At 41.6% G+C, this 71,291-nt stretch overlaps 2 protein-coding genes and 1 long non-coding RNA gene across 6 annotated transcripts; all 3 read right to left on the bottom strand.

Moving 5' to 3' along the window:
- Nucleotides 1-12,450: 12,450 nt before the first annotated feature.
- On the bottom strand, nt 12,451-32,163 carry cpt1a2b (carnitine palmitoyltransferase 1A2b). Of its 4 annotated transcripts, none has more exons than XM_062984807.1 (18): nt 32,023-32,163; nt 31,463-31,605; nt 31,011-31,176; nt 30,816-30,917; nt 29,766-29,903; nt 28,968-29,045; nt 28,687-28,794; nt 28,416-28,503; nt 28,121-28,316; nt 26,805-26,993; nt 26,147-26,252; nt 23,269-23,385; nt 16,561-16,725; nt 16,339-16,467; nt 15,780-15,935; nt 13,710-13,823; nt 12,728-12,820; nt 12,451-12,614 (listed from the first exon to the last, which is right to left on the bottom strand). In XM_062984807.1, the coding sequence occupies exons 1-18, from the start codon at nt 32,161-32,163 to the stop codon at nt 12,513-12,515; spliced, it is 2,331 nt and encodes a 776-aa protein (XP_062840877.1). In that variant the 3' UTR covers nt 12,451-12,512. The 4 variants fall into 4 exon arrangements, with proteins under 4 accessions (XP_062840877.1, XP_062840875.1, XP_062840876.1 ...); XM_062984805.1 differs by having other exon boundaries at nt 31,011-31,203; nt 31,466-31,605; XM_062984806.1 differs by having other exon boundaries at nt 31,011-31,182; nt 31,466-31,605.
- Nucleotides 32,164-38,873: 6,710 nt separating this feature from the next.
- On the bottom strand, nt 38,874-58,718 carry brsk1b (BR serine/threonine kinase 1b). The gene is made up of 19 exons (XM_063019062.1): nt 58,301-58,718; nt 52,561-52,655; nt 51,446-51,531; nt 49,366-49,506; nt 48,156-48,272; nt 47,543-47,576; nt 47,378-47,446; nt 46,439-46,585; nt 46,223-46,254; nt 45,404-45,568; nt 45,213-45,310; nt 44,490-44,640; nt 43,555-43,615; nt 42,643-43,246; nt 41,721-41,769; nt 41,494-41,617; nt 41,189-41,390; nt 41,015-41,104; nt 38,874-39,934 (listed from the first exon to the last, which is right to left on the bottom strand). The coding sequence occupies exons 1-19, from the start codon at nt 58,386-58,388 to the stop codon at nt 39,735-39,737; spliced, it is 2,553 nt and encodes an 850-aa protein (XP_062875132.1). The 5' UTR covers nt 58,389-58,718; the 3' UTR covers nt 38,874-39,734.
- A 5,227-nt stretch (nt 58,719-63,945) lies between these two features.
- LOC134300073 (uncharacterized) lies at nt 63,946-68,783 on the bottom strand. Its single transcript, XR_010007300.1, has 3 exons — nt 68,609-68,783; nt 64,464-64,569; nt 63,946-64,164 (listed from the first exon to the last, which is right to left on the bottom strand). It is a non-coding gene; the product is annotated as an uncharacterized LOC134300073 (long non-coding RNA).
- Nucleotides 68,784-71,291: the final 2,508 nt, after the last annotated feature.

The following is a 71,291-nucleotide window of genomic DNA, read 5'->3' as shown; positions in this document are numbered from 1 at the left end:
GCAACCTGGCAGAGGTGGGGCTTAAACCGTTAACCTTCTGATTACTAGTCCAGTACCTTAACCACAAGGCTACAACTGTCCTGCATTATACAGTACACAGGCATGTAGGGTTGGCATTGCACACACATGTAGGAAGGATTGGTGTTACACACACACACAGGTAGACAGTTTGCAGTAGACACAAGGGGGTAAAGTTTTCCTGCACACACAGGTTGGTAGGGTTGGCAATACACACATAAGAGTAGGGTTGGCATTACACACACGGTAAGGTTGGCATTACACACATAAGAGCAGAGTTGGCATTACACACACAACAAGGTTGGCATTATACACACGGTAAGGTTGGCAATATACACTGTAAGGTTGGCATTACACACATAAGAGTAGGGTTTGTATTACACACACAGTAAGGTTGGCATTATGAACAAACAGTTATGATACCAGGCAGATAGGCTTAATGTTACACAAAGAAATATTTAAGGCCGTCGTGTTCTTAGACACTCAGTTAGGTACTGTCACAACCAGGTAAAGTTGGCATTGTGCACACAGATGAGTAATGTTGGTATGACATGTAGATAGGTAAGAATGGCACGTACATGCACGCAGGAGGGCAGAGGAGTGGAGGAATTTTCTAGAACCTGAAAGCAGTTGAATATCCTCTCTAGTAAGGACAGCAATGAGGACATAGAGCTGGGAATCATCAGCATAAAATTTTAATCAAGATCATGCTTATGGAAGATCTCACCAAGGGGTAACATAACCAGAAAAGTGTAACAGTCCCAGAACAGACCCTTGAGGAACCTTGTGTCAATAAAACAGCAGAGCAAGAGGTGTCTGGAGTCACAAATTCCTCTCTTTTAAAGGGGTAGGACAAACTACTTTAAGGCCATACCAGTAACCCCCAAACGCTAGCACTGCTTTTTATAAGAGAATAAAGAGGCACGTCAAATCACACGCAGCAGACAAACTGAGAGCCGAGGGGTGTAGCCTAGAATGCAATACAACTGTGTGTGTAAACCCAAGACTGGCAGGTAACCCGGCTCTCCTGGATCAGATCAGTAATTGTTGTACAAATGGCAGCGGTTTTACAATCGGAAATTGGAAATATTTAAACTGGGAGATAAGGGAGAAAAATCCTGAAACAATACAACTGAAATGAGGCCGGAACCAGCAGCACACAGCAAGTCATTAAACACTTTCACTAAAACAGTTTCACTATCACGCGGCACTTAAAGCCATGAGCTGTAATGGGAACTAGAGTCTGCAGAGTCTGTTAGTCCCTGTTTATTCAGTATGGGTGTGAGTTCCGCTCCCTTTAAATGAGATGGCACATTAGCAGAGGAGGCAGAGGAATTAACATTTCCAAGAGATCACGTGCATTTCACACACATAGGTAAGGCTGGCATTAGACACACAAATAAGAAGTGATGGCCTTACACACACAGCTGGGTAACATTGGCATGACATATAAATAATCAAGTAAGGGTGGCATTACATGCAGATAAACAAGGCAGACATTATTCACACAGGAGGGCAGAATCGGCAGTGAGGTTGGCAATAGACACATATAAGTAAGGTTGGCACTATACACACAAATAAGGAATTACGGCCTTACACACACAGCTGGGTAAAGTTGGCATGACACAAACAGACAAGTAAGGTTGGCATGCAGATAACTAAGGTTGGCGTTAGACACAGATAGGTAAGGTTGGCATTAGACAGATAAGTAAGGTTGGCATTAGACAAATATAAGTAAGGTTGGCATTAGACACATGCGTAAGGTTGGCATTAGACACAGATAAGTTCGGGTTGACATTAAACAGAATTAAGTAAGGTTGGCATTAGACACAAATAAGTAAGGTTGGCATTAGACACATATAAGTAAGGTTGGCATTGGAAAAAAGTAAGGTTGGCATTAGACACATATAAGTAAGGTTGGCATTAGACACAGATAAGTAAGGTTGGCATTGGAAAAAAGTAAGGTTGGCATTAGACACATAAATAAGGTTGGCATTGGAAAAAGTAAGGTTGGCATTAGACACATATAAGTAAGGTTGGCATTAGACACATATAAGTAAGGTTGGCATTGGAAAAAAGTAAGGTTGGCATTAGACACATATAAGTAAGGTTGGCATTAGACACAGATAAGTAAGGTTGGCATTGGAAAAAAGTAAGGTTGGCATTAGACACATAAATAAGGTTGGCATTGGAAAAAGTAAGGTTGGCATTAGACACATATAAGTAAGGTTGGCATTGGAAAAAAGTAAGGTTGGCATTAGACAGATAAGTAAGGTTGGCATTAGACAGATAAGCAAGGTTGGCATTAGACAGATAAGTCAGGCTGGCATTACACACAGATAGGTAAGACTGGTCCCATTCCTGCGGGAGGGAAGTATTTCCAGTACGCACATGTAAGTAGGGTTGGCATTTCAGATACAACTGATCTTGCAAGCAATGTTGGCATCACACACAGAGATAAGTAGGGTTGGCACAGCAGTACCTTCAGTAAGTAAGCAATCTCCCTCGGTCTGGTGTGAAAACTCTCCAGATTCCAGCTGTTTCCAGCGGTTTTCAGCGGTTCTGTGTTGGAGCTGCAGGCTGGACGTGCTGTGGTTTCTTCACTCTGATCTTCTGTGCGCTTCTTTACTTTCGGTCTCGTTTATGTGCCCGTTAGATGGCCGCTGATTCTGGAAGCCCCCGCGAAAATCCCCGACATGCCCATGTTACATTTCGCCATGCGCTTTCACTCATTCACTCATTCACTCATTCACGCGTGGGTAATTAATGCACATACATTTAGTACTTCAGTTTTGAAAAAGCAGCACGTTTTAATCCACACCCGCAGGGTTGCCAGATTGCGCAACACGTTCGTGGACGTAACAGAGTGGGCGGAGAGGAAGGCTTTCAGTTGCTTCAGATGTGGACTGTGGAGCACAATGAACGACTATAAAAGTTCTTTCTCGGGTAAACAGAAGCGTAAAGATGCTTTTTATTAATATACAAGGGTGACATGGTAGGTAGCACTGTTACTTATTCCTGCAGCTGCTCGCTTTGTTTTTAACCAACCGAAACACTGCCACATCATCACCCCACTGCTGCCACATCATCACCCCATTGCTGGCACATCATCACCCCACTGCTGCGTTCTCTTCACTGGCTTCCTGTAGCTGCCTGCATTCAGTTCGAAACACTGATGCTCGCTTACAGAGTCAAAAATGGACCAGCCCGAAGCTACCACTGAGGTCTAATGAAACCCCGCTCTGTACCACGCAACCTCCGAGCCACTAGTCTCGCTCGACTAGATCCTCCACCCAGGACACAAGGAAGACAAGCATCAGCATCAGCGCTCTTCTCTGTACCAGCATTCAAGTGGTGGAACGAACTTCCTCCTGTCTGTTAGTACATCTGAGTCTCTCTGAGACAATTAAAAACCTTCATCACCTCTTTACTAAACACTTAAGCTGACGCACTTACTAACGCTCTTATTTATCTCTTGCAACAAAAAAAAACACTTTGGTTCTAACAGAGTTTTCAGCAGATTTGTGTTCTTGGAATGTTGTTTACTTAAACTAGAGTAAGGTAATGTTTACTATGGAAGTACTTCTGTATTTCTGGATAAGAGCGTCTACTACAGTAAATGTCGAAAATGTAAATGGCATGCTGGGTATCACTGTCACCACACAGCAAGAATGTCTGGGTTCGATTCCCTGGCCAGGCATCCGCAGTCCTTTCTGTTTGGAGTCCGTGTGGGTTTCCTCCGGGTGCTCCGGTTTCCTCCCACAAGTCCAGAGACGTGCAGTCGGGCCAACTGGAGCGACTAGAAATTGCCAACTGGGCCAACTGGAGCGACTAGAAATTGCTTTAAGTGTGAGTGTGATGGGCTGGCAACCTGTCCGGAGTGTTTCCTGTCCTTCGCCGAGTAAAACAGACCCACCGCGACCCTGACCAGGATGAATTGGTGGTAAAACAGACAATAAATGAATGAGTTGTGTTGTATTTACAAAACCCCCTCCCTGAGCAAACCAAAACTTCCAGATACTTATTATCATTAAACAGTAACACATGACCTACACACACTTTCACACAGTGAAGCTGCATGTGCTGAGAGCTTGGTCAGGGTTCTTTCCTAGTGAGGTAATATGTTTGGGAAAAAAACAGTAGGAACTGGATTTGATCCAAGCAGAATTTCCGAGTGCGACAGCTTGTGCACAAAGAAAAATCCCTGATGTTCCGCTGGCCTCAAAAGCAAGACATGAGCGCTCTAGGCGTGTCAAGTCTAACTGAAATAATTTATAGATGAAAAACTGGTTGATCTTGATATTAATATAACAGAATAAACCTGGATTTTATCATACATGCAGCACATCACACGTGCCTCCCACATTTTTCCTTTATGCTGTTAATGCACATACGCACATATGCACCTTATTTACTTAATAATCTCCATCGAACAAGTTTTTACATGAAGCCTGTCAGTGTGCTCTGCTGTACATCTTCATTCCACTCTTGTCTGATGCTGTACTGTTTATGTTGCTGTTGTATTGTTTATTCTGTGTTTATATATGATGTTTCTTTTTCTATTATTTAGTTAGATGTATATACACTGACCAGGCGTAACATTATAAGCACTGACAGGTGTAGTGTATAACACTGATTATCTCTTCATCACCGCACCTGTTAGTAGGTGGGATATATCAGGCAGCAAGTGAACATTTTATCCTCAAAGTTGATGTTAGAAGCAGGAAAAATGGGCGAGCGTGAGGATCTGAGTGAGTTTGACGAGGGCCAAATTGTGACGGCTAGACGACTGTGTCAGAGCATCTCCAAAACTGCAGCTCTTGTGGGGTGTTCCCGGTCAGCAGTGGTCAGTATCTATCAGAAGTGGTCCAAGGAAGGAACAGTGGTAAACCGGGGAGTGAAGGCTGGACCGTGTGGTCCGATCCAACAGACGAGCTACTGTAGCTCAAATTGCTGAAGAAGTTCATGCTGGTTCTGATAGAAAGGTGTCAGAATACACAGAGCAGCAAAAGGGGGACCAACACAATATTAGAGAGGGTGGTCATAATCTTATGCCTCATTGGTGTATGTTGACAACTGCACCAAAAGAAATTCCTGGTACATCTGGTACTTAGCAAATAATAATGATTCAGATTTTGATGAATAAGAACCGCACCAAACGGGGTTTTTCTCCAATCTGGCATCTGGTAGTCTGAGCCCTTTTACCTTATCTGTTTATAAATATTTGTCACTCGTCTTTAAATGAATTGATGTTAACTGAAGGTTCGTGTTTAAAGGTCCTCGCTGCTTTGTGTTCTTATAAAAAAAGAAGCCGCAGTGACTTACAGGGATTAAATATGAAAAGCTGCAGCCTGTGTTTTTACTTTCACTTTCGATATAATGCGTGTTAGGCGTGCTGACTCACCTCACTGCAGTGATGTGCATTCATCTGGTTTTTACTTTTACTCACTTTTACTTTTATCTTTAAACATCTCCAGTTTATATCAATATTTTATTTTATTTTGGTTTATTCTATCAAAATCTATTCTACAAATATCAATAACAAAACAGCTGGTTTATCTGTAAACAGAGAGCTGTGATTTAAATAGTTTAATTTGACAATCAGTCAATAAATACTGTTTGTTATAAGCTATGTTAGGATTCAGTCATGCTTAGTAGAAACCGAGGCCATGTCCACCATGTCCAAAGGCACAGCAGACGTCATGCTCTCCTGGTCAGAATAAATATTGGTGTAACATGCTGTTCTATAGAACAGTGGCCCCCAACCACCGTAGGTCATTTATTACTGGGCCGCACAGAAGGAATAAATAATTTGTGATCGCTACAAGAGCAATTCAATTTCCAAAACTCTTTGGGTGTAATTGTCTCCAATCACCACTAGGTGGGAGCAGCGTCTCATTGAATCGAAAAAAGCTCAGGATTCACACTGATTTTTGATTCTATAGTAATTCTATTTAAAATCCCCCCCGCTCCCACCGTTTTTATATGAAACCAGTCCTTGCTGCAAAAAAGGTTGGGCATCACTGCTCTAGAAAACCTGTTCTTCATGTTCATTTTAACATAACAATGAGCAACATTGTGCACATATTACAACAGCGTGGCTGCATAATCTGAGATCAAGAGTCCTGACCAACACAAGATATAACAGCAATTAAAATACTTGCTACAATCCCATCCATTTTCATTTTAACCACTTTATCTAAGTGAAGCTTCTGCTGGTGCATGAACAGAGTGGCTATAGGACTATAAATCAATAAAAGCTCCTGCATATGTTCTACCAATCTGTTGTGGCCAGTGTTCTCTTTAATGTGGTGCTGTGCTGGGGTGGCAGCATTAAAAAGAGAGACGAAGAACGACTGGACAAACTGATTAAGTGAGCTGGTGCAGTGGCATGTGATGTGTGTGTGTGTGTATTTGCATATGTGGCCTCATTGTGCAATATTGTCACGTCACTTTACTATTTAATAATTTAATTACTATTCAGTCTTTACTCTGAAACTATACCTCATGCATAGTTATTACATTTATCTATTACTCACTTACTTACTTACCTGACAATCTAGGCCAAATGCCAGGCCATGCCATCAGAAAACCTCCTTTTTTCTATTTTATTTATGCATTTTCTCCCAATTTATCATAGTCAATCTGTCTTCTGCTGCTGGGGGATCTCTGATTGCAGTTGAGGTGGGTGAGGTATATTGCAGCTCATGCCTCCTCCCTAGTGGACCCCTTCTTTTCGCCCATGCTTTCTGCACAGGCATCTGTCTGCTAACCAGGGTCCTTTCACAGCGTTCGAAGACCCCACCAACTTAGTCAGGTCATCCCACCCAGCAGACCAGTGCCCAATTATTGTCTGCTGCAGGCACTGCCAGTTGTGCCCGTTAGATGTCGACCAATGTGCTGGCAGAATACCCCGCTGCGCCACCTGGGCGCCCGGTCCCCATAAAACCTCCTTTCTAATGGCCAGTTCAGGCCTGGGTGGGACATTAAACACATACATTAAAAATATTCTAAAACCTTTCTAAACCATTCCAAATCTAAACACACACTAAACCATTTCATACTTTAAGTTGGGGGGAAGGGGGGGAAGCATATATGATACCATATATCATATATAGGGCCAGTGATAGCTCAGTGGTTAAGGTACTGGACTAGTAAACAGAAGGTTGCCGGTTCAAGCCCCGCCACCACCAAGTTGCCACTGTTGGGTCCCTGAGCAAGGCCCTTAACCCTCAATTGCTCATTGTGTAAGTCGCTTTGGATAAAAGCGTCTGCTAAATGCTGAAAATGTAAATGTAAATGATACAGATATGCTCAAAATGCATTTCCTCTGGAATCAATAAAGTGTGTCTGTCTATCTACCACACACATCGTGTCAACAACCATATTTGTGTCATTCCAGGGCTTAGAAATCGATGGTTAGGGTCGGGGAGACAAAGTGTACAGAGCAACAGATGGACTACAGTTAGTAGTTGTATACCCTCAGAGTGCATGAGGTGCAAACTGTCAGTAAAACAGCTTCAGAGCTGCTTGGCGAACTGTACTAGGTTCTGATCATTGTGGTGGAGCTTAGTTTATACTGTTTGGCCAAAGCTATGTGGACACTATCCCCCAGAGAGGTCTGGGATGATGAAACTGAGCTCAACATTTGCAAATTTGTGTGACTTAACAGCATCTGGATGTTGGCAGCTGGCACAAAAACTGTGAAAGTCCGCTGGCCAACTTTACACAATATTCTGTTTGTATTCTTGCATGCAGCTATACATGTCAGAGACAGAAGTCTGTCCAGTCCTCATAAATAAAATGACTAAAAGTGAAACTGAAGCTCGTCTGTATAATACAAAAAGCAGCGAAGCACCACACAGCTACAGCGACCCAAAATCAAAATAATATAATAACACTAAGCTAATAAAGATCCTGCTTTGTTTGTACATTATATCGACTAAACTGTCGTGTCACTGAACATCAAGGGCGGCACACTGGCACAACTGTTGCCTCACAGCAAGAAGGTCCTGGGTTTGATCCCCAGGTGTGGCAGTCCTTTCTGTATGGAGTTTGCATGTTCTCCCCGTGTCTGCGTGGGTTTCCTCCGGCAGCTCCGGTTTCCTCCCACAGTCCAAAGACGTGCAGTTTATTGGAGACACTAAATTGTCCAAGTCTGTGTTCGATATAACCTTGAGAAGTGATGACTCTTGTGTGATGAGTAACTATCGTTCCTACCGTGGACAGTGAGTGGACATGGTATTTAAAAACTCCAGCAGCGCTGCTGTGTCTGATCCACTCGTACCAGCACAACACACACTAACACACCACCACCATGTCAGTGTCACTGCAGTGCTGAGAATCATCCAAAACCTAAATAATACCTGCTCTGTGGGGGTCCTGACCATTGAAGAACAGGGTGAAAGCAGGCTAACAAAGCATTCAGAGAAACAGATGGACCACAGTCAGTAATTGTAGAACTACAAAGTGCTTCTATATGGTAAGTGGAGCTGATAAAATGGACAGTGAGTCTAGAAACAATGAGGTGGTTTTAATGTTATGGCTGATCGGTGTATACATGACAAATAAAAGTGTTTCATTCCATCTGCCCTAGATTATTATCACCGTCTACATCCTCTCAAAACAGTAAAATAACAGATTAAGTAGAATTAAAGCAACACTTCACCCTTTACCCCAATATCTTACATTCTCAAGGTAATGTATAATAAATAAAATGTTTTGCATTGTTAAATTGCTTTGTTTCCACATTACAAACACAGACTTGTGCAATAGTTTTAAACAGATATGTTGTAAACACACATTTTACACTCTTTTCCATCATTTAAACAGCACTGAAAGCTTTTGTATTCAATCTGCACTGCATTAACAAACCCGTATTAAAGATTTGCATTATGAATTAATTATTAACGTTTAGTGCTCTGCTTTTACAGGGTTATATGAATTTATCATGTGGTACATCATTGAAGCATAAATACACCTTGATGGAAATTAAACAAGACCTTTAACACCCGAGTAAACAAGCAAAATAGATTATTTCAGCAGCACTGCCCGTGTTTTTGTGCTGTTATTATACTAAACCCAGTATTACTCACTATACCAGTACATGAGTATTATGGTATATTGCTGCTCACGCCTCCTCCGACCCGCGCACAGCCCTTAGAGGAACCCTTTTTCACCCATGAACTCTGCACACATGCCTCTATCTGCTAATCAGGGTCCTTACACAGCGTTCGAAGACCCACATAGTCCGGCATCCCACCCTAGCAGAAACGTGTCTGCTGCAGGTACTGCCAATTATGCCCACTAGATGGCGCCCAGCCAACCGGTGGCAGCACCGACTTTCGCACTGAGGAGTTCTCAGCGCTGGTGTGCCAGCGGAATATCCTGCTGCAGCACCTGGGCTGCTAAAAATAAGTTTTTAACAAATTCTGCACAAAGTAAACTTAAATACGCTGTTCTTCTGCACATTAAGGCACTTTTGTTATTTATTTACCATATTAAACATAAAAAATAGAGGCCCCCAGGTGGCACAGCAGGATATTCCGCTTGTACACCAGCACCGACTTTCTGAACTCCTCGGTTTGAAACTCGTGTGTTGCCTCCGGTCAGCTGGGCGCCATCTAGCGGGCATAATTGGCAGTGCCTGCAGCAGATACTCATTGGCACGATGTTCTGTTACATAGCAGACAGTCTGAGAGGATTTCATAAACCACATTGTAAGTTATATATTTTCCAACATGTTAAATATAATAAATGATCTGTAATCATAGATTTAATTATTAATTATATTCCTAGACGTGTGTAGTTTCATGATCTCTTTGGCGACACATGCAGTCTGGCCGGAAGTGTCCAAACTTTTGTATCACTGGCAAACTAGCAGTAAAGCATAATTGAGCCTTTCATGGTTTTTTAACAGTAGGGTCGGAGATAACAGCGGCACTCTCACACCAACCTCATCAGTCTGATCTGAAGGAGCAACATCAGGAAAATAAACGAACTATTCACTCATACATGTTTTGCAGCTACAGTTCATTAGAGAAGGTCAAACGTAATTGCAGAAGTGTTTTCCTGCTTTTCCGGATGGTTTTGAAAAGCCGCCTTTTATCTGTGAAATTTTATTTATTACCCAAAACTTGAGTCTTTAATAAAGGAAAAGGGCACAAATCTCTCATGGTTAGATCTTCATTCACAATTATTCACATCAAATAATTCACTTAGTCATTTCCACAGAGACAGAAATGTGTGGTTTTTAACCAGATTTCTGTTCCTTCTCATCCTCGTCTGGTGAGAAACTAAATCTAACAGTTCAGTTTGTGTCTCTTATTTACAGGCTTCAAGTTCTTCAAATATTCTCTCAGGTCTTAAATACTGAAACTAATCTAAACTCTTCACTGTAAATCAAAGGCGTTCAGTTATATTGTTAGACTAAACTATACCTGTACGATAACGATACTATAACTATACTATAACTGTAATATAACTATACTAAAACTATACTATACCTATAAATAACTATACTATAACTATACTGTAACTTTACTATAACTGTACTATAATTATACTATAACTATACTATACCTATATGATAACTATACTATAACTTTACTATAATTATACTATAACTATACTAAACTATACTATAACTTTACTATAACTATCCTATAGCTAAACTATACCTATACAATAACTATACGACAATTATACTATAACTTTATAATTATACTATAACTTTACTATAACTTTACTATAACTGTACTATAATTATACTATAACTATACTATACCTATACTAAACTATACTATAACTATCCTATACCTATACGATAACTATACTATAATTACACTATAACTATACTATAACTAAACTACAACTATATTATAATTATACTATAACTTTACTATAACTGTAGTATAACTATACTATAACTAAACTATAACTATACTATAACTACTATAACTGTACTATAAACTATAACTATACTATAACTTTACTATAACTGTACTATAACTATCCTATAACTAAACTATAACTGTACTATAACTATACTATAACTGTACTACAACTATACTATAGCTAAACTATACTATAACTATATTATAGCTATAACTAAACTATAACTATACTATAGCTAAACTATACTATAACTATACTATAAATAAACTATAACTATACTGTAGCTAAACTATAACTATACTATAACTATTTTTTACTTTTTACTATTTTTTACTTTCTAGTATGCTTGTCAACACGATCTGGAGCTTGACTGTGGGAATTTGTGGCTATTCAGTGAAAAAAAAACCTAATAAGCTAAAAATAACGCTTAGCGTTGCTCTGTACAATTCATATAAACGATGATTTAATCTTGTTATAATGGCACCGCTCCCAGGATTTTTTTCCAGGAAACTACACGTCATTACACGTACTGACAACGTCTTACATCAACAAATGAGTTCTCCTCAGAGCCTCTGCTGTGTAACAGAACATCCTGTATGATTTAATTCTCCCGGAGTCGTGTACAAATCTCAGCTGGACTCCACCCAGGGCAGTTTAAATCGATTGGACGTAGTTTGGTAGTCCAAGAAAGTCTCTGTGAATCTCTTCTATCAAACTGGTACCAGTTATAGATCAGGGCAAGGATATAAAACCGTATCTGAGGCTTTGAGTTTCCCAGGGCCACAGTGAGCTTAATCATTTTCAAAAATAAGAAGCTTGGAACAACCTGGAGCCCTCCAAGAACTGGGTGTCTGGCTAAACTGTGCAACTGGACAAGAGGGGTCCTGGTCAAGGAAGTAAGGGACAACATAACATTTCTCGAATGGACAACCATCTGTGCAGCAGTCCATAAACCGAGACCTCCAAGCCTTTATGTCAAAATGGCATGGAAGAGTGGCCAATGGCACACATGAGAGCCCACTGAGAGTTTGCTAAGCCACGTGCAAAGGACTCAACATCTGGTCTTATGAGACACAAATTTAACTCTTCAGCCAGAACAGTAAATACCATCCTCACAGTGAAACACGGTGGCGGCAGCATCATGCCATGGCGTGCTCTCAGTGGCAGGAACAGATGAATGCAGTGAAAACCAGGAACATCCTTGTGAAAACCTCAACACAAACTCAAACTGGACAGCAACAGCCACTAGTGCGGATGCAATGCGAGTCTTTAAATGTAATTTGGTGGTCCAGACAAAACCAACCAATTAAAATCAATCAAACAAGTAGAGAGACCTGAAGAGGCACTTTACAAATGCTCGCATCAAAGAGCTTAGGAGGAACTGCCCAAATCCTGGTGTGTGACACTTGTAGAGACAAAGAATTAAATAAAGGGTCTGAATACTTATGTACTTCTGTAAAGAGATTTTGGTTTTTGGTGTAGGATGATGGGTAAAAAAACAACATTCATAATCAAAATTTACCAAAATGCCAATGATTCTAAATACTTTCAGAGTACACACTGTTAAATAACACACACACACACACACCGGTCGCAGGTCATGGCTGTTTCGTCTCAGCTGATTGGTCGGAGTCGGTGCTGAACAGAGACATCAGGTCCTTTAAAGCGCGGCTGATCTGAGAACCAAACCTGTGAGAGTCCTGAGAACACACGGTAAATACAAACATGAGTTTAATCAGCTCGTAAACATCTATCCAAAATATTTAAAGCCTCAGGAGAATCACGATGTGTGCTGGGAGGCTGATAGTCTCACCGTGTTTGAACAGGAGCACTTGGAGGACACGTGGAAATTGATCATGTTCTCACCGACGATGATATAGGACACGCCGTATCCGTCATCAGCCACCTGATGTTAGAACAACATCATAATATGGGTTAGCTTAAGAATCTGGGTACGTTTCACTGCCCCTTATAGAGGAACACAAAGTTTTAGATTCGTACAACAGTGGACGGGACTCTGATGAGCCATATGTTTCCCGTAGAGGGGCCCGGCCAGCCGGTAGCACTGCTGAGATTACAGATGTCCGGCACACGGTATTCCCTTTAACTGGTGATATTAAACGATGAATTCTACCAGACTGGTTTTCATTAGGGCTGTCAAACGATTAAAAATTTTAATCGTGATTAATCTCAGAAGTTCATATAGTTAATCGCGATTAATCGCATTAAATAAAATCTGTGTAAATGTTATAGAAAACAAGGTTTTTTAAGTGAAATGTGAAAAGTGGACGTTTCTACACGAAGTGAGTGTGTTTTGACCCTTTTGGGGCTTCCATAGTTCATGGACTAGCGTGCTTGACTCCGGTATTCAGTGCCGTAACAGATTAAGTTAATAAAGTGTTTTGCTCCCGACAACTTGTGAATATACCATGTATTTATTTCTTTATTATGCAAGTGCATCCCTACGACGCTCAGTTATATTATTTTAACAAACCGCAAATGAACAACGGTGGCAAGTCCGACATTAAAACGTTGGTTCTACCAGTCAAGTCTCAACATGAACTAGAATTTGCGTTAACGGCACTATTTTTTTTAATCGCGTTAAATTGAGATTGCGTTAATGCGTTATTATCGCGTTAACTTCGACAGCCCTAGTTTTCATAGATCTTGTAGATTTAGAGAACCTCAAATCAAGTTCATTGTTTATTTTAATACCTCATCATATTAATTCCTAACCACATCTTTTATGCTTGTAAAACAGTAACAATACGGACAGACGTCCACGTATTTCTTACTGGTCCAAAGCCTCCGCCCAGCGAGATGAACTCAGGATGTTTAACCAGGTCAAAGAGCTCCATCTGTTGGACTGGAGTCTGAGAGGTGGAGAGACGCCACGGTTCAGACAAGACCTGCAAAATACCACACACACACACACACACACACACACACACACACACACACACACACACACACACACACATCAATGGGATGTTTTTTCCTTACATTTGTGGCATTTTACAGACGTTTTAATCCAAAGTGACCTACAGTTGTGACTGAAAATAGTTTGAGCAATTGAGGGTTAAGGTCCTCGCTCAAGGGTCCAACAGTGTAAATTAGGCAGTGGTGGGGCATGAACCAGCAATCTTCTCATTACTAATCCAGTAACAATCCAGTACCTTAACCACTAAGCTACCACTACATACCCTTGCATCATCAAGGCAACATCCATTACAGCTCGGGATGTTCAACCTCCTATTTATTGTCTTTTAGGTAAAATATCACAGTGTCCATAAAGTTTTGGTGCTCATTTTGGTAACCTAATTAAACAGGTTCTCTTCCCCCTCTGAATGTTAAACAACCCCAACATCCCTAAGCATTAACCTGGTTCTAATTGTAAATAATTCTCATTGCACTCTGCACTGTTTAATAAACTTAAAGATTTTCTCTGCTTGTGTACAACTTTAACAGGGACGCATTTTTAAAAGCTCCTGGACATAAACTTTTTTGCCCACATCTTAAGTACAATTCATCCCCCGGGTGGATTTTTTTTTTAGAGATCTTGTACTGCCCCTGACGCTTATTTTAGCAACACTAAAACATTCGCCTTCGAGTTCACCCACACACACACATCCTGCAGGCTCTCTGAGGCGAACCACAAGGTCGTACTTTGAGTCAGGGGTATTTTGAGGTTGACCTATTTGTTAGGTATGTTCCTTAATATATTTTCCTTAATTCAGTGTTTCACTGACCCCAGGACTGTAAAGATCACCCCACACACACTTCATTTCCTGCTGTTTATACTAAGTGTCTTAAATGTCAAAGAAACATTTTCCAGATAACATGATGTATTGTGCACTAATGCGAGTGGTACTGGTACGAGGTAATCAAGACCAAAAAAATATCAATTTTTTAATTAAAAGATTACGCAACACCTGAAATACAATCACCCACTAAACTAGCAGTAACACCAGCAAGCGAATACTTCTGATAACTGATAACTGTCTTTAACGTCACTCTGGAGGAATTCTGGGCCACTTCTGTGAGCAGAAACGCTTTAATCCATCAATAATGTGAGGCTTTTAATTCTGCATGTTTATGGACCTGCAACATCATCTCAGCAGGGTTTGGGTCAGGATCAGGACTTTCACCTTCATGTTGCTTTTGGTTTCTGAAGCCATTCAGACGTGAACTTGCTTAATCACGCACCATCACGACCCATCACGTCCCATATCTTATCACCTTATCAAGGCCTGCGTTTGCATTTACATTTTCAGCATTTAGCAGACGCTTTTATCCAAAGCAACGTACAGTACTGTGACAGTATACTGTCTAAGCAATTGAGGGTTGAGGGCCTTGCTCAAGGGCCCAACGGTGGCAACCTGGCAGTGGTGGGGGTTAAACCAGCGACCTTTCAATTACTAGTCCAGTAACTTAACCACTTAACCACAACTGCCCAGTTATGTAGATGTTAGTTTGGGTTTTTTGAGACCTCCTGGATTAGTCATTGATCGTTTTTGAAGAAACTGTGACAGACCGGCTACTGCTGGGAGGATTCAACACAGTTCTTGTTTTCTTTACTTAGAGTCGATGACTTGCAATGGTCCCAGAGCCTTTGTACCCACGTCCATACTGACCAAACTTGTATTTAATTAATCTTAACACAGAATGCTGTGCAGCTTATCGAGACATCTAATCTACTGTACATCAACGTTTGGATTCAACAGGGGTGCGATTATCAAGCCTGAATGTGCATTGTCTGGTTAAATCGACTTATTAAGTCACCCATACACAAACAAAACTGGTTAAATAAACAGTGTAATAAATAAACAGTGTAAATGATCTCTTTTTTAATCCCACACATTTACCTCGTTGAGGAACGGTGACTCCACGCCCAGGTACTTGGAGACCACGTACAGGCAGAAGAGGTGTCGGTCGATCCCAGATCCAGTCATAGCCAGCCGGTACAGAATCTGGTGCTTCTCAGCTGCTTTACGGAGCAGCAGGCAGCACTGTTTATTTTCCTTAAAAACACAATGAGGCAAGTTTACACACCTTTGTCTTCTAATCTAGTCATATCCAGTTCCCGATTCTAAGCCCACTGCTACTTTCACAACCACTGATCTGATCAAGCAGAGCCGAATCAGTACCCCTTACTCTCTGTGTGCAATACGGCCCTGCGTTTCTAAATTAGGAATTGAAAATAACTAGATTAGGAGATAAAGAGAAACGTGTCTGGGGTGTGTATTTAAGGAGTATTTAAGCCAGCTTGCTAGGATTTAAGACTCGTTTCTTTAGGAATTAGTGACTAATGAGGGATCGGGAAATGAAAGAAATGCAGTTTAACATCCACGTGTGTTAATGTGAACTTGAACAGATTAAACTGTGCCAGTGTCAGTAAGAGAATAACAAACATGGCTGCAGTACCTCTTTAGTCTCCAGAGCCAAAACAAAGGCGGCGCTTTCGTTAGTGCACGAGCGCACGGTCTCAGTGCGGCCCTCTCGAAACAGGCGGGTCATCGACGCCTCATAGGTCAGACAGAAGCCACCTCGGTCCTGAACACACAAAAAACAGAGAGGTCAATACGTTTTTGTGTGTGTGAGTGGGAGAAACTAAAGATGCAGAAAGGTCATGAGAGCTGTGAGCACCCTGTAATAAGCGAGCTGTAACGCTATCTGTATGAAAGCATCCGGGCTGATCTTCAGCTTCTTGATGTGACCCTTCCCGAAACTGCTGAAGGGAAACACGTGGCAGTCGACGTCGTCGGCCAAAGCTCGAGCCACCAGCAGAGATTCTTCCACCTGCGTCTGCACCTGAACACATGAAAAAAAAAATTTGTGGCTTATAAAATATTAAGCCTCCTAATTACCTTATGAAGTCGGTTATTTTGTTGATGGTCATCACCTGGTTTCCAAATTTTGTCCATGATTTTTTACGCAACACGGGTAACACAAACAATACTTCTCACTCTCTCTGCAGTCTGGTCCCACTGTGGTTTACAATATGTAACATAAAGCCTCCACAAGAGAGCGTTTACGTACAAGTTCATTTATTTATTATTATTTTTCTCTGCAAACCATTGTTTAAAAAAAAAAACCTGCAGTATCCACTGGCTACTTTTCACCCACTTCTTTTCACCTGTACAAGGTGAGCACTGATCTCCGTTATCCCCCGTCCCTGTACAGACGCCAAAGATCGTCTGTGTGTAGGCGCCTGGCTGGACCAAAGCAGGGCAGAGATTCAAATTCGCAAGTTCATGATCCCATCACTGGTGGACTAGTGTGTTTTACCACAGCACTAGCCAAACACAGACTAACAATGATATTAATTAATCAATCATTATTATAATTGAGTTGATAGTACAGACAAAATGTCTCTCGGAAGACGGTCAGATAGTTTAATGGAAGCAGAACTACCCACTATAAACTCTAATCTGTACATTATAGTGCTGTCGAGGAAATAAAGAGTTCAGAATGCAAACAGATTCTGGCTAAAACAGCTTCATTCAGTCAGAAAGCAAACAAAAGGGGGGAAGGAAATGCATTCAGATAAAATTAGCTACTGTGGCTATAATAGCTGCCAAAGGGAATTCCAGGGGGGTTTTTTTACCTTGGAAAGAGACAGTTTTTCTTTCCTTTTGGTATTTACTTCGGAAATAAGTGTCTGAATTTCTTCTCAGAAAGTTCTGATCATTTAAACTGATACAGATTCCAGGTGAAAGTGTTTGGGGGTTGAAAACTTATCAAGGCATGTTTTTCAGTGTCTATAATTTAATATTATATAAAGTTAGTACAACAACAGTTCATTTCTTTAGCTTTACTTATTTAAATTCTCATTCGTCTCATTCTGATCAGGGTCGGTGGGGTCTGGTGATACCAGGAACGCTGGGTACAAGGCAAGAACAAAAATTTTGGCTGGGCAGATGTAATGAAATGCACTGAACGCCTTAAAAACAGTACAATTAAATGCTTTTCCACATATCACAGATTCTTTGGAAGCTGGGGTCAGAACGGAGGGTCGGCTACAATACGACGCCCCTGGAGCCAAGAGGGTTAATGGCTTTGTTCAGGGGATAAACAGCCAGGATTTGAACCCACAACCCACAGCTCGTCCAACAAGACTACTACTGTTTTTTTTTCTGACCTGGGAAAAAAAAGCTACTGGAGAGCCACATCTGGAACGTCACTGCAGAGCTGGAGAGGTTTAAACTGAAGCACATTAATGTCCTGAACTGAATTAGCTCTACACAATGACAAACCAATTCAAAACAAAGTGACATTTTAAATTTGAATCTTGTATTGTTTTAAAAGGACGCGTTAGGGGTTTAAATACTTTCACCACCAAATGCACTTTGGCTTCATTTTGTTTAGACAGAAAGCTGTAGGGAACAAATAAAAAACAAGCACAGAAGATGCTCAGAGACGTTGCAATAACATGAGCAGTGGCTCTTCCCCCCAAATTCATCCAGCACATAAATAAATAGTCTCTTTCTATGCTGAAAAGCTGAAAACAAAACAGACTACAGAGATAAACTACGTTCCCACTCTCGTTCAAAATGTGACCCTCCCAATGACTGCATTTTAAATGTCTATGAATACGAAATGTTCATTCCATAATTGTTTTCTCGTGACATTTCGAGACCTTCAACAGTTCAACAGTAAAGACGTCTTTTATTTCGCTTTTCGCGACACAAATATCGTATTATCTATCGAATTACTGGTGTTTGGGTGGGACAGAAGTCCACACGCCGGCAGTGAATTAGTGGCCTGTTTGTGTGTTTAAGAGATAAGACTAGACGTGTGTGAAGGAGAGACGGTCCCGCCACAGTTACTCTGACTGATGAGCCAACAGGAACGATAGAGGAATACAGAAAGCACGGGGTGTTCCTGTGTACGTGTTCAGGCTGTCTGTAAATTTTCAGCCAGCAAGGAAGTGGTGCGAGCAGCCGGCATTACAGTGGGCATAAAAATGTGGATACAGTGGACCCTTGGGTTACAAACGGTTTGCCATACGAACATTTCTGATTACGAGTGATCTGTTTCAACTTAATGTACAAACTAATTTCGGATTACGAACCGAAATTCGCGAAACACGAACATGTTGACTCCAACCGTCTCTCTCTCTCTCTCTCTCTCTCATATATATATATATATATATATATATATATATATATATATATATATATATATATATATATATATATATATATATACAGTGGGGCCAAAAAGTATTTAGTCAGCCACTGATTGTGCAGGTTCTCCTACTTAGAAAGATGAGAGAGGTCTGTAATTTTCATCATAGGTACACTTCAACTATGAGAAACAAAATGAGAAAAAAAACAATCAGGAAATCACATTGTAGGATTTTTAAAGAATTTATTCGTAAATTATGGTGGAAAATAAGTATTTGGTCAATAACAAACAAGCAAGATTTCTGGCTCTCACAGACCTGTAACTTATTCTTTAAGAAGCTCTTCTGTCCTCCACTCGTTACCTGTATTAATGGCACCTGTTTGACCTCGTTATCTGTATAAAAGACACCTGTCCACAGCCTCAAACAGTCAGACTCCAAACTCAACCATGGCCAAGACCAAAGAGCTGTCGAAGGACACCAGGAAGAAAATTGTAGACCTGCACCAGGCTGGGAAGAGTGAATCTACAATAGGCAAGCAGGTTGGTGTGAATAAATCAACTGTGGGAGCAATTGTAAGAAAATGGAAGACATACAAGACCGTTGATAATCTCCCTTGGGGTTAAGATCTCATCCCGTGGGGTCAAAATGATCATGAGAACGGTGAGCAAAAATCCCAGAACTACACTACACCTGATGAATGACCTGCAGAGAGCTGGGACCAAATTAACGAAGGCTACCATCAGTAACACACTACGCTGAGAGGGACTCAAATCCTGCAGTGCCAGGCGTGTCCCCCTGCTTAAGCCAGTACATGTCCAGGCCCGTCTGATGTTTGCCAGAGAGCATATGGATGATCCAGAAGAGGATTGGGAGAATATCATGTGGTCAGATGAAACCAAAATGGAACTTTTTGGTAAAAACTCAACTCGTCATGTTTGGAGGAAGAAGAAGAACCCAAGAACACCATACCTACTGTGAAGCATGGGGGTGGAAACATCATGCTTTGGGGCTGTTTTTCTGCAAAGGGGACAGGACGACTGATCCGTGTTAAGGGAAGAATGAACGGGGCCATGTATCGTGAGATTTTAAGCCAAAACCTCCTTCCATCAGTGAGAGCATTGAAGATGGAACGTGGCTGGGTCTTCCAGCATGACAATGATCCCAAACACAACGAAGGAGTGGCTCCGTAAAAAGCATTTCAAGGTCCTGGAGTGGCCTAGCCAGTCTCCAGACCTCAACCCCATAGAAAATTTGTGGAGTCCGTGTTGCCCAGCGACAGCCCCAAAACATCACTGCTCTAGAGGAGATCTGCATGGAGGAATGGGCCAAAATACCAGCTACAGTGTGTGCAAACCTGGTGAAGACTTACAGGAAACGTTTGACCTCTGTCATTGCCAACAAAGGTTATGTTACAAAGTAATGAGTTGAACTTTTGTTATTGACCAAATACTTATTTTCCACCATAATTTACGAATAAATTCTTAAAAAATCCTACAATGTGATTTCCTGGATTTTTTTACTCATTTCGTCTCTCATAGTTGAAGTGTACCTATGATGAAAATTACAGACCTCTCTCATCTTTCTAAGTAAGAGAACTTGCACAATCAGTGGCTGACTAAATACTTTTTGGCCCCACTGTATATATATACACAGTGAGCAAACATTCAGACAGCGGACGGTGTTTTTACGGTGTTTTCTTTATATTTTGTAAAATTCAATATTAAAATGTCCCCAAAGAAGGTGCAGTGTTGAAAAATTAAAAAATCTATTACATTTGTTGTTGTATAATTACTCCTGCCAGTAGGTGTCACTGTGTATCAGACAGCGGGGACAGTCAGTGAGAGAGAAGAAGGAATTCGGCTCAGTAAAGTATTCTTTCTTTTGTGCAATTACACCTACAAAATACAACACTACTGAAATAAAAAAGGAAATATGAAAGAAATATGAGAGTTATTATTGTTTCTGGTAGATAAATTTTATAAAAAAAGAAGGAAATGTATTATGGTCTTTGGTACAGCACACGTACTGTACTGAAATGTGATGTGTGTTTATGTACAGTACAGTACTACTGTGTGTTGTTGTTTATTATTGTTTATTACAGAAATGTCTATTCTATAATTTAAGATTTAAGGGAAAATATACTTGTATTTATAACAAAAAAGACAATTTAAGACATTAGAGAGGTTAGGGGTAAGGGGGGTTTGGGAGGTCTGGCACGGATTAATTCTGTTTACATTATTTCTTATGGGGAAAAATAGGTTTAACTAACGAACATTTTGACTTAAGAACAGTCCCTCGGATCCAATTAAATTTGTAAGTCAGGGGTCTACTGTATGTCCAAACTATGGCAATGCAACAAAACAAAAAAACCGTGTGCATCTAAAGAACGTTTTACACACAAAATGCAGTAAAATACCAGGTTACCTGCACTGATAATGAGCTTTAATAATAATGAGCTTTCAGAGCTTCCAATGTGATACATTTGTTCTGTTCAGGACTTTTTTGATGTCACTTAGTGTAATTCTAAAATGCTTGCTTGACTGTGTACAGTGTGACTGGGCATTTTATATTTTATTAGTTATTTAAATGAAACTCATTTATTTCTGCTTTCTTAGTTCAGACTTTTTGAAGGTTGACCTTGGCATGGGCACCCCCGCACACACAGATTTGATTGCACACACATTCTTATGCAAGTACGCCATGTCCTTATCAAGCTGACTATTCTTGTAGAACGATAAACAAACGATAAACTAGTTTGGTGTGGAAAGTCGGCCTTGAGCTGGGTCGCTGAGCAGAGTTAGCCTGAAGGGGCAGTAAAGCGGGGTATAAATACCGTGATAGGGCGGACGGTATCCACCTTTCTCTTCTGTAAAGGCATGTGTGTGTGTTTGCATTATGAGATGGGTCCTCAGCTGAGTAATTAATTGATTTTTTGCTTTTACTATTACTCTGGTTGTCTGTGTAAATCTTTAAGGGTTATTTTGAATTCCCACAACAACAGTTTGTCCCATGTTCCAGTAGTATCTCATTTATGGCAGGTCAGGGTGGTTTTTTCTTTGAGTGGTTTTTGATTTACATCCGACCGTAATGACCATACTCTACATATTTCAAGTTTTTCTCAGAATTAAGGTGCTAGTTTGGGTTTACCTACTGACCTTGGTAAGATTCCACTGTTCTGTGTGTAATTCTGACCCAGCTAAAGTGTCAAAACTAAAAAAAACTCATAAAACAACAAAATGTTTTTCAATCATTTAGTCACAGAAAAAAAAACAGAAACACAGTTACAGAAGTCATGTAAATTCCAAAACGTCTTTGACATGTAGCTGTAAGGGTGCGTTCACATGAGAAGCAGCAAAACCGCGAGTCTCGGCACAAACTGCCGCTTTGCTCAGCGCTCGGCTTGAACGGTGCGGTAAAACGTCATCAAAGCGTGAATATGAGACAAATCTGCATCCAGTCTTACAGCTCCACATGTATCTGTGCTTATCTAGATTTTCCTTCCCGTTTCACTTTTAAACTTGTGTTACATACAGCTCCAGCTTCTGAGAAATCGTGAGAATCTGAATCAGCTTTTCCGAGAGTCTAAAACGCTTCTGGTTCAAAATAAAGCTGAACGTGGTTTAAGGAACACTAAACTTCTCTAAAATATCACTGCTCATAAGTTCTCTCCACTAATTGAATTCCACTTGTTTTAGTACAATAAGTCACGTTAAGCTTCGTTCATGTTAAGCGTTGTTAAACATTAAACATCTTTAGCACTTCTTAGTAATTACAGGAAACATCTGACGGCTGGAGAAGTCATTAGCCGAGAGTTAGCATAACTTACCAGTCAATGTGAATGTGTTTAATAAAGACATTAAAAGTATTAAAAGTACAAGCGTTTGTGTGTTAGTGGTTTTGCCAGAATGTGATTCGTCTATATTATGATGAGTTTGATAAACAAGAACACATTTTACAGAGAAACTAAAGCAGGAATCCAGTTTCTCTGAAAGGGTTCACTAACTTTTAATCAGAAATAAACTTTGCGACTTCACATCTCGGGTTCTTTCCAGTTAAAAACCACATGAAGACTGTTCCTTAGAAGCAAGGAACTGGTAAGGTGGGAGTGCGGTCGTATGCATGCATTATTCTGTGTAATGCACAGGCTTGCATTTGTGCATGCATGCATATATATGTGTGTGTGTGTGTGTGTGTCTCTGTGTGTGTGTGTGTGTGTGTCTAACCTCAGGCACTATGTCCCAGCTCAGGCGTTGGGGGGGCGGCAGCGAGCGCTCCACTTCACCACGGCAGTTTCCGTACGTGTCATAGCCCAAGTGAAAGGCATCTGTGGCCAGTGAGAACTGATAAAGGTCAAAAGAAAACAAACGATGATGACGAGACATCCATTTACATACAGATAAGATGAAAGAAACACTTCTGGTACTTTATGGAGTCCATTATGTTGATGTAATCAGAAGGTTGCCGATTCAAGCCTCACCACCACCACTGTAGGGCCCCTAAGCAGGGCTCTTAACCCTCGATTGCTTCAAATGTATTCAATGATAACTGAAAGTCGCTTTGGATAAAAGCTTCTGATAAATGCAGTTAAGTTACTGGACTAGTAAGCAGAAGGTCGCTGGTTCAAACCCCACCACTGGCAGGTTGCCACTGTTGGGCCCTTGAGCTAGGCCCTTAACTCTCAACTGCTTAGACTGTAAATAGCTTTGGATGAAGGCTGTTGATTTAAGCCTCACCACCACCACAGTTGGGCCCTTGAGCAGGGCCCTTAACCCTCAATTGCTTAAAATGTATTCAATGATAACTGGAAGTCACTCTGGATAAAAGCGACTAGTATGCAAAATGTTGCTGGTTCAAAGGTATTAAAGGTATTAAAACTATGCAGTGTTTATGTTGAAACCAAGATAAACTGTCGTGTTGGGATTTATTTAGCAAGTGGAGATTTAATCAGACGAGTACTTTAGTGTTTTTATATTTACTTTATTACCCAAGCTGTTGGTAACCTCCAAGAAGTTTGTGAGAAGTTTGTCCAGGGCCCAGACCAAATGTTCGAGTGTCTACATACGTTTGGTAATGAAGTGGTGAAATAGTTTGTACCACCTTGGATCCCTGGTTTTATCAGTAGGGACTTTATCTGTATCAGTGAACAATGAATCCAAGATTTACAATTAAGAGTTAAGGGCCTTGCTCAGGGGCCCATCAGTAGAAGCTTAGTAGTGGCCGGGTTTGAACCCTGAAATGAAAGCCGTTTCTGTAGTTTTCCGAGGTTTAGGCTTCTCATCGGGAACAATAAACACTGTGGTCACATAATAATATGTGGTGGGTTTTTCAGCCTCGGGGGGAAAAAGAAACACATGGCGGAAACACAAACACACAAACCACACGGGGTGTCGAGTGGGCCGATGAGAGAACACTTTGTCCGAGTCTGAAGCCCACGTCCACTCGCTTTCATATTCCCCCAACACATTCCACTGCGTCGAGGTCAAAGATCACGGGTGACATCAGGGCAAGTCGCAATGAGCCCGACTAGACTAGATGCATTTTTAGATTGATGTCATTTTCGTTTATTAATCATTTTTCGTTACCGTTTCATAGATTGTTGCTTAAAACATTTGTCACGTTAATACGTTGGTTTTTATTGTTTACCATTTTTTATACTGTTTATATTATAATCTATTATATACAGTATATACAGAAGAATATAAAATGGTATAGTGTATATACTATAGTGTATATAGCATAGCATAAGTAGTTTAGTGTATATAGCATTGTGTACATAGATATAATGTATATAATGTAGTGCATATAGCGTAGTGTAAATAGTATAGTGTATATAATGTATATAGTGTAGTGTAAACAGTGTATATAATGTAGTATAAAAAGTGTAGTGTTTATAGTACAGTATATAGTGTAGTGCTAATAGTTTAGTGTATACAATGTAGTGTATATAGCATAACATAAATAGTATAGCTATATAGCATAGTGTATATAGCCTTTTGTATATAGTATGGTTTATATAGTGTAGTATATATAGTAGAGTATATGGTGTAGTGTATATAATGTAGCATATATAGTACAGTGTATATACAGTAGTACAGTGTATATAGTGTAGCATATATAGTACAGTGTATATAGTGTAGTATATATAGTAGTGTATATAGTGTAGCATATATAGTACAGTGTATATAATGTAGCATATATAGTGCAGTGTATATAGTGTAGCATATATAGTACAGTGTATATAGTGTAGTATATATAGTATAGTGTATATAGTAGTGTATATAGTGTATTGTAAAAAGCACAGTGTATATTATGTAGTGTAAATAGTATATTGTATTTAATGTAGTGTATATAGTGTAGTGTATATAGTGTAGTGTATTTAGCCTTTAGTATAGAGCATGGTTTATAATGTAGTATATATAGTGTAGTGTATATAGTACAGTGTATATAGTGTAGTGTGTATAGCCTCTAGTATAGAGCATGGTTTATATAGTGTAGCGTATATAGTACAGTGTATAGAGTGTAGTGTATATAGTGTAACAAATAGTATGGTATACATAATGCAGTGTATATAGCTTAGCATAAATAGTATAGTGTATACAGCCTTTAGTATAGAGTATGGTTTATATATTATATAGTGTAGTATATGTACAGTGTATATAATTTAGTATATATAGTAGAGTGTATATAGTGTAGTGTATATGATGTAGTGTATATATTAAGAGTATATAATTTACTGTATACAGTAGAGTGTCTGGATAAAATAAGAAGGTTCATGTCAAGAAGGGCATCCGGTGTAAAAACAGTCCCACATCCGGTATGTGGACTAGAATGAATTATTAAACTGATAAACACTGTTTAACTGACTGGTCGTTTATTTGGTTAATTTATTACAATTTTAGTTCTTTGTCAGACACATTTTTGGACGATCCATGTTCAGTTCAGGTTAGTTGAAGCTCTACACAGTGACTGAAGCGAGCAGTATTTTTTATATCGGTGGTTAACACGAACGATCAGAGTCGCGAGTTTAAAGCTTGTGCGGCTTCACAGGTTTTTTTTGGTGAGTGTTCAGTGTGAAATGCATGAAGTGTAATTTACACTCACCTCCCACAAATGAGCCACAGTCGCAGCATCAGCCCAGGAGTGCTCAGCGTTCAGACCCGTCTTTCCGTTCTTAAAGATCACCACAGAGAACGACTTGTCAAACCACCTGAGAGACACAGAGGGATGTGACCTAATTACATTCAGGCAGTCGTTACACACAAATCAAAACTCACTATGCTGCTGTACCCTATTTATTATTCTAAAGGAACCCCTATAGGACTTCAGTTCGCCAGATGTTTAGGTGCCTGACCACTGTCAGCACTGCAGTGACAGTTACATGGTAATAACAAGGAAGTGTGTTAGGTGCAGCAGTGTTGTTGGGATTTTAAACAGTATTGAAATGTACAGGTCTCTGTATTAGGAAGACATGGCCTGTTTGCGTTTTCATGATGATCACAGGACTTTATTTTTCCTGCAGCATTAACACTGAGGTGTTTAAAAATCCCAACAACACCGCTGCACCTGCTACACTTCTACAAGTACAACATGACCATGTTAATAACATTGCAGAGCTGAAAATGATCAATACATCAAAAGCTTCCTGGGAAGCTGCCCAGGGAAATAAAAATCCATTCTACGTCTTGTAACCCACGTCCACAAACTAATCACCACTGATCTAGTAAACAAAGCAATTACTCCGACATCAAGGGCCCCTTACCGATTGTAGCACTTGCCGTGGAGAAGGGATTTGGCATAACGGTCCAGGTTCCCCGCCGGATCGTCCCCCTTCATGCCCTCCTCTTGGTCGTCTAAAGCCACGAAAAAAGCCGCTTTCTCGATGCAGTCCAGCGAACGCTTGTTCACCCCGGAGCTGAAGTACTGCTTCCTCACACGGGCCCAGGGAGTCCTGAAGACGTACAGAACACACACACACACATCCAGACTTCATCTAAACAATAATGGAAATCTGGATTACATGGTTACTTTATCGTTTACAAGTTTATTGTTCAGTAGTTTGACCCCTCTGCTGTACAAGGTTCATCAGAATGGTGTGGGTTATATTGAAGATACTGTAGCACCCTCCAGCGGTCATGTGTATGAAGTGCATTCACCTGGTGCTGATCGCGGTTTATTAAGTAAATCAGTAAAATACATCAGAGTTGGTGAGTGTAGTGGTCATGCAAGCAGCAAAGGTCGCCAGAGTGCACAGGATAGTCAAACATATCAAAAATTGAGTTATTTATGTTCAGGTTACTGTTCTAAATTACTGTAACATCTAGGTGTTTTGATTTAATGATGTCTAACACTGTGTGATCACTGTAGTGAGTGATAGGAGTCATATTTAAATGCTTTACTTCAAGTGTGCAGGGTTTAAAGTTACACGTTGACTAATGACAGTCTGTTATTAATTAAAGGATTCTGGCAAAATTTGCATTGTTCATATTCCTTTGTAGTAAATCATTCTTGAGCGGGGTAAAGGTGCTATATAAATAAAAGTGATGATTATTCATTGTCTAACTACTGCTTTATCCTATTCAGTGTCATGGTGGGTACAAATCACCAACTGAAAGGTAGGAAACACCCTGGACAGTTGGCAAACACACACACACACACACACACACACACACACTTATACCTAAGGGCAATGTAGTATCCTCTGTTAGACTGCCTGCATGTTTTTGGACTGTGGAAGGAAACCCACACAGACATGGAGAGAACATGCAAACTCCACACAGAAAGAACCCAGACTGCTCCACCTGGGAATTGAACCCAGAACCTTCTTGCTGTGAGGCGACAGCTCTACCCACCAACCCACCATGCTGCCCAGGATGATAATGATGATGAATTTAAAATCATCTGTCAATAAGCTGAAGTTGAGGTGTATTGGGGTTATGCAGCAGCACAACGGTCCAAAATACTACTATTCAAGAATAAAAATATTGAATATAGAATAAATGTCTCTAAATGAATGAAACTGTCTTATATATGTGTTTATATTCGAGTTCCGTATACGCTTACAGAGGTGGAACGAACCTGTTACCAGCAGTGAGCGCTCCTAGTTTTTCTTCCCCCGGTAGAGGAGGCGATGGGTCGTCCAGGATTCTCTGGATCTGGTACTGGATCTCTCGGGGCGAGAGGAGACGCCCGGCAGAGTACACCCACAGCCTGAAGTAGCGCCCCCTGTGGTACACCGCCACAAACTCACTGTCCTGCCAGTGCTGCAGCACGTCTGAAAGACAAAGACATTTTATCCCTCAGAGAGGTCTGTTTTAAGGACACAGAGAAGTCAAGAGTAATAATGTGAAATACTAAAGGGGGGCTGGGTTACCCGTCTCTTCTCCAGGTGTGCGTGTTGTGTTGAACATGCGTTCACACTGAGCGGCACACAGCGGTATTACAGTACCAGGTATACGACTCTAAAAGACACAAATACACAACATCAGGAGCATCACAAATAGGGGGGGGGGGGGGGGGGGGGGTAGCTGTGTTCTAAACCATGTAGCGTACATGCAACTAGATGCACTCGGCATGGGGGGGCTGTTACGCAGTTTTGATGATTGCTTTTTAATGACTGTGATAAGTGAGGGTTCAGTACGTACAGGTTTAAGCTCCTCTCGGTTCACTTTACGGCGGTACAGCAGCAGCGCCGTGATGGTGTTTCCTGCTCGGGCTGCCTGGTTGGCCGTAGGTGTTACATACAGGAAGTCCTACATCATTCACACACATAGAAACAGAACAAAGACTTTCAGATACACAATCCCAGTTTATTCACACAAATATATACTATATATACATTATTTACAATCCGTGTTGAGAAATGACTGACGATTCTCTCATAACATTTGGCACTATCTGGTGACCAGATTCTAGTTTCACATACCATTCCATAGTAGTTACTGTTGACCATGATGGGATTCCTCCCTCGCAGGTAAACATATTCCTCCCACCAGTCACTTACCTGAAGAAAATGACAAAAAGAATAGAACACACACAGAGATTAAAATATAAAATGTAAATTATTTTAAATAACATAGATTTCTTGTGTCGTGTTTATTCACCAAACTAATTAAAGCAGTAAAATATAAAAGCTAAACTATTCAGGCTGTCTGCTGGTACCCCCCCCCCCTCCCCCCACAGTATTATGTGAAAGTTTTAGTTTTCTTCCCGTCCATGGAAAAGAAACAACTGTTCCACGTTGTTCAAACGATTATGGGACGATTGTTTATACAGGTTAAATAACTGCTGCAATTACGACCTCTGCTGGCTGACCGATGGTGCAGCACAGAGACAGGGGATGATAAATATCGGTGCGTGACTTTCCGTGCGTGATACGGATCTCCTTATAAACCCACCTCGTGCAGGTGAAAAGAATCGACTGGCTACTCATTCAGGAGTGGAGGTGAAATACAATCAGGTAATTAAATACGACTAAAGTGAACTGACATCAATCAAAAGTGTAAACTAAAGTGAACCAGATCCAAAGATCAAAAGTGCATAAAACTGTGAGAATGAGGTATTAGGTAGTAAATTAGGTAGTAATATAAAATCTTTTAGTAGTTCAACACCTTGTAAGGAAAGTTTTAAACCATGTACATCTCACTGGACATTAAAAAACCAGAAGCTAAATTAATCTGAGGGTCTAACTGACCGCGATAAGACACAAATAAACCAGACGTACGTAATTGGTGGCCCACAGAGCTTTCAGTCTGAGGTATCTCTGCAGCCGATTTCCCAGATTCTTCTCAAATTCAGCAGCCAATCGAGTCGTTCGATCCAGTTTATCAGGACTGAGTAACGGCTGCACTGATTCCAGGTACTGACCGAGAAAAACAAAGACAGAGTTACACTATTAAACTGTATCTAACTGCTATGAAATATTTAAAACATACACTATATGGACAAAAATATTGGGACACCCTTTCTAATTACTGAATTTACATGTTTTAGACACAACAATTGCCAACAGGTGTAACAAATTAATAATATAAAGGTAATTATATTCTTCCAAATTTGTCTTTTCCTGTTCCAGCATGACTGGAGCTCTATAAAGACATAAAGAAAAGCTCGGTTTAATGAAACTTCAGCGTCCTGTACAGAACCCTGACCTCAGCCCCACTCAACAGCTCTGGAATGAACTGGAACATCAACTAAGCCTTCCTTAACCATCATCAGTGCCCAGCCATAGAGAACGCCTAGCTCGCAATCGACGTTCTAATTCATCCCAAAGGTGTTCATCTAGTCAGAGGTTAAGATCGGACCTTGCCTTGTGCACAGGAGTACAGTCCTGCTGGAAGAAAAAAGGGCCTTCCCCTTACTGTTGCTGCAAAGTTCATTTTCATCTCCGCTCTATCTTGGTCAGGGTCGCAGTATGTCCAATCCATTGCAGGGCTTTAGTACCCCGTCCCACCAACATAGCCAATCACGTCTGTGTAGACGCCCGGCCGACCGATAGAGACAGGTTCGAATCTTAGAGGTGGTGCTTTAAATGTACTTTATTTAACATCAGAATGTCATTTATTTTAAATAAGTGATGTTCTATATCTTCTAGCAATGGGTGTGGCTGAAACACCACACCTCAGTCATTCGGAACTGTGTCCATATGCCCATATTTATGTGGACAGGCAATAAATCACTAACAAAATTAGTGTATGTAGTCATAGCAATGTCATTACACCTCAGAAGTGCACACACACACACACACACACACTCATGATGGATGGTGGCTCACTCTTTTCAGTGTATCTTTAATGGGAGGAACAGGGAGGTGTGGTAAAGCACTCTGATAACTGTACAACAGCGGCTTTCTGCTGGACAGTAACCTCACCAGAGTCTGGAGGAGAAAGACAGAGGGGGTTTAATAATGGCTTTGGCTTATACATAACAACCGGTAACTAGATGTCAGTAATAAAGACGAGACACTGACCACCCAGATTTTGGTGGTGGTGGAGATGCGGCCGTGCATCTCGAACATCCAGCGATGGTAAGAAAGAAGAACCTTCAGACAGAAACGCAGAGCCAGGATGAGCGAGAGCCAGAGCAGAGTGCTGAACAACAGGGCCGATATCATGGTCTGTCCATTAGCACTCAGAGACATGCTGCGACCAGACAGAGAGAGACTCGTTATTACGGATGGATGGATGGATGGATGGATGGATGGATGGACATTTACTTTATTAATCCCAAAGAAAATTAAGGGTTTAAGAAAAACACACGTTAAAAACATGTTATATATGTAATATATTATATTATATATCTAATATATTAATAGATATTAATAATAGTCACAAATCACAAATTACAGCTAAATTTGGTAAAATCTAATAATTTGATAAGACAGCAAGTATCATTTAAGCTAAAATATGTGAATAAATGAGTTACCTTAGAGGCAGGTGCTCCTGAATCTTAGCGATGAGGCCCATGGAGGGGTCAGACTTGGCGTACACGATGGCCAGGATCATTACAGCAACAAGGAGCCACGAGGAGGGGCCTACGGGGTACACGCCCTTCAGGAAACCATTCTGTTCCAAGAGGGATCAAAGCAAAATATTGAAGCATTCAATACCAAACCCATTGGTGTTTTGTGTATTAATACACATGGTGTAAACGGTACACTGTGTGTGGCAAATGTCACTCGGGTGGCGTGGCAGTAATACATGTTAGCACACCAGTGCTGACAGTGCTGTTGGTATGATTACTGTGTGATGCTGTGTTAGCTTTACACCAAACGTAACAAGACTCTTCGATTTGTAGAACCTCTGCACCAAAAAGCTTGGGCTCATCAAGGTGTTCTGGCAAATGTGGGACAAGCTTTTATGTTCCTCTTGGTTAGTGGTGATTTTTGCTTTCGAAAGGTGAAATCATGACCCCTAAAATCTTTTTAAACAAACATCAGAGGATTCGGAGAACATGGCTCCAAATTAAAATAAAAATCTGACCTTCATTCTGCTGATGCGTTTCTTCCACGAGCGCAGACCCGAAATGTAGATCTGATTGAGGGCCTGTTGTGAGAGATGAAGATCGAAGCCCTCTGGAGTGATGGTGAACTGGAAAGCGACCGCCTGGTGAGCCTCGGCCATCACGGACAGCACACACAGTCCAAGTCTGCTCACACACACACACACACACACACACGTATATATGAGGATGAAATAGAGGGCAGGGAAGATGATGGCTGACCACTCACACCTTGGTCACTCCCTTTTCAGCGGTTTCTATCTCAGAAGAGACTAAGAGTGAGAGCTACAAAGACTCGGACCAATCACCAGCTCCACATACTTTTACCAGCACCAGATCACAACGTTTGGTTAAGCCCAGTTTCCCTAGAAATTTGACGTTTGACCCATTAATCTGAGGTTTGTCCTCTGGGCTGCGCACTAGCTCTTGAACTTGCGCTATACTGTCATGGGTAAGCGAGCTTTTCGGTCGGCGAAATGATAAATAGCTTTAACTACTAGCCTGTGAGTTTTTTAAACGCTAGTTTGTGTTTAATTGTATTGAGATGGTTGATGAAACTGACTGAATGTGGCACAGCAGGCCCACCAAGAATATTTGTCACCATCCGCCACTGGGGCTGAGTAACAGGTTAATAAAATTTTAATAACAAACCACAAAACGATACTTTTCATACAGTTTGGATATTTTTTATTTGATTTACATATTTCCTCGACATTTCCTGTCCAACATGGAGAACCTGCCGTTCGAGTTTGGCAGCACAGCTCCCCTCCCTCATCCTCGTTCAACCGTTCAGGTTTTGGACTGAGGCAGGAATGTGGATTTACCAAAACACAACAGTTTACTGAACAGCGACACCGAGTGCTTTCCAGTTTAATGACGTGCCTTTAAACTAGGGATATTAACGATTAAGCAAATGCCAGAGAAAGTCATCGTTCGATAAATGCTCTTGGTTGAAAACCTTATTTAAATTCATGCTTGATTTGACCTAATTTTATTGAGTTTACACCAGTTCTGCTCACAGTTCTGCTATTTGGTCGCATCAGAAATATAGAACTGATTTTCGCCAGCAGCTCTGTGGTTTCTAAAAGGTTAAAGCACAATTACACAGAAAAATGTGTCCACCCATAAAATTGGGATGTCAAACAAGCTTACTGTCAGGTGTCCACATACTTTTGGCCATATAGTGTACAACACTGTTCACTACTAAAAACAGCAAAAAGTGACTGAATCCTACGAGTAATGAGACTTTACAACTATCTTCATGAGGAACTTACAGACAGGGTTAACATAAAAAAAATGGGTGGAGCAGACGAGGGTAAAACACGAGGGGTCATTCCATTCTGTTCAGTTTCAGCGTTAATGAGGTTCTTGTAAACGTACCTTTGTCTACAGCAGTCCTCCTCTCAACTGGGCGTGTCTGTGTGTGACTATGTTCTGTTTACTATAGCTCACAGGAATGTGAATGAGGGCGAGACCAACCTGAATATACAGACGGGGAAACACCCTGAAACAAAGAAAACACACACACACACACACACACACACACACACACACACACACACACACACACACACACACACACACACACACAGATACACACACACACAGATACACACACACACACACATTTACATGTTCAGCCTTTAGCAGGCACTTTTATCCAAAGTGACTTACAGTACTGTGACAGCTCAAGGGCCCAACAGCAGAAACCTGGCAGCAGTGAGGCTTGAACCAGCGACCTACTGAATACTAGTTCAATACCTCAACCGCTAGGATACAACTGCCTAGAAATATAGACTCACACAAACACACATGTGCACACACAGAGACACACATACATACAGAGACGGACAAATACACACACAGAAACAGACACACACACATGTATACACACTGAGACAAATACACACACACACACACACACACACACAGAAACACACACATGTATACACACTGAGACAAATACACACACACACACACAGAAACACACACACACACACAGACACACACACATGTATACACACTGAGACAAATACACACACACACACACACACACACACACAGAAACACAGACACACACACATGTATACACACTGAGACAAATACACACACACACACACAGAAACACACACACACACACACAGACATGTATACACACAGACAAATACACACACACACACACACACAGAAACACACACACACACACAGACACACACACATGTATACACACTGAGACAAACACACACACACACATGTATACACACAGAGACAAATACACACAGAAACAAACACACATGAATACATAGACAGATAGACTAACACACTGACACACACACATAAATACACAGAGACACAGACAGGCAAAGACTCACACAGACACACAGACACAAAGACAAATGATGACAGTCTTACACACTGACACAGACACACAGAGACACATGCGGCCCTTTTCCACTACAAGATACCCTAAGATACGATCCATTTTTAAATCTGTGATCTTACATTTAGTGGTTGTTCCCTTTCTCAGGTAACCTGTACTAAATTTGCATACTCTTCTTGTGCAGACAGTTGATTGGTCAAGAATCGGTCATAGAAGTGACACAAAACAAACAAAAAAACCCAACTGTGTCATTACTTTCACATTTTCTCCTCTACATGGTGTTTATACATTCATTAAGCAGAGCTTAATTCTGGTCAGGATCACGGTGGGTCAGGATACAACTAGCACCATCACATGGCAGCTCACACTAACACATTCCCACGCTCACTAGCACCCAGCAACAATTAAGAGAAGCTAGTCCACCTTCTGCATGTCTTTAAAAGGTGAGGGGAAATTATGTGAACTCACACCAAGATTCACAGGATGTCTGTTGGTGGGTGGCACAGGTTCTATCAGCTGTGCCACAGTGCCAAGCTTCTGCATAAAGTGTTAGCAAAAAATACACACCGAAAAACTTGTTTGTTACATAAGAAATTCTGTCTGTGTGTCTTATCATGTGATACAACCAAGGAAAAGGTTTTCCAAGATTCTGCATCTGTTTGTTTTCTGTGACTGGCAGATCCCCATCCTCATATATTTTAGTCAAGGGTGGGTATAAACAAGCCAGTCTGAAATTGTTTTACCTTATTTGTAACTTTAGAATAAGACCAATAAAATATAAAACAAGGTCTTTTTAATATATTATTACAATCTGAAATTACTTTAATATTCATTTTAATAGGAATATTGTTAAGTAAATATTAACCATAGACATTTTTTGCCTCAGCTTCATCGACTTTCCTTGAAAATTCAGTCTTATTTAAAAGTTTGGACACCCCTGGTATTTTTTTTCTACAGGAAAAACTAAAATATGTTTAAAATATATATTTTTCTGCTAATTCAGTACAAAATTACTGTTTATTTGCTTCATTTATTATATTGGAAAAGTACAAATAAAACATTAATGTGTGGATTTTGAGCATACCTTGAATAAAGATTTTATCTTAATTAGTCTTAATTTGTTAAATTTAGCAAATAAACAGTAATTGTGCATTAAAATGAACAAAAATTGGTTTACTTTAAAGTAAAGTAAAGTTTGAACTTATTTCCCCTTAGAAAAAAGTAAATAAATGAGGAATTTGGCTTGTGGTGTCCAAGATTTTGCATTTAACTGTGCTCTGATGCTTTTTTTTTTGCATGCATTCTTTACCTAATTAAAATCGAACACTAATTTATTTTAACATATTTACTTTCATTATAGACAGTTTTATTGTAACATTACATTTGTTATAATATAGTTTTATTACTCTGCTTTCCTCTTATAAGAATCTAAATTCCTCAAACTTCTGTCTACAACAACAAGCGTCCGTTTAAAGTGAAAAAAATATAAATAAAAGGAGCAAACCTGTATTTTAGACGAGGAACACTGTTGTAGAATCTGTAGAAGCTGTAAACGGTGTAAAAACTGTAGTAAACGTTGCAGTAATTACAGTTCTGTACTAACCGGAGGATTTCTAGCTCTGCCGTTTGTCTGTGGGTGTGAAAAACACGTTGGTGCTTTTCCCTATTCATATTCCGACTAACCCCGCCCTCAGATTCTGATTGGCTAATTGAATTCCGTTCCATGCACTTTGATTGGTTAAAATATCTACATTCAATTGAGGTCTGTTTGAAATATGGACTCAACTAATGCTCACTCACTCACTCACTCACTTTCTTAACCGCTTATCCAGTCCGGGTCGTGGGGGTGCTGGAGCCTATCCCAGCTTTTTAATGGGCACAAGGCACCCAGTAACACCCTGGACGGGGCGCCAGTCCATTACAGGGCAGACACACATACACACACCCATTCACCTATAGGGAAATTCAGTGTCTCCAATTAACCTGACCGCATGTTTTTGGACTGTGGGAGAATAACGGAGCTCCCGGAAAAAACACACACAGACACAGGGAGAACATGCAAACTCCACACAGAAAGGACCCGGAGCGCCCCACCTGGGGATTAAACCCAGGACCTTCTTGCTGTGAAGCGACAGTGCTACCCACCGAGCCACCCCTTGTTATGCTTCCTTAATTAAAAACAAATAGAAGACGAGGAAGACGAGAGTTCCATTTTTATTCACGTTTATTGTTCTTTATCACAGGCAATAATAGTGCACTTTTATTTTAAATATAATACAGACATTTCATTTGTCTCCTTTCATGTCCCCCCCAGTCTTCATCGTTTAAAAATCAGGGTTTGTTCTGTGCATGGGGGTGGAGGCGGATGTGTGTGTGTGTGGGGGGGGACCAAGCGAGTACAGATTTACAATCTTATCTGGTATAATCGATAACAATGGCAATGACAATCAAGAATTAAGTAAGTATAACATGGACAAAGAATAAAGAACGATGAGGTGAGTAATGTGCACTGCTTACACTCAGCAGAGATTCAGGAGGGGTGAGGAAAGGGGGTGAGTGTATATTTGGGCATGGTCAGGGGGATTATGATAATATAAACTAGAAAAAGGGAAAGTATAATAATGATGAGCAAGGAAAGAGAGAGTACATGGACGGATATAAATCGTGGATACACATGGACGGCGAGGTATTCATGACACGTGACGCAGGACGTTCAGATCCACGGACGAAGTTACGCCGAGAGCGACGGACACAGTGAGTGTGTGTCCTTCATTCACATTCACACACTCCTGCAGTCCAAATAATGTCCCTCTTCAGTCCCTCAGTCGAGTCGTAACCTCTCTGAACACGGCAGTCAGGGGGGTGTTTGTGCAAGTTCGGGTTAAACGGTGACCGAAGAAAAAGACACTCAGAGTGAACGCACCACTTCCTCCTCTTCATCGTGATTAAGGCATTAAGAGTTCCTTCATTTTCCACAGACTGGATTCGACCGTTTATTCTCTCCTTATTTAATCCGAAGTGGTTCCTCCAGCGTGAGCACAGCACGGCGACCGAGCCGCTGGGATTCATTATTGTGCTATTCAGGAACGGTTTTCTTTTCTGGAAACAACTTTTGCTTTATTTGCGGTTCTAACAGTGTTTTATAGCCACTGTTTTGGGAAAAGACGACTCTAAAGTCCTCATATTATCAGAATACATTTGCCATTTTAAAAAATATTGTAATATTTTAAGAATAAAGGTGTGCAATCTTTTTTTGAAGCCGTGCCAACAGCAAATTGACCGAAAGTGTTTATGGAGGATCACGCTATGCCCTCTATATTCCTCGGCCTCGATCAGACAACAGGCAGCGCAGTTGCAGAGCAAAAATGTGACTCCCAATCTGGCCTGCCCTCGATAAAACACGACCAAGTGTGTCGTGTCGTGGTGGCACCGCTAAGACCTCTGTGCCACCCAAGAACCCAGAATTTAATTCTTGTAAGAGGATAACTTGCTCGGATCACATACCAGTATAAAATTATGATTTTATTCCTAGAAGTGAGGAGTAAAACTGTTCTTCTCTATTCTTTAATAGATTAGAACTTGTCATTGTGCTAAAGAGGGGCATTAAAACACTGCGATATCTTTAACAGTATTGCTGTTGTCTGGATTCGTATCGTCAAACAGTGTTATAATCTAACTATTAGACACCTTTATCCAAGCAACTTACTACTGTCATTTACAGTGCAAGCAACTGAAGGTTAAGGGCCTTATTCAGGGGCCCAACAGTGTCAACCTGAAGCAGTGACTCTCTAGTTACAAGTCCAGTACCTTAACCACTGAGCTACAACCATCCTGGTGTCTTGGTGACCGTATTGTGTTTACTGGTTCCTTGGTTGTGTGCGTGTACGTGTGTGTGTGTGTGTGTGTGTGTGTGTGTGTGTGTGTGTGTGTGTGTGTGTGTGTGTGTGTGATGAACGGAGAGAGCGCTGTGATTAAATCCTGGCCAGCTGAGCACAAGCTCGCTCACCCTGAAGTGAGGAGTTAGGATCAGGTTACACTAAAGCTAACGTCGACCCTAATGAACTAAAAAGGCCCACAAATCCTCGGTCAGCACTCAGGGCTGCACTTCAGCGCCTCCCGCGGGAGACGGGCGGGGCAGGGACAGCAGGGCTATACATTATAGAGCGGCGCGTTTCAGGTTCGCAGTCCATCATCCGTTTCATCTGCGTCAGGAACGAGAGCGCTCTTAGTGTCCGGTGTGTGTGTGTGTGTGTGTGGGAATACTGCGTGTGTTCGGTAAATGTGAGTGAGAAACTTTGGGCTCTAATGGGCGAAAGTCTTCACACCCCGTCCTTTATCTGCTCCAGGGTCCATTCAGTTCAGGGGGCTTCTCATTTTTTATCTTCTCAGAGTCTTTTTAAAGTCGTAGAGAAAGAAAGTTTAATGGAAATGAAATAAGGAAACTGAAACAACTGAAATTGACAAAAGATTTCCTGATGTTTTTAATGTTTGGGAATGAAACAAAGGCGATACTTCTCCATCTGCTCAGGTCTGTAGCTTAATAAATAAAAAATCAATAAATAAATACATAAATAAATAAATAAATAAAAAATAAAGGTACTCAAACATATTGTGCAAATAAACAAATAAATAAATAAATACTCATAAGTTAATTAGTTTGACATTCATTAATAGCTGCAGGGTTGTTTTGTTCTTTAGCTTTTTTTGTTCTCATTTTTTCCTCTAACTATTTATGTTCCATGTTTACTTGCGGTGTGATTTTAGCAGAACCTAAGTAATTTGCAATGCCCCCTCATAGGTTGCTGGGGTTTGACCATCCCTGCTAGGTCGTCCTTCTTACAAATACAATCTTTCATCTAGTCCTGGATCTGGTGAACGTGTTTCCGAGAGTGTCGTTCGTTCAGGATTCTGTTTTGTCCTTCGCGCTTTCTTTGTGCCGTCCGTTCTGAACTGACGTGTGAAAAGTGAGTTCCGGTCGCGATGGCAGCGGTGATGATGAGACAGAGACGTTCCTCACGTTTCTCTTCCGCCTCATGTTTTCTGGTCCACTTTACGTCTCGTCTGCATGTTTGAGGCGTGTGTGACATCGTTGCGAACACTTTGCCCCAGATTCTCTCGTATTTTCAAGCATTTCAATAAGTCGGTGAGTACGAAAGTCCATTTTCATTTCCAGGGAAAGTTTTTTTCCTCCCAGGCTGCATTAAGTGTCTGTGACTAAAGAATCAAGGGGTTTTTTTGTCGACAGGGGAATGGGGGGGTGGGGGGGTGATGAACGGAGCGAGAGCGCCGCATCATCATTTCCGGAGAGTCCTCTCAAGGCTGAGCCTGCGTACCGTTAGAGGAAGGAATCCGTGTCTTGTCCTTGCTCGACCCTCTGCGCTGGAGGCTGTTAGCGCTGCCGGATCCTTCTCCTCGCTCCGCCCTCTCGCTACGGTCTCCACCCCCTTCGGAGCGGCGCGAGTTCTGACGAGTGGGGGTGCCCGGCGAGCGAGAGGAAATCCCGTTCTTCTCATCTGCGACAGACACAGAACCAGTGATGGCATAGTTACCTTTAAAAAGTAACTTAGTTACTTTATTGATTACTTGATTTTAAAAGTAACTAAGTTAGATTACAAGTTACTTTATTAGTTACATTCAGCAGCTGCCATAATGCAACTGGAGCTGCGTAGGCGATTGAAGCGGAATAAGAAACAAGAAAGACGTGGAAAACGGAGTCCTCTGTTCACAAGTGTAAGTAAGATAAATAAAATATAATTTTTAGAGACAAATAAATAACAAAAAGACGATAAATATCCAAAATTTGGCGAGTGGGGTTCGTAATGAGTCTGTAACTATGGTGATATTACGTCATCACGTCCTCACGTGTAGTACGTAGCGGTGTTGTGTGCATACTGCACACTTCTGTACTGAAGGTATGTACTTCTTTACCGGCCGAGTAGTGCATACTTCCTCCAATCTAGTGCATACTCTGTAAGTATGCGATTTCGTACGCAGCTCGTGACTTAATTGTCGCATAGGCCAGACGTCACTCTCCGAGACGCAAAAATAGTAACGCACAGTAACTTGGATAAGTAACTTTAATCTGATTACTGGATTGGAAATAGTAACGCGTTAGATTACTCGTTACTGAAAAATGTGGTCAGATTAGAGTAACGCGTTACTAAGTAATGCGTTACTGACATCAGTGCACAGAACGTTTATGTATGTTAACATAACAGTATTTATTTCTACTTTATTTTAGCATAGCCAATTAGTCTTCCGCTGCTGGAGACCCCAGTCACATTTGAGGAGGGTAGATTTGCCTGACACACTTGCTTTTAAATATGTCATATAAATAAACAGTTTGTCTCATTGGCAGAGCTTTGAAAAGGTCAATCATATTGTAATTTCAGTGCAGTGGCAAGCTGTAAATGCTGAGCACCAAAGCAGTGAATGTGCACAGTGCACAGCTCTCAAGGTAGCACACCACAAAAGCAGTTTTGCCCACTATTGTATGATCGTGAAGCCTCTGCATGGCAGATACAGGATTTGAACCCTCAACCTTCTGATGGTCTTCATTCATAGTTAAATTGTGGCCCAAATGTTACGCTCACCGGCAAGTGTCTGTACAGACGGCTGGTCGTGAGTGCTGAGAAGTTGAGCCTGGATGGTCTCCACCACTCTCTTAAACCTGCGACTGGGTCCTAAAGCACAAAAACGAACCAAACCAGTCAGTGAACCTGCACAGAATACCTCCCCCCACACACACACACACAGTGATTGTATACCTGATATGAGGGAGAAGGTGACACTAAAGATTCCGGCCTCCCTTTTCCCCTCTCTCTCCCGCTCTCGTTCTCTCTCCCCCTCAGAGAATCCGATGTCCACCTGGAACTTGACCGGCTTCTGGAAGACTGAGGATCCGCCAGAGGATTTGTATTCCGCCCGAAAACTGGTCTGGGAGACCACGCTGTGGCTTAGTGAGGGGATCTGAGGAACAGAGTGTAGCACAGGGAGTGAAATAAAAGAGGAAAAAGAGCGTAAGAGAAAACGTGAAAGGGTACAAAAGGTGATGGATGGAGTAATCACTAACTGAGAGAAAGGCGTGGACGATGTCGGCCTTGATGGAGCTCAGTGGTTTGTCACGGATCACAAGAAAAATCTGCTCCTCCTTCTCCAGACTGATGAAATTCCCAAACCACGACTTCTTAGCCAGTCTGCATGAAACAGACGACATAATAAACACACACACACACACACACACACACTCTCTCTCTCTAAATCTAGAGGAATCACATCATGCCCGCTCTGAATACTCACTCTGGACTCGACTCTGGGGTTAGACTGGACATGTCCTCTGAAGTAGGAACTACAGACGGAAAGAAGAAAGATTTTTATGCCAAGAACGTCAACAGAGGAAAATGATGCTGGTTTATTTCAACAATGATGCTGTCGCTACGTCTAGTGATTTAAACTGTTCTCAGGTAAGATTTATAGTCCTGTGTATAAAACCCTTAAAGATAGATAGAAAGTCAGTTATTACAGCAGCTCAAGATAAATTAAAGCAAAAAGTAGTAAAGTACACAGGTATTATTGTTCAACACTATGTAATTATTCAAATCGAATAATAAATGTAGTATGTAATATAAAAAAGTGTAATTTCAGTAAATATGTTTGGATGTGATATGTACTATGTAATACAGTAAACTGTTGTAATGTGTTCTTTGCATATATATATATATATACCTATACCCACCTATTCAGTGATTTTGGGCTTTAAAGCATCAGTTTACATGCAAAATATTTCAGATTCTTAAAAGTTTAAAGAGTCCAGATCAACCAATTAACCAGATAAAAATTTTTTATCATTGGCTTAGCAAAACAAAGCAAAACAACTCATCTGCATGATAGTTTAGCCTAGCAAGCACATTATAGTGCTCAGATATTAACAAAATCAGTGTCAGGAAGCCTTACAATCTTACAGTGACTTGTTTCAGTTGGTGGGCATTACTTTAGGATTGTTGATTGTTGTGTAGGTAATTTCAGGTGATTGCAAGGTGATTAAACCCATTTTATCATAAATAAAGATGAAAACTGACTGAAATCTGTTCAATGCTAACCAAATTTGCTGTGGCGATCACATGACTTTCTGATCTCTGGTACCTCACTATTAACCACTGTGAATTTAACCAAACCTGAACCCCTAAACACCGTCCAAAATCCCCCATAATCCCCGTCTCACCCTGTAGCTTGCGGCGGTGGAAGCGCGGCGAGCCCAGCAGGTTGTTCTTGAAGGAGTTGAGGCGCGTCCTCCAGTGGGCGGAGCTGCTGGCGGCCATCCCTCCGCCTGCGCCGGGGCTTGAGGGTGGAGTGAGGGACAGGGAGCCACCGCCCACACCGCCGCCAGCCCCGCCCCCGTCAGCCCGCGAGGAGGAAGAGGAGGAGGAGGAGGAGGGCGGGGTGGGAGGGGGGTGCTGGGGGGTCCCCGAGGGGGTATGGAGTGGGGAGTCCTGGGGCGTGACCTGCGACACATGGGCAGAGTTAGGATAGATGGACTTAGTGACGGACTTCAGAACCGAGGGCGCGGGGAAGAAGAAGAAGCGAGGGATGGGGGACAGGAGCGGAGACGGCGAGGGGGAGGGGGAGGGCGGCGTCTGCAGGGGCAAAGACTTCATGGACTGCAGGTGCGGCCGCTCCGTGGCGGCCTTGGACGGCAGGGTCTGGGTTTTGGGGTCGGGCTGATGCTGCGCCGCCCGGGGAGAGGCGCCGCTTCCCGGTTTGGCGTCTTTGGTTTTGGCGGCAGAGGCAGAGGTCACCTCAGACTGGCTGAACGTGAAAACCGGACTCTGACGAGGCGGGAGAGAGAGAGGGGGGAGGACAGGAGGATGGAGGAGGACAGAAGGATGGAGGGGTGGAGAGAGAGAGAGAGAGAGAGAGGAATGGTGATGAGAGTTAATGAGAGTTATGGTTCATGATTAACAAGAACAGAGTTACACTGAACATGGAAAATGATGCGAGTTTTTGAACAGTACAGGAACGTTAGAGAGCAGTTTGTTAATATTTGTTAATATTTTTGATAGCGTTAGAGAAGAAACTGTAAAGCATCTCAGCTGCACCTTCATGAAGCTCCATGATGGATGTAAAGCAAACTTACTCTGGGGCTGCTCAGTGGGCTGGACGACAGACCGGTCGAAGCTCCGCTCACCGAGCGAGATCTGCCCGGAATTCAAGAAAATCACAGTTACATACAGAGCCATGCTGACTTATATCTATTAAAGATGAGCAAAAACGTGAGCTACAGTAGCTCGTCTGTAGGATCGGACCACAAGGGCCAGCCTTCGCTCCCCACGTGCATCAATGAGCCTTGGCCGCTCATCACCCTGTCGCCGTTTTACCACTGTTCCTTTCTTGGACCACTTTTGATAGATACTGACCACTGCAGATCGTGAACACCCCACAAGAGCTGCAGTTTTGGAGATGCTCTGACCCAGTCGTCTAGCCGTCACAATTTGACCCTCATCAAACTCGCTCAGATCCTCACGCTCGCCCATTTTTCCTGCTTCTAACATCAACTTTGAGGATAAAATGTTCACTTGCTGGCTAATATATCCCCCCCACTAACAGGTGCCGTGATGAAGGGATGATCAGTGTTATTCACTTCACCTGTCATTGGTCATAATGTTATGCCTAGTCGGTGTAATAAACTACTCCGGTGTTCAACCTGTGCAAATGTGGTTAATAAAATCCGTTTTATTTATTTAAGATGAAGTTTTATACCTTGTTTTCATTCATGACTGGACAGGTACTTACAGGTTACCCATGATTCATTAGTTCAAGTTATGGCCAATTTTGTATCTCCAATTAATCTGACTGCATGTTTTTGTATTGTGGGAGGAAACCCACACAGACACGTGGAGAACATGCAAACTCCCCACAGAAAGGACTTTGACCACTCCGAATGGGAATCGAATAACCAGGGCCTTAATAACTATCAGTGCCTCAGAATAACATATTAACATGATAAAAGTATTAAACACAATTATTCTTTAATAAAGAAGCATGAGGTTGTAGTAAGTCTGGGGTTCAAACCTCTGGCTGTGTGCTGAGGTATCCAGAGCTCTGCGGGGTGGTGTGGGGGAGCCCTGATCTGTCACGCTCAGCACCTCCAGGCTCTTCCTCTCGGGCCGGCATCGGCCGTGACGGGTCAGCATGGGCGAGTCCACGCGCTTACGGGGAGGATCTGAAGAGCACAACAGACAGTCATGGTTTATCCACAATACAAATCTCAAATAATACACACACACACTCACTTTATAACTACACTATATGGACAAAAGTATTGGGACGCCCCTTCTAATTTATGAATTCATCTGTTTCAGCCACAACAATAACTAACAGATGTTAGTTGTTAGATATAAAGGAAATTATGTGCTTTCAACTTTGCAGCAACAGTTTAAGGAAGGTCCTTTCCTGTTCCAGCATGACTGTGCCCCTGTATACAAAGCAAAATCTATAAAGATATTGCTTGATTTAAAGACCAACTGAACAGCTCTGGAATAAACTGGAACATCTACTGCCATACAAATGCTCTTCTGACTGAACGGGCACAAATTCCCACAGACATACTTCAAAGCCTCGTGAAAAGCCTTCCTTCTAAGTGTGGCTGTTGTTATATAGCTAATAAGATCACATAAAGGTCACTCTATATTAATAACATTTGTTTTTGAAATGGAACGTACAACAAGCTCATGCTCAGGAATCCAAATACTTTAGGCCATATAGTGTCTATGTGTTTGCTTTACTGCTTCTCACCAACATCATTCCTGTGTGGGAGGTCCTCGTCCTCATAGCTGGGGTAGCGCTCCTTCCTGTCCAGCAGCAGATAGTAGATCATCTTCTCCTGGTTCTCTCTGAGAAATCAGACAGACCTGCATCAGGACTCTTAAACCGACACGCCCGTATTCACTCACGCCCGGACCGGACGACCCTACAGACACACTCACTCTTCACACTGAAGGTCCCGGGTGAGCTTGACCCGATCTCTGAAGCAGCCGAGGGAGTGCATACTGTCCAGCACGTCGGGGTCCAGCTCGGTCAGGGACAGGATCCTCTTCACGCATACCCGCCGCGGAGGAGGCTGTTCCGGACACGGCTCGTTACGGCCTCCGCTGAGAGAGGGAGACGTTACACGTCACGATAAATAACCAATGCTGATAAAACACTACTATCTCTCTACGCTCCTGAGAAGAGGGCATGTCTAAACTCTTAGATCCCTACTCCTACTGAGGCGCCTTAATTCTGAGTGATAATTTGACTGAATAACGAGGGAGCGCCCGACACCTCTTTTCTTACAAAAAAAATTACAAATAAGGCGGACAAATATAATGCGGCGCAACCAACGGAGTTCTTATCAAATGTAAATAAATTCTCATTGATGTTTAATGTGTATAAAAGTGTCGTTTATTTGTAAATTCGGGCTTTGTCAGGGACAGTTTAACCATTTTCGATACACGGAGGGAGACGTTAGCTGGCGTGCTAGCGGGTTGTGCCGCCTCAGCCCATCGGTTTAAACGTCCTGAGGCTAACTGTGTCTGGCTTAGTAAGCTAAAACTGCCGTGACGGGAGCAGTGTGTCTAAATAATCTGCCTTATGAGTCCATGTCTTATTAGGATCCTCTCTACTGAGGCAGCTGATCAGGTAGGCAGCAGGGCAGCTCACTAGGTTTTCAGACAGACCCAGAATGTTTAGTAAGAAGGTTTGTACAGGATAATAGTTACACATTGGTGAAGGGCAGGTAGAATAATGGAACAGTTGCTACTCACATGTACCAGGGGTGTTTCTGTATTGCTTCCAACTGTAAAACATACAGTTATTGTGTACATTACTGTGTTACAATTACAATTATTCTTTATGTTACTAGAATAATAGAGGAAACAAAAGCATCTGTGATTTAACAACAGCAAATGATTTAAAAAATACTCTGTGCGTGTGTGTGTGTGCGTGTGTGTTTGTGTGTGTGTGTGTATATATATCAATACCGTGAGGCGTTTTTCAGAGTTGACCTCGATCATGCCCCGGAGGAGAGCCTGGCAGTCCGGAGGTATGAAATGAGGCATGTGGAAGACGCCGCTCTTCACCTTTTCCAGCAGCTGCCGCAGGTTATCGTGGTCGAACGGCAGCGCGCCCTGCCATGATCGGAAATGAAATGCGTTTAAAAATGCACAGGGTTGGATTTTTTGCTCTAGTGGTTGCTGTGTGAATTACAGATGATATTTTCCCACCAGAAACATAGTATTCTTATAGACTAAGTATTTATACAGAGAGTCGAGACGAGAGGAAACACAGTATTTACAGTACTTACGGACTTACAGAACCGTGACAGTGTATTGTCTAAGCAATTATGGGTTTATGGCCTTGCTTAAGGGTCCAACAGTGGCAGCTACCTTTCGATTACTAGTCCAGTACCTTAACCGCTAGGCTACACCTGTCCTGCAGACGTTATATTTTCAGTCTTTCATCAAACTATTTTGGAAAAATCTTTATACAAGAGGGAACTCTTTTCACTCACACAGTGGTAAATTACGCTAGGGTTCGAATCCCTGGGGGTGCTATCAGCCGGTCGTGCTTCTACATGCGGACATGATTAGCTGTTTCTGGGGATTGAGGGGGAAAAGGCTTTGAGATGGATTGGCATCCTGTTCACGGTGTGTTGCAGCATTGTGCCTAGTGTTTCCTAAAAAACTGGACCCACTGTGACCCTGACCCGGATAAAAAGGTACATATTGTCATTCTGACCAAGCAGTCTTTAACCGTGCATTTAAACTAAATGGCCGAAGATATTTGGACACCTGACCATGAGCTTGTCGGACATCCCAAAGAGCACTGGAATCATGCTGGAGAAAAAAAAAAAGGACCTTCCCTAAACTGTTGCCTAATAAAGCAAAAACAAACGTAGGTGAATAGATATACTGACTCACCACAAGCAAAGCAAACAGGATGACGCCACAGCTCCAGACGTCTGCCCTGCGACCATCGTACTTCTCCCCCTGCTCATGACATCATAACATATCATGACATCAAACCTCGCGCCCATCCCTAATCTACACACCCCTCAGATTAAAGTGCATGCACAGCAGACTTACCCTAATCACTTCAGGACAGGCGTAATGAGGAGACCTGCAATTACACCACACACACACACACACACAGTCCGTTTTATTTTTAACGTTCTGGTCCATACAGATGGCACACACACACACACTCGGTAGGGGCCTGCTGAAGTCACAGGAAAATGTGCTTAATCACAGATTTCACAGATTTTTTAAGAAAAGAGCCACATTTCACGTCAGTCATTAAATTACACTCATAAAGTGAATGATAGAATAAATAGCAGCTACATCACACAGCACAGCTACCTTAATGGTTTCAGGGTAAACCTAGAACATCCAGCGACGGTCTCCAAGACTAAAATTCTCGTCCGTGTCTTAACACACGTCCTCTGCGTCCACAGAATTGGTGTTTTCCAAATCAGTTACCTGAGTCGTGTTTTTAGCTGCTTTACTTCGATATCTTGGACGTTTTGGCTTAGCGATTGCTGACTGAATTGCCGTAGGATTGCTAGGGCGCCTCATAGCGCAAATTAACCAGTGAACGTGCGGCACTTGAGCGCTACACGAATGAAAAACTTTCAATGGCTAAACACAAACCCCAAATGGCATATTACACAGTAAAAAGGCTCGGCGAGGGCAAACTCACCCGCAGCTCGTCTCCAGCAGGCTGTCTCCCACCTGTAGAGAAGCCATGCCAAAGTCTGCCACCCGGATGTTGTTCTTCTCATCCAGTAGGAGGTTTTCTGGTTTCAGATCTCTGTGACTGAACAGACAGACAGACAGACAGACAGACAGACAGACAGACAGACAGAAAGGACAAACGTGATGCGAAGTGAAAAGTGCAAATTATGCCTTAGGATCTGTTTGGAATGGACGCTACAGTAATTCAGGCAGCTAAGCAATGCATTGTAGAGTCTGGTCCTCTGTGTTTAATGACATTTTGCCGTTAAAATAATGAGCTACAAGATCTGTGGGAATAATTACAACAAGCTGATGACCTCGATTTTCATGTTTTACCACAGTTTTATTCTAACCAGGGTCGTGGTGGGTACAGTTTCCCCAGAATCACTGGGCATAATTGTGTAATATTTACATTTTCAGCATTTAGCAAATGCTTTTATCCAAAGAGACTTACAGTGCCGTGACAGTATATTGTCTAAACAGTTGAGGGTTAAGGGCCTTGATCAAGGACCCAACAGTGGCAACCTGGCAGTGGTGGGGCTTGAACCACAAACCTGGTACTAGTCCAGTACTTAAACTGCTAAACTACAACCGCCCTTATACACCCTGTACAGTACGCCAATCCATCGTGGCACCTTGGCCACCTTTCAGACATAGCCGAGCATGTCTGTATGTCGACGCCCAACTGGCTGATAGCATCAGGGATTCAAACCCTGGATTCCAGCGCCACAGCGCCCACTGTTCAGTTCTACCAAGAATCGATTTCTGTTCTTTTTGCCACGTATGCCCCTCATAAACTGCAGCATCACCAGCGTATATAAAACCAGGCAGACGGGCGTAAAGAATCATACAAGATCAACCACACAGCACAAAGCAAAGTTTACACATTAAGAAGTAGATGTAGGTCAAAAATAAAGCAGTTGTGCATAATTCATTACCACAGACTACAGGAAGGATTCTGAATCATCTTGTGCTTCTTTGACGGGAACTCGTGGTCCACAGGTTGAATCCTCACATTAAAGACAAACACTAAGCCACGCCCAAGCGCCAATTTTCTCAGAAAGGTCAACATTCGTTATCCACTACAATATCTGATCAGATCACCTCTTCAACACCCTCAAACAAGAACAATCCCTAAAAACGAGCCGTCGTGCTGTCGCGTGTGCTGGATTTACCATATGGAATGACTGTGGCAGAAATCCAGCGCTGAGATGATCTGCCTGAAGAATTTACGCGCTTCTTTCGGGGTCAGTCTGCCTTTCTTCACCAGGTAGTCGAAGAGTTCGCCACCAGACACGTGCTCCAGCACCAGATACCTGCAGAGAGATACACAGGCTCATGAACGTCCACACACACACTGTATATTATACACACACACACACACACACTGTATATCACACACACACTGTATATCATACACACACACACACACACTGTATATCATACACACACACACACTGTATATCATACACACACACAGGCTCATGAACGTCCACACACACACTGTATATCATACACACACACAGGCTCATGAACGTCCACACACACACTGTATATCATACACAGACACACACACACTGTATATTATACACACACACTGTATATCATACACACACACAGGCTCATGAACGTCCACACACACACTGTATATCATACACACACACACACACACTGTATATTATACACACACACTGTATATCATACACACACACTGTATATCATACACACACACAGGCTCATGAACGTCCACACACACACTGTATATCATACACACACACACACTGTATATTATACACACACACTGTATATCATACACACACACTGTATATCATACACACACACAGGCTCATGAACGTCCACACACACACTGTATATCATACACACACACACACACTGTATATTATACACACACACACTGTATATCATACACACACACTGTATATCATACACACACACAGGCTCATGAACGTCCACACACACACTGTATATCATACACAGACACACACACACTGTATATTATACACACACACTGTATATCATACACACACACTGTATATCATACACACACACAGGCTCATGAACGTCCACACACACACTGTATATCATACACACACACACACACACTGTATATTATACACACACACTGTATATCATACACACACACTGTATATCATACACACACACAGGCTCATGAACGTCCACACACACACTGTATATCATACACACACACTGTATATCATACACACACACACTGTATATTATACACACACACTGTATATCATACACACACACACTGTATATCATACACACACACACTGTATATCATACACACACACACACACACTGTATATCATACACACACACACTGTATATCATACACACACACACACTGTATATCATACACACACACACACACACTGTATATCATACACACACACACTGTATATCATACACACACACACACACACTGTATATCATACACACACACACTGTATATCATACACACACACACACACACACTGTATATCATACACACACACACTGTATATCATACACACACACACACACACTGTATATCATACACACACACACACTGTATATCATACACACACACACTGTATATCATACACACACACACACACACTGTATATCATACACACACACACTGTATATCATACACACACACACACACACTGTATATTATACACACACACTGTATATCATACACACACACAGGCTCATGAACGTCCACACACACACTGTATATCATACACACACACACACTGTATATCATACACACACACTGTATATCATACACACACACACAGGCTCATGAATGTCCACACACACTGTATATCATACACACACACACTGTATATCATACACACACACACTGTATATCATACACACACACAGGCTCATGAACGTCCACACACACACTGTATATCATACACACACACACACTGTATATCATACACACACACTGTATATCATACACACACACAGGCTCATGAACGTCCACACACACACTGTATATCATACACACACACACACTGTATATCATACACACACACACTGTATATCATACACACACACACTGTATATCATACACACACACAGGCTCATGAACGTCCACACACACACTGTATATCATACACACACACAGGCTCATGAACGTCCACACACACACTATATCATACACACACACACTGTATATCACACACACAGTCACGAGCGAGTGGCGTTTGCACTTACAGATATTTGTTATTCTCATACACGTCGTGCAGCTTGAGAACATGAGGATGCTCGATTAGCTTCAGAATTGCGATCTCTCTCTCCACCTGCACACACAGACGGCGGAACGGCAAGCTAATTAGTCAGAAAAGCGGAAAGAGTGACGGACAGCAGCCGAGTGCAATTAGCAGATTCTTGTTAATTACAGATGCTTGTACAGTCACATTTTAAATAAGTAGACATCAAATAAAGAAGACAGATTAAACAAAGTGCTGGACGTAAGAATGCTCTCACGCTGGTTTAAATACAACAGAAGACGACAAATATGGCAAAACTCTGTTGCTCATGTAATGAGTATGAGATCTGGGGCACAGGTTACAGAATCTTCTGTATCCTTCCATGCCAATACAGCCGACATAAAGCAGAGATGACCGACATTTCTCCCCTAATCTGGTCGTATCCAATTACCCTGATTGTGTTACTCTACCGATACAACCCTTCACTGCTGACTGAGGAGCTTCGCAACTGACACACGCCCCCTCCGACACGTGGGCAGTACCGACTGCATCTTTTAACCTGCGCGAGGCGAGTTCATATGCGGATCAGCCTTGTGCACGGAGCGCCACACCCATTATTCCCCAACTCTGCACAGCTTTTGGGTGGAGCCCCACAGATGGACTCACACAAAGCCAAAATTGAATACATCCCCTCATATATCCACATGCTCAATTGCTTTTGAAATAGGTGTTGCCAGGCACATTTTTTGGGAAGGGGCGGGTGGTCCTAATGTTTTGGCTCAAAGGCCCATAAAACTTGAGTGTAAATGGTGTCATTTATCAATTTTTTGGGGGGTTTGGTGTTAAATTAAAACTTTTAGATACATTTTCTTTTAGCATAAGCTGAGAGTTTAGATTTTCTCTCTGAGTTTAACAGGAGAATTTGCAGATATACTATAAGGACAAGAAGTATTGGGACAAAATATGGTCCACCACCCAAAGAACCTGTTAATCTGGTCAGTGGAGGTTCCTTTTGATTGATAATTACACCCTCAGTAATTGTACAACCACATAGTTCACTTGTATGGTAAGTTTAGCTTATAAAGTAATAAATAAATGGAAGAATGTGAGTTTCTTTACCTTCATGAGTACGGATTCGGAGAGCTTTTCTCTGTTCACGATCTTTATGGCCACTTTCTGTCCTGTAATACAGTGGACGCCCAACTTCACCAGACCTGCAGAGAAAACACCAAAAGTTCATATTAGAAATACAGATACAGCCAGACAGGTACTGATCATGTTGCTTAATTTTTGGGTTATATGTACATATACACTATACTTATGGCCAAAAGTATTTGGACACCTAATTAGTTGGACGTCCAATTTAAAAAACAAATGCTATTAAAATAGTGACTTCTGTGTGATCGTTTCAGCTGTAACAACAGCCACTCTTCTGAGAAGGCTTCTGTGGGAATCTGTCACAATTTAGTCAAAATATGACACAATTTGTATGGCTGGGCACTGATGTTGGTCAAGAAAGCCTCAGTTGATGTTCCAGTTCATTCCAGAACTGTTCAGTAGGGCTGAAGTCAGAGTTTCTTTAAACCGAGCTTTACTTAAATTGTTTCTGCAAGTTGGAAGCCCGTAATTTCCTTCATATAATTAATGTATTACCCCTGTTAGCAGCTGTACCACACAAATTTAAAAAAAATATACAGGGTGTCCTAAATTTTTTGGCCATTTAGTGTTTGTATATGTAGTACTTTTGACCTCCGTCAGGATAAAAGGTTTCATCGCTGCTGTGATGTGAACACGGATGTTGGCTCAGGTCTACAGTGCACATAAACATTTAGATAATATATTGCTGCTCAGCCTCCCATCCCATCCCACTTCCTCTTCAATCACACATCATGGGCCGCGGCCAACAGATGACTTCACTGCAACGGCTGCGCAATCCCAGCATCCGAGAGCACAAAGAAGTCGGTGCTCATCAGACACACCGGTAATGCGATCCGGACCATAACGGAGCGCATCACGTCCTAAATTTCTGGACTAGATGTGTACGTCGACTGGAAATGCTCTTACAGTTATCATATCGCGTTCACCTACAAAGCAATTTCTGAACTATTCACCTGAACGCAGAGCTAACACACCTCGTAACAGTGCTGTCAGGAACTTACTTCCATTTTTCACCACTGCATTTAGCAGACACGGTTATCCAAAGTGACTTACAGTACTGGGACAGTATATTGTCCAAGCAATTGAGGGTTACAGGCCTTGCTCAAGGGACCAACAGTGGCTACCTTGCAGTGGTGAGGCTTGAACCAGCGACCTCTCGAATACTAGTCCAGTACCTTAACTGCTAGGCTACTGCTTTCTTCAGCTGTCCTGTTAATGTCCTGTTTGGACAGATCAGTGTCTTTATGGGAAGCGCTAACTACTCTCATCCATACACATGAGCTCACAGACGCCCAAGATAGCAACACATAAGGGCGAGAGAAGCACTGATTTGCTCCTGACCACGGAGGGCTTATGGAACTCTGGAGCTCAAAGTCTTGGCAGTAAAAACACACAGGAGTGTGTGTCCAAAAATATTGGTACCACTTTTATAAAGTTAAAACTGACCGAAGCGTATGTTCCATAAAACAGAACATAAATGTTCCTCTTGATTAATATTATTTGAAATATTGGTACCCTCAATGTAATAGTTCCCAGCACAGCCTTTGGAAACAGCGACTGCAATCAAGCATTTCCTGAAAATCCGAATAAGGTTCTCTGCTGGTAGTTTGACCCCTTTTGTTTTCAGCAAACTGATCCGGCTCTCCTGTGTTTGAGGGCTGCCATATTTCAACTGCAATTTCTACAAACGTTCAATAGAAATTAGATCAGGCCTCACAGCAGGTCACTTGTTCATTATCGGGTTTGTTTCAGGTCATTATCAATCAAAGTCCCCTGTGACTGAAGTAGCAAAGCATCCCCAAAACATCATTGGGCCTCCTTCATGTTATACAGAAGGCATAGTGTTCTTTCTTTCTTTCTTTTTTGACTTACTAAAAACTCTAACTTCGTTTTCATCTGTCCAAAGCACCTTCTCTTAGACAGACTGAGGTTTGTTAACATGAATGTTGGGCAAGTCTGGCCTTTTTGCGCCTCTTTGTAAAAAAAGGGGGACTATATTTTAATAAAATATTTAAGCCACATCTGTACATAAAATCAGCATAAGTGTAGCTGTATACTAAGGTAATATCACTATAGTAAAGGCAGCCTCATAATGGTAGCGGTAATCTGTATTTTTGATCAACTATTGTAATATAAAATGTAATACTGGCAAATACTGGCATTTCTAAACATCTGCGTGTATTATTTTAATATTATAGCTGATGCTTATTTTTAATACTTTTAATACTGTTATGCCAGCCCACAATGTTATGCCAGGTTACAATCTCAGTGTTGCTCTCAGTCGATTGGGCGTCTACACAGACAAGAATGGCTATGTCTAAGAAGGAAAGGGGGTGTGGCTGAGACCCTGTGGCAGATTGGCACCCTGTCCTGGGTATCCCTTGCGACCAGTGTTTGCTGGTGGAACAGGAACCGTTGCGGCCCTGACCAGGATTGCTGAGAGTAAATAAATGAATGAATAATAATGTCAATGATTAGAATCTTCACTTCAAGCTCAATTACTGTAGACATTCGTGTGAAAACAGATAATGTTTATGAATGGGGAGCCAATCTGATCTTCTACTACTACGACTACTACACACACACGCCGGCCTTGACCAACAGTGGAAGTAACCAGATCCAGGACGTCTGCAGTGGTGCTGAAGCAGGTGAAACAGTAGTGGATGTGAAACGCTCTCTCACCGAAACGACGCCGCTCCCCCCCATGCATTCATTATTTAACTCTCGAGCACGGAGGAGCATCAGCTGCACCCATCCTCCCGCGCAAGGAGCATCTTTTATTTATTATTTATTTATCACACACTTCAACACGTGTAAAAAAAGATAACCCGTTATTTATGGACAAATGTATATCGACACCCCTTTAACTTATTACGTACAGGTGTTTCAGCCACACCTAATACAAACAGGTGTAAAAAATAAATTATAATAATTATAACTAAATCACAACTTTACTGTTCCAGCTATAAGTGCCTGTCTGTCGAAATGTGCGCCCATTCAGTAAAAAGAGCATTTATGAAGACGTTGGATGTCAAAGCTCCAATTCATCCCAAAGGTGTTCTGTCCCACAGGGTTGAGATCAGGGCTTCGTCTAGGCCACTGACGTTCCTTTCCACCAAATCCATCAAACCACGTCTCTGTGGACCTCGCTTACGCCCAGCGGCGCCGTGATGCAAGAACAGGCAACGCAAGCGGCTCAAACACCTCGATCATCGCAAGAGATGAGACGTCCACATACTTTTGGTCATATAGTGGTCTTAAAGCATGCCACCACCACCTCCAGTCATTTTTATTACAGTGGATGGTCAGAATGTCGGGTCTGGAGCAGTACTGTGGGTCGATGCTCTCTCTGGTGCTCCGATATTGGTGTTAGATCAAAAATAGAAAGTGAAGAGCACTGGGTGGAGCTATTTTAAACTTTTTTACCATGGTACACCAATATACAGATGTACTGCCACATCCCTAATGCACTGAGGCTTTGCTAAACATCAACTCCGGCAGTGTGAAGAACAGCATAATAAAACGTTCCTTTACTGATGCGTAGCAACATTTTTGGAATGATTTTATCGTAAGAACAAGTGCTACCATTATTTAATCGATAATCTGAGTTCTGAACTGTACAGACAGGTGAAAGATGAACAGAACAACTTGATTTGGCTTTTTCAGGGTCTCATCAAAGCAAGGAAACAATCCAGTGTCTTTAAAATAAAACTCCTGTGCTGTGGAGGCCATTTTTACCAAGGTTTGGATCAACTTGTCCAGTGGTGGCCTTAGGTTGTGGGTTTGAATCCTGTCTCTGATATGCAGCTACTGTTGCAGTAGTGGTGCCGTACAATGGCTGACCCTGCGCTCTGACCCCAGCTTTCAAACACTACTGTACTGTACGCGTGTACACGTATATATGACGAATAAAGACGCTCGATTCTATTCTATCTTAGTCGGAAGGGTCACTGCAAATCAATACTAAGTAATTCTGACCTAACCTGATCAGTACGACGAAGCATTTCTATACTGACGAGGTCTCCTTAATATGACAGCGCCCCCATCCACAGGGTCCACGGGGCACAAGGTGTCACTAAATCAATGCCATGACCTTCACGGTAACCAGATTTCAACTCAACCGAACAACAACAGGATGTTTTGGAGCGACATGCTGACCACTATCACCATCAAAACAACAATAAACACTTGTTCAATCTCTACAGTTACAGAACATTTCTTAACACTGGGTCTGTTGTCACCTGTCTATAAATATGGATATGAGCAAAAGTATTGGGATGCCCCTTCTTATCGAATTCTTCTCGAATTCATGTGTTTCAGCCACATCAGTAACTAACAGGTGTAATAAATCAATTATATAGGAGAAATACGATGCTTCCATCTTTGTAGCAACAGTTTAGTGAAGGTTCGCTCCTGTTCCAGCATGACTGTACCCCTGTGCACAAAGCGAACTCTATAACAGGACAGTGGTAGCCTAGTGGGTAGAGCTTTGGGCTATCAAGTGAAAGGTTGAGAGTTCGAATCCCAGCTCTGCCACACAGCCACTGTTGGGTCCTTGAGCAAGGCCCTTAACCCTCTCGGCTCCAGGGGCGTCGTACAATGGCTGACCCTGCGCTCTGACCTCAACTTCCAAACTAGGATATGCTAGGATATGCGAAAACGAATTTCGTTGTACTGTACACGTGTATCTGTAAATATTACAAATTCTTCTATAAAAACATGAAGAAAAGCTTGATTTAATAGAAAATGCTGTTTTCACTGAATGGACACAAATTCCCACAGATATACCTCATACTCTTGGGTGTTGTTATAAATGAAAAAGGGCGGCACGGTGGCTAAGCGGGTAGCACTGTCGCCTCACAGCAAGAAGGTCCTGCGTTCGATCCACAGGTGGGGCGGTCCAGGTACTTTCTGTGTGGAGTTTGCATGTTCTCCCCGTGTCTGTGTGGGTTTCCTCCGGGTGCTCCGGTTTCCTCCCACAGTCCAAAGACGTGCAAGTGAGGTAAACTGGAGATACAAAATTGTCCATGACTGTGTTTGATATAAACTTGTGAACTGATGAATCTCCTGTAATGAGTAACTACCGTTCCTGTCATGAATGTAACCACAGTGTAAAACATAGAGGTCACTCCATTTTAATACCATTTGTTTTAGACATAGAGTGTCCAGCTAGGTCATAATCAGGTGTCCAAATACTTCTGGTCATATAGTGTAAGTGTGTATGTCAATCATTCGGTTACACTTACTGTATGTCCACTATTTAAGGTTAAACCCTGACCTCTCTGAGCATTCTGCAGTAACATATCTATAGTACTACGTTATCATAATAAAAGGTTTTAATTAAAATGTAATTTTGCTCGTACGTGTCTCTCCATTAACTCACGTTAAACCCGTCTGTCCACGTCACTGTCCATTCCAAATCACTTCAATCAAGTCAAATCACTTTATATTGTCAAATATACGCAATGACTTAATACACACTAGCATCAATCGTTCAATACATACAGGTTAAGCTATTAATGCACAGATGTCCATACATGACAGTATGCTGTACTGTGAGTCTGTAAAAAGGGAATAAGGAATGTAAATGTTTATAGCACGATATGTAGGGAGTAGAATAATTATTGTATAGTCATCATTCCCATCACATCTAAACATGGTACCGTAAAGTGTGTTTTGTTCGGTGTTGATGTAACGTTACCTGTTTGGCCCTTCCCCAGGGTCTTCTCCAGACGGTACGGCCCCACGTACTGAGCAGGGTGACTGCTCGACACCTCCTTGCTGGACATGGCGTTCGATATACCAGTTAATAAGTAACCGCACGATTCGAGATTCACTTGCACTTAATTCCACCGATATCTGTCCTGCCCTCTGATGACATTACAGAGGGGCTGCTGTGGTGTCCTTCTGATCACCTTTCTATTACACCCCGACAGATTTGGTGCTTCCGGGATGCTGCGGAGTCTAATCGTAGACCGAAAGGTTTCGACGCGGTCAAAATACGATCCAGGAGACACCAGGTGGTGCAGGGCGTGATCGGTCTTGGTTCCTTGGTCGGTCCGAGATATTGGTCAGTATTGGTCAGTCTGTAGATAAAAGATGTAGGAGACACCAGACCTTCTCTTGAGTCTTCACACTACATTGAGTAAATCTAGCTCAAGAATAAATTAATAAATGAGTCCACAATGCTATTGTCAAAAATGTGATAATTTATGTAAAGTGATGCACGCTCCTGTTTCTTGTTGACTAAGCATGATTTTTAGGATGTGTTTTAGGGATGGTTTGGTCTTGAATTACAGCGGGTTAAGACCAAAAATGTAAAAACGTAAAAAATAATAATCTTTGAGATACTGGGGGGTTTAGTATCCTCACTCTTGTTCACGTTGCTTAAAAATACATTCACTTGGTGTTTAAAGAATGCCGTCCCATATATTATTGACTAATCGAGAGACACTAGAAGTTCTGAGGTCTGTTTTTGTTCATTTTAGCTTAACATTAAATGTACAAGGTTTCTGTGTTTCAAGGATGCTGCGGTCACAAATGTCAGGTCCAAAATATACGTTTAGGTTCGGAAGGAGCACCTAGAGATTAACGATGATCTACAAGTAACCGGTCGATGTAAGGCCTGCTCTTGCTCTAGTTCCAAACCTGAGACGCCTAAATGTAAGTTTAGAACCAGAAAAAAAGATTCACTTTATTAAAAAATGATCTCTGAGACACCATGTGATGTGAGGCCTGAAATTGTGCTGATTTGAAGATGCTATGACCAAAAATGCTTAGAAAAATGCTTTTAAAGACACCAGGATGTGTTTGCTCCAGTTTGGTTTCTCCTTTTGTCAATAATCAGTGTATTGATTTGATGTTTTGGTCCTGAATAAGAGATGCAAAGGCCAAAAGTAAAATTAGAAGCAGACTAGATGCAGCAAAAATCGAGAGAACTGCTCTTGCTTTTCGTTGTTATTAGTGTTAATGAATCTTTCAAGGATGTGGCCACCTTCAATCAGACAGGGTCACAAAAAGTGCACATGACACATCCTATTATCCTATCGTTTCTCACACCGTGTACCAAAAATCCAGCTTACCGGACAAACGAATCTGATGTTTAGGAGACGCTGTGGCCTCAAATTGCAATAGTCTGTGCCAAAATGTGAGCTCAGACAAAGAAGAAACATCCAATGTGGTTGAAAGATGGCCAAGTAGACACCAGAAGATTCTCAATAGTAAATAGATTTGGTATTTCCAGTACGCTGTGAGGATGTTAAGGCCAAAATATTAGTTTAGACCCAGACAGGGAGCCAGGAGGTGAAATATGATATGGGAGACACCTTGGGCTGCGATTCATCAATAGGACAGGAAGCCGGTCCTGAGACGCGAAGCATTTGCTTATGATGAGCTGTTATACTAAGAGACACAAGATGAAACTGGGATGAGATGCTGGAAATGCATTAATAAAATAATCATACAGCAGGACACTGATGAGTCAGATAGAAACACCTATTATCCCAATGATAATGATGGCTGACCTAGTTACTGGTTTGAAAAGTCTGTCATCTAACACATAACACCTTATCCATCTTTCACACCTCTAAATCTGCCCCACCTTTGTGTTTTATTTCCAGAAACGATACCGTGTGTTGAGTAAATGAATGAATTATAGATATGATTGAGGCCTGTGCGTATGCGCGTTCACTCCAGGCCGCGCGTCCGGATGCGCTCGGCGCGTTCACGATATTCGCTGCACCTTTCCTCCGCTTCGAGGTGATCAAAAATGATCCTCCGGTGTTTAAAGTGACCTGATTTAGTAGCTAGTCTTCTCTCCTCGGGTTCTGGGCTTATCTTTAGGTGTGTAAGATCCTCCTCGGTCTATACGCGCATCACAGCATCCAGTCATCCCGGGTACCGCACAGCATCCCCCGAATCCGGCTCCAGTGTCCGAATTTCACTCTTCTATTCGACTTTAATCTGCTTCCTTTTCTTTAAGGGCTTCGTGTTCTGCAGACTGGCATCATAAACCCTGCCAAGCGCCGGACCATCTCAGTTTTATTCTCCTCCTTCTCCTTCCTTCTCTCCACCATCCGATCCAGGCAGCAGCATCAGCATCCGGGTTCCTCTCAACCCTGCGCTCCCTCCCGCGCGTCCCCGCCCTGAACCAAGCGAGTCATCGTGAACGCGCACACTCCTCCCAGAGCAGGTGTACAGAACCGCTATGTTAGTTAAATATTACTTTCTTTTTATATAAGCTTTACGCTTCTGTGTGCAAATATATCTATGTTTTGATTAATATTCGTTTACGCCTTTTCATAGCGGATAATGGGATCTCCAAAGGGGTCGGTTCTTCTATTCGGGACGTTTACATCAGAGAATCGATTCAAAGATTCAGTTTTTACTTTGCATAGTAAAATTGATAAAGCTCAAATAAAGCTTTGAAGACGTTTTCATAAATTGATTTAGCTCAAATTTGCGGTCATGCGAAATAAAATTAAGAACCATAAGATATAAATCCTTTCATTCATCTCAAGAGTCGACTCATCTCAAGAGTCGACACGGTGTGAAGAAACGAGAATCGATACAAACCGCTGATTCATATGGACAAACAGTTCCAGTTTTGATTCATCACTCGACAGAACTGTAACCCAGAAACCTGCATGCTTTCTGGCATTTTCCATTAAACCCTTGTAGTGCTTTTTGCAGTCCGGCTTTGAAGTCCTTGGTGATCTTTGGGTGGTGTTTATATAACACAACAGAGCTAACGCAAATTAAGGGTGGTTATTAAGACCCTAACGGTTTAATCGTGTTATAACTCAACTCGATTTTCTGAACCGACTCCTTGAATTTTCAGTTAGGAATCGGAGTCGACTCTAACCGTTATGGAATAGAACAGATGCCTGAATAATCATCTCGTGAGGAAAAACTGAGAATGATCCAATCACGGTCGGTGTTTGATGGTGCGCGTCCTGGATTATCCAATCACATCTCTTCTACATGGATCAGGCGCTTCAGTGATTCGTTAGCAACTAGACAGCAGCCACCAGCCAAATAAATCTAGTACTGTAAAGCATATAACACTTATTTAGATAAATAACAACGGGTTTAAACGTTAAAGATATTTGTGGCATAAATAATCCCGTCAGGGGATAAATTCCTCAGACATAATCGACTTTTAAAAACGTTGGAGTCGATATTGATTCATTTTATGTATTGGGAATCGGGATGGATTGAGTCGATTCTGGGAGTCGATACCACTATATTTTCCACATGTATTAATTAAAAAACATTGCGTTATCCTTTAAATCTATTACACCTGTTAAATGATTATTTATAGTGTAGTTTTGATGCCTTAATTATCTTGTATCCTGATCCTACATGATCTGAAAGTTTAAGAGAAAGCCAGGATAACTTGGTCACCATTGTCACCAAGTATATCAGCAATTATCACTCTTATTACTCCTGCTAATCTCATATAATTTCGTTTATAAGACTTAACTCCACATGTGCTTTATACTTTTATATTTAACTCTCCTAAATAACTCTCTCAATTCTTTTAAAATTTTACTTCAACCCTGTCAGGTAATCATATTGAACATGTCTGCTCCTATTAAACTCCTATTAAAAAGTACATGGAACAGTGGTCTCTAACCAAGCCATAAACAAAACCTAAACTGTCATGTTAAAATGTTGTATTTTTGTTTTCCTGTACAGCAGCCTCAGTGCCCATTGTGATGGAAAGCATGCTTGACTTACAGCATTATCCATGTTCCACTATACTTGATCATCTATTGAAATGTTTGGGTTCCATTTTCCTTTTAGTGGGTGCAGTCAAACTAGCCTTGCTTATGTGGGCACAGAGAATTACTAGTTAATTATAATCACAAACATGGAATTGTAAGACTTCAAAGTGTCTCAAAGTTAAATGACATTTGGTGAACTTATCATACTCCCAAAATAAAAATAAGCTTCTGCAATAATATTTTGAATCAGGCATGTTTATATAATCCATAATAAATGTTGCTAAAATAATTATTAATAATTACAATCTCAAAAATGCAAAGACATGACATTGATGTAAATAATTACTAGCCATACTAATCATATTGCTTAAGCCCAAGCACTGAATGAGTAAAAAGATTTTTAAAACAGAAATGCCATGTGCTTGAACTGGGGGCTCTTAGTTTTTCTTCCCCTGTAAATCTGTAGATTACCACTGGGTGGAAGCAAATCCCATTTCTAGGACTGCAATTACGCTTCGGGAAGATCACTTGGTTACACCACAAGGGCAAAAGTATTGGGACACCTACACATTACACCTTCAGAAGCTTTGACATCTGATTCTAAATTAATAGGCATTAGTATGGAGTTGGTCCCTTGCAGCTGTTACAGCTTTTACTCTTCTGTGAGAGCTTTCTGCAAGATTTTGGAGTGTGTCTGTGGGAATTCAGCACCACAGAACAGCTTTGGAATGAAGTGGAACATCAGATGAGGCTTTCTTGACCAACATCAGTACTTTAAAATCTTGTGAAAAGCCTTCTGAGAAGAGTCGGGTGTTCAAATACTTTTGTTCCTTATAGAGTACAAAGTCGAAGAAGGATTTTGTGTGTGTTAATCTGAAGTGGATTTATGCACTCTGTGTTAATTAAGTAACAAATCCAAAAATGATTGAAAGATTAAACTATTAAAAAGCAAAGAAACAATTATGTGTTTTAGTAAAGTGTTGCCATCCTAGAAGATACCACTTTCATCGGCATACAAGCTTTCCTTCAATCTTGTCTCTCTTGTCGTGGATAACTCTCTCAACTTAATCTGGATTATCTGTGAATAAAGCTTTACTGTGGCTTCTGTAATGAGTTTACGTGAGATCTGATGGTTGCATTATGGACTCAGATTATCTGGATTATGGATTTTAATGTTACTAACACACACATGGAACAGAATGAGGCTTTGGCCAAGCAAAATATTTGTAATAATTTTGCTAAACTACTGCAGTGTTGTTTTGTATCAGTTTGCTTAGACATCCTTCCCACTTTAAACTATTTTGACCAAGGGCAGAGATTATGAGTTCAAATCCCAGGACTGCTGGATTCACACTGTTGAAAAAGTGAGCAAAACACAGAAACCACTACTCAATTTAAATATCCACATTTTATTTCGTTACTTTGAATAAAAGTCTCAGATCTAAATACTAGGCGCGGGGCAAATTCATTTATTATATAGAATTTTTTAAACACTTGTTTCCACTGGGTGTGGCTAAAACACCTGAACTCAGTAATAATGTGGGGTGTCCACATACTTTGGCATGTAGTGTAAATGCAAGTATAATGTTTATTGGAAAAAAACTTCAAATTAAACACGTTCCTGTAACAAATGTTTACATTTATTTTACTGTTTCAGACAGAAAATGTACATTAAAACTCCAAGATCTCCCCAAACTGCCTCCACATCAGACCAGAGCTTTCAGCTGCGAGGGAAATAAAGGACAGAACGGGAGTTTCTGCTGCCAAATCCCACCAGAGACATTCAGTTCTGTGCTGCAGAGAATGCTGGGAAGGTGGAGGACTCAGTGCAGTCAACCTGCAGAATCAGGCAGAGATAAAAACGGATATAAAATCACTTAGCTGATCGACAGAGGAGAGGCTTACATGAGTAAAAGAATGTTGCTCTTACTCGTAAAAATCACTTCTGAGTATCAGTGCCTGATCTCATGCATGTGATTTTAACAGAACTGACGCAAATTCCCACAGACACAGAATGACTTTTCTGAAAAATCGAGGCTGTTATAGCCAGCAGGGGAAGCACCTCTGTATTAATACCCATTATTTTTATAGATGTTTGTGTTTGGCGATATAATGGTAGAGGACAGAGTGTCTTACATGTCCTCTGTATGAAGCTCCTCATGATGTCGTGGTGTTGCTCTTCACACAGGTGACAAAAGCCTCCATCAGCTCCTTGCACGCTCCTTCACCTTTCTCCTTTACACTGCAACACACACACACACACACACACACCTCTTCAGTAACCAAAATCATTAGAGCTCCAAAGTTGGAACATATTTATTTTTAAATAATTCATTTCACACCTTAGCAGTAGGTGTGGACGAAACACCTCATCACACATGTTTATTTGGCCATACACCAATGTGGCAAAATATTAGGACCACCTGCCTAGCATACTGTCAAAACAGTTCTGACCCACCACAAGACAAAGGTCTGAAGGAGTCATGTGGTCATGTGGTACCTGGTACCAGGACATTACCGGCCGGTCTCTTTCACAGGGAAAATGAAGCACACGTGATCTTGACCTTCTTCCATTACTCTAGTATTTGGTTCCAATACCTATGTGCCCATTGTAGGTGCATTTAATAGTGCAGGGGTTAGCATGGGCACTTTGTGTAACAGAGGCGTGGTGTGTGACACGTTCACCTTATTACTAGTATTAGTGATAACTTATCTGAGCACCAGCAGCTCTTTTGTTGAATAGATCAGGTGCCTGATATATTTATTTACTCAACGACCTGTTTGGACCATCATAAGTGGGTACACACCATGTGTACCAGTAAGCATTCCTAACTGTTTCTGAGATACTTTAGCTCAGTCATCCGATTGGCTCTAATCAAATTTTAAATCAACAATTTGGCTCTAATCAAATTCACTCAGGTCTTTATGCCTGGTCATATCAGCTGCATTTAACATGTATTAATGTTTATAATCAATCTTAATAATTAATCCTTGTCTGTGACATGCACAGTTGACATGAAACTGGCACTGCCATGCACATTTTGGGCGTGGTCTTAATGTTTTGGCTGATCAGTGTACCGTGTGATATCTGTGGTAAAAGAAAATGTTCATATTGGTCAGGCTGTACTTGCCCGGATAGTTAAAGTTTAATAGATAACGTGAGAAAGGGAGTGTGTGTATGTGTGTATGGAAGCGTAAATGCATTGCTCTGTGTGTGTGTGTGTACACTGAGAGATTATTTTGGGCAGACAGTGGCCGACGCTGCCACACTGTGTTAGGCTGATGGGGCAGAAGAGCCTGCAGGAATGATGGCATAATCAGAGAGAGGGAGGATCAAGGTTTGGGAGGTTTGAGGGGAATCAGGGCAACACCAGTGGAGAGTGAGATTGCATTACACTGCAAATGCTGCGACAAGTCACGCAATTTCAGCCTGAACAGGGTCACGTTTGGAAAAAGTGCTCGTAAGATTGGAGTACACCCTGTCAGAGTACTAATTCATCTCAGCGTAACACCCACACCTTAACTTATCCGCTTATGTCTAATTTAAAGCAGCCTGGCCACCATGTCTGGAGGTGTTTAGGTAGCTAATGCCCTCCCTGATTTGATTTTTATCCATATTTCCCACCAATTGTTCTCCCAATTTAGTCATATTCAATTCCCCGATCGTATTAAGTCTCTACTGCTGCAGACCTCAACTCCTGACCAAGAAGATCCATAACTAACAAACACACCCTTTGACAAATGCGCAGTATTTGAGCTTCCTTTCACCTGCACAAGGTGGGTTTATATGGAGATCCGTATAGCGCACGGAGAGTCACAGGCTGCTCTCCATTATCCCCTGCCAGCAGAGGTCATGATTTCCTATGGACAAGCCGATTATTGTTCAAATAGGCATCTGGCTGGCCGATAGCAGAGCTGAGATTCGGACTCGTGAGTTTGAAACGTCAGCACTGGTGGGTTAGTGGAGGTGAAATTTGATACGACTAGATTGGGAGTAAAATTGAGGGAGAAAATGCATTAACAATAACTTCCTTACAGCAAATGGAAAAAAATTCTAATTAGATCTTTAGACTACAAGCATGCAGAGATCACATGACACGTCCATATCAGTGTCGGACTACTTGCTTCACCAGCACATACACCAGCGATGCACCTCTAGATGATCAGAAGTCACCACGTGAGCAGTAATGCTGGGTGTCAAGAAACCCAAAACTTTTACTGGCTATTTATATGTTGTCCCAAACATTGGGGGGTGTGAGTAGAGGGCTATAGAATATTTAAAGAGTCAGCGACCCGAAATCAGTGTGTGATCATGTTAGCACATGGAATATTTATGCACCGCAACAAGGACAACAGATAAACTGTCAAAAAGGCAAATTATCAATTTGTATAAAGCATGAAAGTCGCCAAAAGTATTCGGACACCAGACCATGAGCTTGTCGGACATCCCATTTAAAAGACAAATGGTATTAAAATAGAGTGACCTCTGTGGGATCTTTTCAGCTGTAAGAACAGCTGCTCTTCTGGGAAGGCTTCTCATAAGACTTTGAAGTATGTCTGTGGGAATTTGTGCCCATTCAGTCAAAGAGCATTTGTATGGCTGGACACTGATGTTGATGTTCCGGTTCATTCCAGAGCTGTTAAGTGGGGCTGAGGTCAGGGCTCTGTACAGGACACTGGAGTTTCTTTAAACCTAGCTTATATATTTTTTTATTTAATTATTAAAATATCCACTTATCAATTCTGCCCAACACGCCCATCCCAAACACACCCTGATCCGAGTGGCCAACAAGTCTGTCCACACCTCTCCACAGAACACAGCTTCATTATCAGAACAGGACAGTCTGCATCATCAGCATGCGTATGGCCTTATCACACACACACACACACACACACACACACTCACCAGTATGTACAGGATGTTTGTATATGACTACAGTATACACACACACACACACACACACACACACACACACACACTCAGACACACACATACACACACTCACACACTGCAAAACGCAAAAAGCAATTTAAGCAACAATATGCCACTCAACCAGTGTTAATTGTGTATTCAAACTCTGAAAGATAGAAAAGCTGCCAGGTCAGATTCTACCAGCACTGCCACCAAACTGCTCACCATCATCCACATGAACTAAAGTCAAGCAAAGCTTACAAGCTCTTTAATCCCTGTGAGGAAATGGATGTACAAGGACACACATAGACACACACCAGTACAGGATATGAGCACTGTATACATACACACACACACACACACACTATATGGCAGTAGCAAACCGTGAGTCTTAATCTTCGATCCCCCAATTTACTGTGTGCTTAGGCAGTGTTTAGGGGGAACTTTTAATTTATTGAGATTTCAACTTCATACAATTTCGAGAATCTTCTTGTTTTGGGTCCTCCCATCAGAAATCATCGTCTCTATTTTGCTCTGTACTGAACATCGTTTTCTGTCACCCCAACTACCTCCATGTCCTTCCTCACCACATTCATAAACCTCCTCTTTGGCATCCTCTCCTCCTTCTTACCCTTCCACCTCTCTGTGCTTTTGAGAATAACGTCAAAATATAGAGATTCTGAGAATAAAGTGCGGGCCAGTCAAGTTCTTCCACACCAACTTACCCACCCATGCCTTTATGATAGAATGATGGAACAGAAAAGGACCTTCCCCAAACTGTTCCTCAAAGTTGGAAGCTTATAATTGTCTGACAGATTTTCCTTTACTGAAACTAAGGGGCCACATAGCATTATCCCTCCACCAAACTTTACAGACGGCACCACGACCCTGACCAGGATAAAGCGGTGGTAAACAGACAATGAATAAATAAATGAATGAATGAATCCATTAATATAGATGTACTGGCAATATTTTATGGTTGATCCTAATAAATTGAAAGAGGGTTAAGGATCATGTGATGAAGACTGAACATTATGTAAACACATTCGTTTAGAATAGCCAATCAGGCATAATGACCAAGCCAAATGCTGCCAGAATTTCCCAAAATGTGTCACCCTGTTCCAAACACCAGCTCCACATGACTTAGACGTATTAAAAACATCTGAACCCTTTGTTAAAGTTTGATTCCACGTTCAAGATAGAAACTCATCCCTTAAAATCCTACATATTTGGGTCCCTGAACTTCATCTAACCTATTTTAACCGCCACCATATACTTTTATAAATGTAGAACCTGGATTCAGACTCCAGAAATAAGTCGACTGGATGGCACATTAAGCAGGACTGGGGAAAAACATGAATACACTTACCATTTGTCCAGGTCTGCCTTGATGGACTGGCATGCGTTGGGTACGGGGGTCTCAACAGGAGTCTTTGAGTCCGGCATGTTTGTTCTGCGGTGGTGGTGGTAAGTGTGTGTTCTTTAGTTCAGTCCTGTATGTGTGTGTGTGTGTGTGTGTGTGTGTGTGTGTGAGAGAGAGAGAAAGAGAGAGAGAGAGGGGTAAGTGGAAAGTGGCACAGGAGGGGGCAGAGATGGTGTGTGTGTGTGTGTGTGTGTGTGTGTGTGTGTGTGTGTGTGTGTGTGTGTGTGTGTGTGTGTGTGTGTGTACGAATGTGAGCATGAAGGAGACAGACATCAGTTCCAGTCTGCATATGTCACCAAAAAATATAGGAAATGTGCTTACGGCCTAACAAGTGCAAGAATATTCAACATGTGATGAGTGTTCATCTGAAGAAGAACCTTTATTGTTATTGTACTTGTGTACAATGAAATTTAGTGTGACACTCTTCAAAAAAGATCAAAAAGAAAGAAGAAGAAAATGTTTTAACATAACATCTGGGTATTTACACAGGATGAACCAGTACAACTGAAGTATGGATTTCAGAAATAAATCAAATAAATGATGTGTATGTGAGTATAAAGTGACTGTGCTCAGATTGGGATATTGACACGGGTGAAATGAGAGTAAAAACAAAACAAATTCCTGCAGTTACACATCACTGCCTCCTAAAGCCTGGGGCATTGTTACATAAGGGTTGCACACACACACACACACACACATACACACAAACACACAACCCCACAATTATTTACAGAATAACTTATTTAAATAATTATTTACAGGATATGTGAACCGAAAACTGCAGCTTATAAATCGATAACTTATATTTATATCTGCAGATACTCAAACTTCAGAATCATTTTCTTCAGGGGTGTAAAACAGTGACCAGAATCCAGTGGTGATTATTTCTTTATTTATTAGGATTTGTTAGGAAACTGTAATTACCCCTTACACAAGATTCATCAGTTCACAAGTTTAATGTCAAACACAGTCATGGACAATTTTGTATCTCCTCCAATTAACCTCACTTGCATGCTTTTGGACTGTGGGAGGAAACCGGAGCTCCCGGAGGAAACCCACGCAGACACGGGTTTTTCCTGATCAAACAAACCTACTAAACCTGATAATAACTCGTGAATTCCATCAGGTGTGTTTGATCAGGGAGATAAACTGTGTTGGGCTCAGGTCACTCAGGACCCCTGCAGTGCTGCTTTTATTTTGTTTTATTGGGGCGACGACTTCATGGCAAGGACTTCACGGTTATAGTCGTACAAGTGCGCCATCTGCAGGTAGTCTGGAAGACTTGCAGGACTTTTAGTCGTTTAGACTGTGAATACACGGTCCTGTGCAAAAGTTTAGACACCCCTGAGTCAAACGTCATCTTTTGTACCATCAGTTACCATCAGTTACACTCAGTTACCATATTCTTAACAGACACCAAAAAAAAGGTAAGTCACATTTTTTGTTATTGATTTTTCATTTATTCTCTGTCCTATTCAGGGTCGCGGTGGGTACAATTAACCTTACAAAAAGCAGGAAACACCTTGGACAGGTCACCAGTCCATCCCAGGGCAAACACACACACACAAACACACACACCTAAGCCAATTTTGTATCTCCATGTTAGAGTTTTGTTAATATATGCTCTCATTTGATGAGTACACTACTTGTAAGTGCTTTTATTTTGACATGCTGACAGATAAGAAAATAAAGCATAACTTCTGTTTGGACAGTTCCGGTTCAAGGAAAACTGATGGTGTACGCGTGTTTCTTTTCCTCCGTGCATATTTATATGTAAAACAACAATAATAATAATTTATACCGATTTTCTACCCTAAGATGGCTGCGCAAGCAACAGGTTATGGGCCCAGGAGGGACATAGGAAATCGATGGAGCAAGTTGTGTTTTGACGGAGATGAAAATAATTACGAACTGTGGGAGACGAAGTTTCTAGGACATCTGCGTTTACAGGGACTCAAAGAGAAAGGCCTTATGGTTGATACAGGTGCAACTTCACACATAATTACTGACATCAGAAAATTTAAGAACTTCGACGATGCATTCCAATCTGAAAGTCATACCGTTGAGTTAGCAGACGGTAAGAAAACTAGCGGCATAGCACTAAAAAGGGGCGATGCAGAGGTGTGCTTGATAGATCGTGACGGACACTTTGTAAATGCGACATTAGCGAAAGCACTGTACATTCCTTCATATCCTCAGGACATTTTTTCAGTTAAAGCTGCAACAGCTAATGGAGCTTCAGTAAGTTTTCGCCAAGAATGTGATGAACTTATCCACAAGAATGGTACAAAATTCGACATAAAGGAATACAACAGACTGTACTATTTGAACATCGTTGAGGAGGAAGATGGGGACAGTTGCAATGGGTGCTACGACATTCAAACCTGGCATGAGATTCTTGGTCATTGCAACTATGATGATGTTTCCAGGTTGCAAAATATAGTAGAGGGAATGAGGATCAAGGGTAAGGTTGAAATGTCTAAAGTGAATTGTGAAGTCTGTACTCAGGGAAAATTTACTCAAAGTAGGAATAGGGAACCTGATGTGCGAGCTAAAGCAGTATTTGAGATGATCCACACTGATCTAGCAGGTCCCATAGATCCTGTGGCAAGAGAAGGGTTTAAGTATG

Source organism: Trichomycterus rosablanca, chromosome 22 (genome assembly GCF_030014385.1).
Source record: "Trichomycterus rosablanca isolate fTriRos1 chromosome 22, fTriRos1.hap1, whole genome shotgun sequence".
Classification (NCBI taxonomy): domain Eukaryota; kingdom Metazoa; phylum Chordata; class Actinopteri; order Siluriformes; family Trichomycteridae; genus Trichomycterus; species Trichomycterus rosablanca.
Note: the sequence above shows the minus strand (reverse complement) of the source record. Positions and strands in the feature narration are given on the sequence as shown.

Excerpts from the sequence above, each read along its gene's own strand:
- cpt1a2b (XM_062984805.1), bottom strand. The coding sequence starts at position 32,163 with ATGGCCGAGGCTCACCAGGCGGTCGCTTTCCAGTTCACCATCACTCCA. Across the intron at positions 29,046-29,765 it reads CTCTGTGGGCCACCAATTAC|GTAAGTGACTGGTGGGAGGA; the intron begins GTACGTCTGGTT and ends CATTTTCTTCAG. Across the intron at positions 16,726-23,268 it reads GCTGGGACATAGTGCCTGAG|GTGCAGACGCAGGTGGAAGA; the intron begins GTTAGACACACA and ends TCATGTGTTCAG.
- brsk1b (XM_063019062.1), bottom strand. The coding sequence starts at position 58,388 with ATGTCCAGCAAGGAGGTGTCGAGCAGTCACCCTGCTCAGTACGTGGGG. Across the intron at positions 47,577-48,155 it reads CTGCTGGAGACGAGCTGCGG|GTCTCCTCATTACGCCTGTC; the intron begins GTGAGTTTGCCC and ends GTGTAATTGCAG. Across the intron at positions 44,641-45,212 it reads CCCACACAGGAATGATGTTG|ATCCTCCCCGTAAGCGCGTG; the intron begins GTGAGAAGCAGT and ends TGTGCTCTTCAG.